This window comes from Dermacentor andersoni, chromosome 11, assembly GCF_023375885.2.
Source record: "Dermacentor andersoni chromosome 11, qqDerAnde1_hic_scaffold, whole genome shotgun sequence".
NCBI lineage: Eukaryota > Metazoa > Arthropoda > Arachnida > Ixodida > Ixodidae > Dermacentor > Dermacentor andersoni.
The window spans coordinates 79,073,848-79,145,936 of record NC_092824.1 but is presented as its reverse complement, the minus strand read 5'-3'; the positions used below and the strand labels follow the sequence as shown (position 1 = coordinate 79,145,936).

Below are 72,089 nucleotides of genomic sequence, written 5' to 3'. Positions count from 1 at the left end.
AAGAATTGCTTGAGTATATTATCTCTCTACTTACGAGGCTTTTGAGTGGTTTCATTTGCTCACTCTTTTGGTCTTCGCACTTTCCAGCTGACAAAGAGTAAGTCGATATGCAGCCAATGTTTTTATTACTGCTCGTACATTTTTTTCTTCGTGTTTTCCTTTTTTCCAAAGAGAGCACGAAAAGGGCATAGTGCGATGCCTCCACAAAGAGAATATATAGTAGTGTACTAGTACTTAAGGGTAAATCTTTGCACAAATTGTTCGCTCCACAAATTTGCTGGAAATTCATTTTCTGAAATCGTTTAGAAATTTATTTTGAAGAATTGCTTAAAACAAGGTGTCCCAGCTAACTTTAGCCAGCGTTTAAAAATATGCGAATGCCACGTAGCTAGACAGAACCAAGGCAATGTTGTTCGCCGTCGCTTGTAGATACTCAAATTATTTTTTTCATTCCGCCTAATTAGGTCATTAGTCTTTATTTATTATTCAGCTTTTCAAATTTTGTAATCCGATGAAAAGAGTCAACGAGAAAATTGTAGAGCGACATGAAAAACGGCCGATGCTGCTTTCTCTTATTCAATGCGGGCTACATAAGTGTTTTTCCGAGCGTGCAAATACCACGCAAATGCACGCAAAATTGCCGCACAACTGGCCGCTCCAAGCACTGCAGCATTGCGAATGGCTTAATTTTCAATCACACTAAACACAGAAAAAAAGACAGTTGGGCGTTTCCTAGAATGCACAGAGATCCTGTAATTGGGTGCGCTACTACGAGGGCTATCGATCAGGCTTCTCGATGGTTTTTCAAAAATTTCGAGGCACAACATGGTGTGTACCAAAAGTAGACAGCGGCAACAGTAGATTACTGGGAGAGGCCTTTGTTCAGCTCTTTTCGTAAAAGTATGGTTACACGGTCAACTAATCAGCCTACTGATATGTGCATCAGCTAAGAACCCTTTAGTCGCATTGTACTGCATGGACGCCTGTCCTGAATGTCCACTTTATTATTCGAATTTTCAGAGATGAAGCCAGCCCACAGAGGATCGTGTTCGTCATCATCAGCATTTGCCTGTTTATCGGTCTCATTGGATTTGTCGCCTACCTGTTGCTGGGAACAGCGATCGGTCAGCAAAAAATCAATTTCCTCACGTTATTCAATGTTTATTGGTTCGCAGCTTATGTGTACTCCCCTGAGGCATGAATTGGAGTTCGCACTTTGAGGTGACTTTACAATAATTTCTTCTTCATGGTGAGAGACAAATAGTTTGACGAACGAACGACAGATATATATCACGTAGGAAAAGAAATGATCACAATAGCATTGCACTGACTTAGAGGTCAACAAAATGTCGCGTTTTACAAAGGTCCTTTGTGGTGCTCGCTGACATGACGGCAAGATATCAGAGCGCAGCTCCTAGGTTCCTATTCCTGCGGCAATAAGCTGGTTCCTCGGTGTAACAGAGCGAACGAGCATGTCGAAGGACGAGAGAGCGAAAGCGGAGCGCAGCGGGTGAGAAGGAGATTCTTGTTGATGGGAAGGAAAGGTTGGGGTAAAGTGCAGCGCAGTAACTGTCTCTCAGCAGAGGACACCTCAACCGCTCTGCACAGGGGGTAGGGAATGAAAGTAGAGGGAGAGAAAGTGCACCAGAAACAGCAGCACGCCGCGGAAATGTGATGGAGCTAAAGGAGAAAGACGGCGATAGCAAAGAGAGATCGAGCAGGAGAGCGAAGGTGGAGGGTGCAGCGGAGCAATGAGGCGGAAACCGGAGGTTATGGCGAAAGCGTGTGAAGAAAAGCGTAGTGCCGCGCACGACGGGCTCTGCGGCGACGAAGGCTACGAGATGGCGACAGAACAGCGCACGTCGTAAAACCGCTTAAACTTCGTAAAGTAGCGACACTCTCTCCCTCCGCCTCCACTTCCCCTCGTTTCTCCTCTCTTTCACACTCCCTCCTCGACCGTGGCGCCACCTACACTGCTCGAGCGTAGCAACGGCGCCAAGATGCGCTCCTCGCCACACTGTAGACACTTCTCGGATAAAAGTGGCGCTGAAGCAAGGCGCGAGGGCCCACGTGATGCTATTAGGCCAATAGCGACGCGGCGTCGGCCTCGGCCAGAGCACGCGAGGAGGAGGCAGCGTTCTTCAAAGCGTGGCGCTACTTTACGAACCTTAAGGGGCTTTAGCGCGTCATCTGTTCGCCGATGACGTCACTGATACCAAACATGGTAACAAAGCGCTCCATGAGCGGATGTCTGGCTGCGGCGGCTGCTGTGAATCACGCCCACGCGTCACACACGCACTGCTTCTCGCGATCTCCCGAGAATTGAGGTAGTCACGCCACACTTCGCTCCCTCGGCAACGCGCCGCACTGAGAGATTGTCCGCGCAGGCCAATATATCGCGAAATGAAAAAAAAACGTATAAGGCTGCGCTCAAATTTCGCGCTACGCAATATCGTAATGGTCGGTGAATTATTGTTTTCTTTTTATTGAAGGCAACTTTGTGCAGTGGTCGATTCGGATACGACCGCAACGGGATAATGACTGCGTGCTCGTAGCATGCAGTTTAAAATATTTCACGGACATTTCAGCCAGCGTATGCTGTAAAAGGCCAACTGCAAACTTCGAAAAGTACAAGTATAAAAACCATCTTTTAGTTCGCACCGTATTTGCTAGAATAAGCTGTTCTCAAGACATAAAACAATTGCAGCTCTTTTTACAAGAAAACAGACCAAAAGACAATTAAAACGGTTTTTCAATGTTTTTTTTTTTCGAGAGTAACTAATCCCGAGATTTTCTTGTCACTTGAGCTTCACATTGAATGGCTTGAAAATTATTCAGAGCGCTCACGGGTGCTCGAAGACCACGCTGGGCGCATCAGTAAATGGGCCCGTGCCGCTTCTTCAAGCCCTAGCGGGGCCCAAGGGCCCAAGACAAGGCAAAACTCCCTTAATGCGAGCCGGCCGGAGACGGGCTGGGCCCATTGAGTGCACTAATGTCTGGAGCAACCCAAATCGCCATGCGCAACCACGGCCGGGCTAGAGTAAGAGACGCGCTCTCTCCTCGAACCACAAATACATAAACTAGCCGCAGACCCGCGCACGTGCTGATAAAAATAAAAATATATACGACATCTTGAACGAATTAGGACGAACGATGCGTTCCATATCCGCCCTATAGCTTCACGTTTTGTTTTGTGTGCGCAGTTGAAGAAGAAGAAGAAGCGGACATCCTTGGAGGAGACATTGGTGGTGGCGGTGGTGGTGGAGGCAGCGTTCCACCTGCAGTGCCACGAACTACGCCAAGGGCGGCTGGTGAGTTTTTCCCGTCTTGCACGAACCGCTAGTACTATGGGCGTCTGAAGAAACGGAGGTTGACCACTTCCTTAAAAGAAAACTAGTTGATGCGACTTTACCTTCACTTCTGCTGTCATTTCAACGCTTGTATCACAGTTTCGCGAATTCGCGATCTCGCGTTTCCGCGTTGTAGCGAACGAAATGCGCGGCGCTGAAGAGTAAGCAGGTTCCAATTTAATCATTGGAGAACCTCTAAGACGCAACCTGTTTACAACCAACGACACTGCGGGTGTCAGCAGTACGGTTTCGAGGTTACTGTGCTTATCAACCGCACTACATCCTCTAGTCTCCTATTCTAATCCGCTGCGGTTATGGCAGAGGGCAAATGCATTGGCCGCGACAAGAATTTCTGTAGAACACATCTAGACGAATGTCTGCGTCACTGCGATTAGCATTGGAGCCATGTAGCCACGTCGCCAATGCTGAAACGAGTAACGTGCTGCAACCGGCTCCTCGCTCGCGCTTCATTCCGCAAACGCTGCGCCCTCTGGCGCGTCACCACGAAATTGGCGCGTGACACCTGTCTGAATATAAATGCAAACACCATTGTATGGCAATATATTACGCGGGTACCAATATGTTCACCGCAGGCGCCATCTTTAAAGTACTGTTTTTCGTCATTGAACAGCAACGCAAACCGAAGTGCACACACACTGGCACCCAAGTTGACGGCAAAGATGTTTATCGACAGCCATGCTCAGTGGCACGTACCCAGAAACCCAACATGTCTTTAAACAGGTTCATTGAACAGCCGCACATGCCCGGTGACGCAAACCTGCTCACCCATGTTGATGTTAAAAAGACTCACTGAATAGCGGCGCATAACTGCAGTGTGACATGGCCAGTGATCCATGCTTGTCGGACAGTTAGTTTCGAACTCGCTTTCGTCAGCGCGGCTGCCCGATGCCCTATGCATTTTCACCGACCACGCAGGATACCCAAGTTGGTGTAAAAAAAGCTTAGCCGAGGCCAAACATACATACCGCAGACTTGGTGAGGTTACCGTATAATGCTAATCGCATAATTGGCAGCTAGCATTGGTGAGAATAAGCTAATTAAACCAGTGAAATCTGATGGAAGATCAACGTATTATGCGAAACTTTGTGAACATACGGCTTGTCCTTGTAGCGACCACGTCTCAATTGCTACAGAATCGTCTTGTGCCCGATATCATCCTGAGCAATTTATGCGGGCGAAGTTCAGCAAGTTTGCGTACGAACGTTCAAAAATTCGTCATTATTATAAGCCCTTCGTATACGCCGACCTAAACTGTGTGAGTTTTTAGTGGGCTAAAAACGAAAACGAAAAACCAACATGCCCAAACTGATGTTCTTTCAAATGAAAATATTGTGCCAGTTAACGTCAAAGGGGTTCCTCATCATGAGAAGGATGCTTGGAGAGTTTCTGGTTTATACGGTAGTCGAATTTCTCTTTGACATTGACGAGACGAATTGCAGTTCGGCGGGCGTAGTGCACAACTTCGAAAATGTATGCGCGGGACATGGGTAATTGGAGGTCGCAAGAAGAGGCCTAAGTCTTGCAGCGAAAACAGAGAGGATGAGGGTGGTGGTTGCCGAAAATAACGATCGGGTGTAGACACTCTCCTGGCCTGGTAAGTACGAGAGAGGTCAGCTGGAAACACCGAAACATAGTTTGCCAAGGAATATTGCAGAGGCGCTATAACGTAAAACTATTCCAAACTTTTCTATTCCAATTCTGCAATCAGGCCTCCGCGATTGGTCGAAAACGTTTTTGGACCACCCCCCTTTCACCTGTCTGTCACGCGACGTCACGAAAACCGCGATATGTCCCCTTCTGATATGCGTGTACACACTGATTATGCATGATTTGACCGAACAAAAGAAAAATAGTTATTTCTGATTCGACGCCTTTTAGCCACTAGCCCTAGGCTTTTGGTCAAAAGTTTACGGGCGGCACCCACTTCACTGCTTGTCACGCAACGTCCCAAAACCGCAAAAACTAACGCGTCAAAGTGACGTGTAGGCGTTAAAGATGCATTAATATACCGACACAAAAGTGAATTTTCTTCTGAATAGCGGCAGGCTGCCCCGCTCCGAAAGGAATAAAAAATGGCTGCCGTCGATCGCTCAGACACGTGCAAATCGTACCTGCCGGAGAGCATGGGTATATTTGCGTATAATAAAACCTTTTGCGTGGCCATGTAACGTTTTCGAGCACTTTTGGCCCGTTTACGACCTCGTTCTGCCAGCTCTTTCTCGCTGAGGACCCCTTTGAGCGTAATTCTCAAGCTTCCGTGGTATGCCACCGTGATTTTCGACCAGCCACCACAAGCTAAGTAAGGGAAAGCGGACCAATCCCAGACGCCGGCACCACCTTCTACATCCGGTTATCCATTCTCAGTGCAATGGCTCGGCCCCATCGAATCGCTCTCCACTTGAGCGTGCTCCTTGCCTCTTGGCAGCCAATTAGATAAGACAAGCCGCTCAGTGTATGCAATGGAATTCGTTTTTCAAGCAAACGAATGTGACCTCCTATGAACGAGGAGAGCGTTTGATGGGTCACCGCCCGATGCTTGCGTCGGTGGTTACGCAAATTTGACGTCAGGAGATTGGAATAAAAACATATTGGAATAGTTTTACGTTATACGGCCCCAGGTGTCCACCCCGAGCGTTTAGATACAAGGCTTACAGCAAATGCCTCTCTTTTTTGACCAACTAAACTATATTATACGCAATTCAATCGCCTCCCTAGTTATTGCTTAATGCGCTTGTATACTGTGTCGATTTACAATATGACAGATCCGCCTACTGCAGTCTCACCGGTCGGCCCTGCGCCAGACGTCAGCCCACCAGATGTCCCGCCACCGGGAATCCCTCCTCCAGCCATCCCTCCACGACCTGCACCTCCTCCAGCTAGGCCGCCGCGACCTGCACCTCCTCCAGCAAGGCCGCCGCGACCTGCACCTCCTCCAGCTGTGCCGCCGCCCGCACCAATGCCTCCATCTACGAAGCCCTGTAAGTCAGAATTAGCACTTTAAACGGTTTGCAGAATGCGACATGCTCCTACATACGCCTCTCACTATGACACAATTAAGCGACACTGTGCTCATTCTAATCAATAGCACTGTCTCACTTACCAGCACAAGATTACTATCTGGTAAGTGTTGATATGTATATCTACACAAATATAGCATGCTGGGAAAATAACCGTGCATTGATAAAATGAACAAAAATATTGTTACGCCCTATTCCCGCGCACTGGAGCACGCATCCTGCCGAGCATGGAAGAATACGCCAGAAAGAGGGCGAAGACGAGGATTAGAGTAGCGCTCGTGTTGTTCTGCCATCGAGCCGGCAGCCATCGCTCTCTGTATATATATATATAAATTATATATATATATATATATATATATATATATATAGTAAGTACAATTTCCTATCCCTTTTGGCTACTCTCATCCCCGTGGCATTTTGGTGGGAGCTGCGGGTTACCCACAGGGTACGCCGGAGCTCGGCAGCGGCCGACTCTTGGCTTTCTCCATGATGGTGGAATAGGGATCGGCGTCCAGCGAGGCGACAGGAACGACAACGGTCGTCCTGGCTCAGCTAAATGACCCAGGCACATTCTGCGGGAATGACAATGTCGAGATCGAGGACTGGCTACACCTGTACGAGTGTGCAAGTAAGAACAATCACTGGGATAAGACGATCATGTTGGCAAACATATTGTTTTGCCTCAAAGGAACAGCGAAGGTGTCGTTTGAGATTAGCGAAGACGAAATTGGGAGCTGGTATGCATGCAAGGAAAAGATGCGCTCCCTGTTCGGCAAGTCTGCAGGTAGAAAGGCAGCAGCAAAGACGGAGCTGCCATCTCGTGCGCAGAGAGCGACAGGTCGTACCTGACTTATATACAGGACGTGCTTGCGCTGTGCCGCAAAGCTGACGACGGCATGACGGAGCCCCAGAAAGTGGGCCAGGTGTTAAAGCGCGTAGCAGATGATGCCTTCAATCTGCTACTCTGCGAATACTGCGACACCGTCGATCCCATCCTCCAAGAGTGCAAGCGCTTTGAGGCCGCCAAAAGTCGACGCATTGCCCATCATTTCGCTCGATTTCCGAACACGACAGCAACATGGTCGAGCAAAGACGCGCCTGAGCCGTCGGCGCCTCTCATCTTAGAACACGAGAAGGAGATCAACCGACGTGAACTTGACGTTGTGTCTCCTGCTTCTACGTGCGACCGTACCTGTGATCATAGCTCCCAGATGGCACTAGTCCAAGCTGTCGTTCATCAGGAGCTCTTCAATGCTGGCCTGGACTGTGTGCACCGCAGCTCCTTATCAGCCGATCTACTGCCGTCCTTCATTTTTGCACGCCCAAAGTCAAAAGCCGCCGTTCCCTACTCGCAATCCTGCCGAGCGTAGGACTGCTGATGACCGTCCCATTTACTTCACCTGCCATCGTATTGGAAACGTGGCCCGCCATTGTGACAGCCGGTGGTATTCGTATCAGGCGCCATATGGATACAACCGTCGCCCCAACATGGATCATGGCCGATTTCAGCCCTACCACGAGCCTCCTCAAACCACCGGCGACGGCGCTCTCTGCATGCCGTATCGTCCTTCACCATCCCCACGTGGTCACCATTCCCGTTCGCTGTTGTCTCGTCGCCAGTCATCGCGCTCGCCCCAATTCCTCCACCCTACTTCGCCGATTAACCGACTCCCTCGAAAAAACTAGACGATGCAGCTCCCAGAACTGCGTTCAACATCGTTCTTCTATTCGAAATCACTGCCGCGGAGCTTTGGCGGCACCGTCGGATGACATGGGTCACAGCTGTAGCGTCGTAGCTGTATTTTCGCACTGGTGAGCTTGAAAGCACACCCTTTTGCACTTGAAGCTCCTAAGCGAACTGCGAAATATAATTACAAAGCACGCTTTAGTGAATAACATGTCTACAGTGTGGGGTGTGAGCTAGTCCAAAAACCATCTATGCGGCTTTCCAAACTTATCCTTGCACCCCTGACTTTGGTAGGGCTAAATTAAATCAGCACGTATTCCCAGGAGATTGGGAGGAAATCATTTTGGTTGATAGGGTACATTTAGGCTAAGGAAATAGTGGAAACAAAACATGGACCGAGGAAGGACAATACAAATAACACATAATTAAACAATGGATTTATTCGAAGCAGGACGCACGTGCACCTACAATGACGACGCTCAAATTGCGTGCTACATGCCGTGCGCCCATTCAGTTTCTGTTACTGTAACCATTTCTTTGGGTTAGCGCATGTACAGTGTTCATTCTCAGCTTTAGTTTTATTTACACGTTGTTTCTTTGCATCGTGTTGTCCCCCTATTCTTTCTTCAAGCTTGCACGCTCTATGCCTTAGTTACCACCACGACAGCAATTTTTGTTGTCCGACCGCCAATGAAGCACCGAGATTGTCCAAAGTCATACGCGTCGGCCACGGAAGTCCTTCGTAGGCTCAGCCGCAAGGCCGGCCCTGGTTGCTGCGTTAAAAGTAATTTACCCGAAGCAACTAGGTATTTTGAGATTATAGTGGCGCGTTTGCGCCATGACGTCTATTACTGAACAAAATAGTCTTGCACGGAGATTTTCGAACACGTGCTTCCAGCGTTGAAGATCTCCGGGACCCTTTTGACAGGCAATGGCTGCTCCTCGATGATGCGGCTTTGAGCGGCTACCAGACTAACCACGTGTGAGCCGGGCACTTAAACAGTCCCGACGCGTCGAAGCGATTCGCTGACAAGGAGGAAACTCCAGGTCAATGTTCAGCGGCTTCATTGTCCCCGACTCTCGAAAGCAGGAGGGCGAGGTTCCGCCTTAACTGCCGTATTGAGAATGGTCTTCAAAGACGAGAACCTGCTGCAGCAGATCGAAATCGCCAATGAACTAGTCCTGGATGGTTTCCCTCGGTCGGCCTGCGCGTTGCATGCACTGCCGTGGTTCTGGACACGTGCACCTGATGGGCACGCTGCCGGCGTCACGGACACGTCGCAGCCAACTGCGCACGTCCCTACGCCGCAGTGACAAGCCGAGAGCGCGAGGATTCAACCACTGCACCCACGCCCAGCCAAAAGCTCGCGATTTGACCCACGGCCTCAGAGATCGGGCGACACGAGCTGCAAAGATAGCGCTCGCCGCCCAGAGGCCACGTTTCACGCTGTCAACAGTAACATGCCGTGTCTGTGCTAGTAGCTCACAATTCGTGCAATGACAACGCAGGTGACCTTTCAATGCGCAACCAGACAAAATGGTACAACATCTTAACTGAAGAAAAATGCTCCGCGTGCTTTCCGCTCATTGAACGGACACTGATATCTAAAAAGTGAAAAATGTTTTGTTTTTTTCTATAAAATTCAACACGGTCAAATTAGCCTTGCCGACAGGGCTGCTAGAGTTAATCTTTCAACGGGAGCGACCTCTCCAATTGGGGAATTCAGATGAAACACGTTCGAGAATTTCTTTCTGCGCCCCCCCCCAACCTTTCCCGTAACTCCCCCTTTGCAGTCTCGGTCGACGAGCTCGTGTGCACGGTCGGGGCCTTCGCGATCTTCCCCAGCATGATCCCGACGGACGGCCTGTGCACCTACATCTACTATAGGGACGTCGCAATGGTTCGCGGCACTCTGCACGGTGTCCTGGTCCCTCAAAGCTGGGCGACGTTCCAGAAAGTGATGCCGAGCCGCAGTCGCACTTCTGGGGGCATCGGCTTCGACATCCGGTTCGTAATTCATTAAAGCAACCCAACATTCTTGACGCGATACATTCTGGCCAAACATAACAGCGCAACTGTTAGAGGCCAGCTCCAGCAGAATTTATGCCCCGTAAGAAGCCTATAGCTTGACGTAATGCAGGCATAAAGCAACCTCTCAGGAATGAATATGTCGAAATTGATATACGAGCGGATGCGTCACGACATGCTCGCCAAAGTAGTTTTATTGATACCCTAAATATGGGGGAGGAACGCCCCCACACGGGCGTGCGGGCTGCGCGCTGAAAGATATGGGAGGCGACAGGCTGGGGACTTCCGTCCGCCACATGTCCGCCAACCAACATGTGCACGCGCACTCAGCTTAGGAGCTATCTAAAGGCTGCTAATGGCAAAGTTAGGTAGTTATCAGCCTTGCAGCTTAGCAACGATTGCTTCAGTAGGCTACACAAGTGTACTTATTATATTATTAGCAATGCAGCCAAAGTGAAATTTCGCAGTAGCTTCCCTTTAGTGACTGCAAATTTTTTTACGGCCGCGTTGAGGCAAACGCCTGCCACAAAACGAACTTAAGCTAGGCCGCCTGGAATGCTCTAAGGTTATTGACTAGGGTCTGTCAATTTCACAAAGTCAATAAAATATTTGGCTGCGCTGACTGACCGATGAGGTTTAACTCCCAGCATTCTCGAATGCTGCAAGTAAAGTTCAAAGGATAGCAATGAAGAAGTCACCATTAAATTAATAGAATCTTAACCAGTATCGAAAAAAAACGAGTAGCGCATTGACTGAGGGAGGCCATAGTGGATGGCTTTGTAGTTGCAATGAGGAGTTCTGTAGCCTGCGGAAAAACAAAGTTCAAGGGTAAGTTAGCGTTCCAGCTCCCTAAATGAATTTTGTATCTCGTCTTTACCAATGGAACATTGCAGACTAAGTACAGGCGAGATTTACAACGATTCTTTCACTGCGTTTTCAAAATCGCTGGTTGTGCCTGCAGTGAGCAATACGCCTCGGGGGCAGGCAGTGATTGTTGCATCGGTTACGACGAAACAAACGAAACGCGCGAAGCTATGCGTGCGCGCTTGGCTGGCAGAAATAGTCACTGATCAACACGTGGTTACACAACGCAGGCAACACAACATTTTTTTTTTTAAAGCGAGGGGTTTCTTTTCGAAAGTTCCCGGACTTTCCCGACCACGACTGCGGAGGGCTGCTGCTGCCTAGCCCACTAGTTCATACATTTAGAAAAAAAATTTGAATTACATGCCTCATGGTGGTACTGAATCTCGGTCACGTACCGAGCATAGCAGCACGGTGCTCTGACCAATAGGAACCAATCGCACTTATACTTTTATCGAGCTAACGCCAACTACATCTTCGAGATCGTCGTCGCGCGTGTCACGTGGTGTGTCACACGCGTGAGCGAGACTACATGCGCGCGCTCCAGTTTTTCTCACGCCAAAGACCCAGAAGTGAAATGGCCAAACCTACAGCATTGTCTTAACCACTTCACGAAAGCTTCACTACACATCCGCACAATTGTTTGTTAACCTTGATATGCCAGGTGTGCGCCTGCACGTGTTTGTGTGTGCGTGCGTCTGTGCACATTATGCACAATAATAAATCCAACACCTACGCAACAACTGACCCCTTCAATCCACATAAAATGAGGGCTCCACAAGAACGGCTCCGAGGCCTTGCGCTGAAACACAAAACCTGTTGCTAAAGGGATGGCGCAAGTTCTCGATGATCCGGGGTTCGTTGCGCGCACGTATCGCACTCGTGTGGAGAAGGCTGATGTCTCCGGTTCACCGATCGCATCACCCCCGAGCAATAGAGCTCACGCTCACGTCTCCCCCATGTCCATCTCCCCACGGCGAAGCTCTTAACCGTCACCATCCTAGGCCGATAAGGCCATTACCTTATCAGGTGTAACTGGCCCGGGCGCTCTTCACCAGCCCGGGTCAGGTCCATAATGCGCGAGCGTTTTTGAGTATAGCTGCCCGTCGACAATGATAAAGACCGCTGTGATGAAAACCTTGATGCCACGGCGGCCGCATTTCGATGGGGGCGAAATGCGAAAACACCCGTGTGCTTAGATTTAGGTGCACGTTAAAGAACCCCAGGTGGTCGAAATTTCCGGAGTCCCCCACTACGGCGTGCCTCATAATCAGAAAGTGGTTTTGGCACGTAAAACCTCATAATTTAATTTTTAATTTTTTAAAACCTTGATACCGTTGAACGCTCAAATTCCTTTCACTCTGAATAACGGGTACATTGCATGACCGTAGTCACATTTTCTACAAACGGCGGTAGCCACAAATACGATTGCACCCTGCCTTCAATTAAACTCGAAGCCGTTGCTCCGTCTTATATGTGTGGCTTCCAGCGATCGCGCCGGTTTCACGCTACGCATGATGCAATCGGAGCTCAAGTTGGCCTCGTGGCTGACTTTCTGAGAGGAGTAGCTCGGCAGCGCGTGTGTAAATGGTCTCGTTCTGAGAGAGTTCGCTACGCCATAGTTGGTATAATTTATCAGACTCAAACGTGTGCATGCTTACCAGGAGAAGGCCTACACGTGGGCACTTCGTTGCAGAATTTTGACGCTTGCTCGTCTACGGCCGCTTCGCGTTCAGCACGAAGAATGGCGTCACGAGACTCGGGCAGCAAGACAGATATATTCAAAGCTTTTGACCACGGCTCGAGTGTGCCCGTATCCATATGGAGTGCGATAACAGTAGATTGAAGCAGGCGCACGAGACCGAACCATGAACTAGTGCGGCTGGCTCGAGAGGGAGGGGGGGGACATTTATTTACGGCGTTGCCGAAATAGGGCTCCAATGACGTAAAACGAATTGGAATCGGTATTTATGAAAAATTCGCCACTGGCCTTCCGTGATATTCAGGCGTGCGCCCCGCCCATTTTGGCGGAGTCTTTTGCTGTTTCCAATTTTTGTTAACTACCATCCTAACGGCCTTAACTCATCGACAAAGTTGTTCGCCGATGACTGCGTCAGCTTTCGTCCGATAACCAACAAAAACAATTTTTATATGTTGTTCAATCTTACCTTGGCACCATATATGAGTTGTGTAACAAACGACAAATGACTCTAAACGCAAATAAATGTAAAATGATGACCATTTCTCGCCTCTGCATTCCTTCCAGTTCTTTTGACTATCTTACTAATGGAAACAAATTAGATGGCAGTACAAATAACCAGTAATGTTTGGTGGTGCCATCACATAAACTACATTACAACAAAGCTAATCGTTCACTGAAATACCTTCGTAGAGACTTTCACCAAGCCCATTCAAACCTTTATCTTGTATAATATACGACAATAATTCGACCTGAACAAGAATATGTAGCGCTGATATGGGATCCTCATCAAAACACTCTAGTTGACTCATTAGAATCTATCCAAAACTGAGCGGCAATATTTATGTTATCAGATTATAACCGATCTTTAAGCGTCACCTCAATGAAATATTCTTTTGGCTTTGACCTATGCCTTGACCTGATAACACGACGAAAGGTATTTCCTCTTTTTCGTAATATCTATTTCACAATGCAATTCTTCAGGCTGAATTCGTCTCAGCACCATCCTACTTTTCATCGTGCACGGACAACCCTAACAAAGTAGCCCCTTCTTTCTGTCGCACTAACTTTTTCTTACATTTCTTCTTACCAAAGACCATCAAAGACTGGAATCATCTTCCCGCCTAAGTTGCTGCTACAAAGGATAGCAACTCTTTCAAGACTACCATCATACTTCTCTTTTCTGATTAGATGCAGTGAAAATTTTTTCACCATTTCAGTACTATGTGCCGATGCAATTAGATGTTTTTATTTTTCTTAGTTGATTTTGTTTTCATTATTTTACTATCTCGCTATTTGTTCCACTATGGCGTGTATGTGATACGTATATTATGATGTATATTAACATATATATTAGGATGTCATCTTTTTTTCTCTTTTGTTTGTTATACTATTTCACTGCAATGTAACCCACCCCCTCTGCAGTGTCTTGTGGCCTTGAGAGTATTCAAATAAATAAATTTTGACCTACCTCAGAGGGCCCACAGCGAATTTGAAATAAAATTAGATATATATAGTATTACGTTATCCCGGCCCAGCTTGTAAAATAAATGGGCGCACCATGCTTGGGAAGCGAGCAGGATCGCATAGTTTGACCGTTAGACGTACAACCACACGCTGTAACAGCAATTAGGCACGTAGACTTTCTAATTTGTGAACGAACGTAACTTGTTCATATGACTACGTCGTTAATGTAGCCTAACGCCAATACACTCCCTGCGACACGAACAAGGCATTTCATGTACCCTGTTGTAGCCGCTTCCATTTTTTTTCCTTTTTTCTCTTTTGTCTCGGAGTCGTGGTCTCTAGAATTTCGCTCGTGTCTGTACATTAGTAGGCATTGTGAAATATTGTCTGTCACTCGTGACGAAAGTGTGTCGCGCAAGAGATCAGGTTGAAGTGCCACATTTTGGTGAATTTCTTGCACGTGGGATATCAGTGAACGAACACCTCTGTATAGATCGTAGTGACAAAGTACGACCTTCGATCTCGTTCGCTCCTTCCAAGGTACTCAAGCGCCGCCGGCGTCAACGCAACGATAGAGGAGAAGCTAAGGGAACTTGTACGGAAAAACATCAAGCACTATGGTGTTCTGAACGTGTTGCAGAGTGCACCGAAGATCAGGGCCCTGTACGACAAAGCAAAGGAACTTCTTAAAGTAAGTGCAGCACTCCTCCTGGTCCGCATGGGAAATATCGCACTAATGCCGCTTGTCGGTGTCGTTTATTCTGGAAGGCAGACATTATTTGCACGATACGAATTGTTTACACGGCCTTCCTATATACAAAGGCCACAACTCGAACAAAATGAAAGGAGCATGAAACAGACATCGCATACCATGTACACCTGTGCATTATGGCCGTGCAAGAATACTGCCTTACAGAGCCACGTACCGTACTACGTCGCAGTACCAGGTACGGTCACTGCTCGATTCTTACGCACCCTTGATAGATGTATGGTCATCATTCTCACAAACAGTAATAAAAACAATTACAATACCTTATTTGGAACACCCACACCCACAATTATCAAATATAAGTACAACGCTGTTCATCGTTCATTCTCAAGAGCGGTTCGTTCTGGACAAAATTTATTGCGCAAGTCTGCAGTGGAACAGGCGTCACTGCCGCCACTGTCGAAGGCCCCGTTACCACTAGAGCCCAGAACATATAATCTTCGTTGCCACTTATGGAATGTGAGATACCGAATTTCTTAAACGCCTTAAAGACCAAGGCAGCCTCACGAACTGAAGGAGCGAGCTCAAAGCTGCCACAGCTCCCTTAGCTGCAGCGACGTCTGCATTGGATTCGATTATAGAAATTAGAATCACTTTGACGATAGCATGTTGCAGGGATGCAGGTTTCGTATTCGAACACAGCACACATGTGATTAAATTTGTGTACTTTTCTTGAAGAAAAGTGCGCGCTATAGAATCGAGTAAACGTGGTATGTGCCCCGTGTATGTGCCATTACGTGCCGCTAACGTTAATATACGTGCCCACCGGGGATCGGACACGCATATCCACGTGACTGCCACCTGTCGCAGTGCGGTTATCCACGTCCTCGTTACGTGTCCAGCTGGTGGCCGTGTAGGAGACTACGCGGCGGCTCAAGACTGAACTGTTCGAGTTTGGTCGAACAGAAGAAAAAGAAATCGAGGGCGCCAAAGATCAAGACCAAGGACAGCTGTGCGATACAGCAAAACGCAATTATGAAAAAATCAGACATTTGTACTATACACACTGCGTAGTTATAGAACAAACAGCGTTCAAAAATTTCTATAGGAATTGTACGCGAAGTGAGGCATGCTCTTTTGGTTGTAGGCTAGAAACACAGTAAAGGTTGGGGAAGAAGAGCGAGGAATTAAGGCATGGGGACAGATAGAGAGAGAGGGAGAGAGAAAGGGTCAAGCAGGAGCGGCGATAGCTTATAGGGCAGAATTGATTTCACACCTCTTGAGATGCGTAGTACTCTCGCAGTGCAACATTGCAACATCGGTTATTGGTAGTTTCCTCTGCCATAGTATCGTTGACATCGATAGCAATGGACTACGCAACAACACGAAGTACCGTCCGTAATTTTGTCGCCCGTATAAATTGAATCGAACATTCGCTTAATAATTAAATTGACAAGCGTGGTTTCACGCACTTGCAGGCAAACTAACATATCCAACTTGATGACCATGATCACTCACTGCCACAACGTGGGGCCTGGCGTAGAGCGCCGACAGCGGTGAGCGAACGCTTCGCGCTGCCTCTCGCTTCGGCTTGTCTCCGAAACAAGATATTGCGCGGCCTCCCAGACAACGTGCGAAAAAACACAGCGCGCATGAAGCCACCAGCCATCTCGGCTCGCCCTCAACTTTTCCACCCGCCGCAGACTACCTCCGAGATAACGCACGCGAGCCGCGTAACGTGCTGAGTCGCGCAGACACCCGTGAGCGGCCACTGCCGGTCTGGAGGAGAGGTGTGCCGTCCTCACCTAGTGCGCGCATGATGACGACACCTCCAGTATTGGACGACTGCCTGTATAGTTGGGCAATGAAATACCACCAAGCGAGATTCACCGCCATCTTCCACAGATAAATTGCGCGGCACCCCGCGTCACACCATGGCACGATGCAGTCTATGATCAACGCTGACGAGGTCAAGTGCCTCTAGAGGCAACTGGGACGCGCTGCGCTGGGTTATAGCTTTTCTTGAATATATTTTTATACATTCTTTGCATAGATTCCGTTTTAGCAGCACTTCTAAAGCGATGCAGGGCTTTTCTTATCCGAGATGTACTAAAAGAAAGCGGCCGTGGCTGTCATTCACTTGCCGCTGCGGCATCCAGTAAATCAATAAGCTAAGTGCTAGGAGAGAAGGCAACTACCATCGGTTCCTGGCAAGCCAGCGTTATCGGCGTAACTGAGGAAAGGGCGTTTTGATGATTTAGTGGTACGTGTGGCAATAGCGGACAGTTCTGCTGCATTGTGCATCACAGAAGAGAAAAGAAAGAAAATACGGTACGGCACCGGCTCGGTACTCCTGGTTAGGTTTAAGGGACCGTGACTTCTCCCATGTTATCGCAATGTGGTCCGTGCCGAAATGACGCAATGCCCGACATCCATAGCCGCGGTCCTCCGCACTAGACATACACTGCTTAGAGAAGAAGCAGGAGTACCCCTTGTCGCACAATATGGACTGCGGACACTGCAACTACAGACGGGTGCAGAAGATACAATTATCCAGCACAGCTCTGCAAGAACAGTCGGTCAGGAGAAACAATACAGGCTCGTCTAAAGGCAGCAGCATTTGTCTAAACTGAGTGCGCGCAACGGAGGCAAGCGAGCGACGTGAGGAATCCGGATCGAAGTTGGGCCTTCAACATTACGCTATCACATCGTCGCCCAACACTCGAAAGGATACAAATGGCGAGGCGTACGAAGAGCCATGGGAAATGAGCGGCGCACCGTCCAACTCTCGCAGGAAAAAAAAAAAACGCCACAGATCCAGCGAGCTGGTATCTATATATACTGAAGCTTCTGTCAGTGCATAAAGAATCGCAGGAAAAAAAAAAAACGCCACAGATCCAGCGAGCTGGTATCTATATATACTGAAGCTTCTGTCAGTGCATAAAGAATCGAAACACGAGAACACGCACGCACGCACGCACGCACGCACAAACATACGCGCACACGAATTATGCGAGCCTTTTGTTAAGTGGAGTTGCGGACTACTACCGAGTCCGACAGAGGCGTTAAACTCGACAGGGTTTCAGAGGCAGCATGCGCATGTAGCGCAATTCGAATCCAGTCTATCCGCAAGAAGCATTTGCTTCCTCATTACCGCACCGTCGTGGATGCGCGAAGGCGAGCTTTCTGGTTCTTTTTTTTTTTTTTCACAGAGAAGCTGTATATGGCAATACTCCGTTCCATACATAGCACGTCAACGCTGTGGAAGCGACGCAGGAAGTTCGATCAAAATATCCCTCCACGTGTTCAGTCCATGCTTCGCTGTGCGTCAACGGCGTTCGCTCGCGCCAGCATGCACGTGAGACTCCACGCTACGGGCTGGAAATAATAAACCCGGAAAGAACAACAAAAATAAAACTGATTCAAAACAACGCATGAGCAACCGCATACCGCTTAAGGATTAAAACTTGTTTCATTCTATACTGAGCCTACATAAAGAACAGTAGAGCAATCGCGGTCAAAAAAGATCGAATCGTTTCCAAATGCGAACGAAGCCACGGCAAGAAGTCTCTCTAGCCTCCACAGCGTTGACATGCTACGTATCGAACGGCGTATAGGTTCCGGAAAAGAAAATGCGTTCATCTATCGAGTCGTGTAGATCGAGAATTTCTCCCAGTATGTGGGACGATACCGACGCCGATCCAGAAGATAGTGAAATACCGGGCCGAGCCGCGGCAGAGGTGAAACAGGCTTTAAACACTCCGACAAATTCCAAGAACTAACTGTAATATCACGAGTCCAAATAGACCCTGTTTCTGATGTTATGCTGATAAGAACTGATACTACGCTTTGACCAGCGGCGGCCACGTCTACGTTTGCCCCACCCTCTCTTTGTCGGCGTTCCAAGCACTTACGCATCTCTTTCCTTCCGCTCTCCTGTGATGGTGGTCCCGTAGGCGTGCTGCCCGCCAAGACCGGGAGGCAGAAAGAAATGCGAACCGTCCATGTGGCCTAGATCGCGCAAGCTTGGAAAGCTTCACCGGAGCAAGCGCCAGGTTGGCCGTTGCTTCGGTGCTTCATCTCCATTGTGGAGGAGCGACTAGTCACACCTCGCCTTCCATATATGTACATACGGCGTTTGACGCACGGCAATGAACACTCCGAAATTAAGCGGCCCACATACACAATACAGGCCATGGTGGCCTGTGTTGCGTATAACCGCTTGTAGTTTTCGTGTGACCTCACAACCATTACCGCACTGCGGGAGGTCGACAAACGCACGATCGCCTAAGCTACGGCGAAGCAGTGTGTGCCCTCGGAGTGCGGTGAGGTGCTTGTTTGTTCTACGTGCCAGGAATCGTTAGTATAAGATGTCGTGCCGCGTCTTGCAAAAATACATGGGTATGTGCACGCCCCGGTGCCTCATCATCTTCTCAGGCACATCATCGTGGAGGAGCGACTAGTCGCACCTCGCCTTCCATATATGTGCATACGGCATTTGACGCACGGCAATGGACAGTTCGCAATCAAGGGGTGCACATACACAACCTTCACAAAGTGGAATGGCACTGAATTATTTTATTCCCTCCACACCACCGGCGCCACAGTCTGATGGATGGATGGATGGATGGATGGATGGATGGATGGATGGATGGATGGATGGACGGACGGACGGACGGACGGGACGGGACGGGATGGATGTTATGAGCGTCCCCTTTGGAAGGGGGCGGTGGGTTGCGCCACAAAACTCTTGCTATTATTAAGACTAATGTCCTACCTAGGTCAAAAAAAGAAAAAAACCCATATGGACTCCCACAACCAAATTTTCTGATCCCCTATTGCGAACTTTGCTTTTGTATGTCACCGTTTTTGTCGTTTCCCTACTTTTTGTGCACCAATCTTCCAATCGCCTCTTACTAATGCCTTTTGCGGACATGTTTACTTTTCCCCTGCTCTCGCTTAACCCAAGGGCTTCAAGGAGGTCAGTGGTGCCTAAATCAACCGCTGGGCAGATATCTTCACATTCTAATAAAACATGCTCCATCGTTTCCCTAGCTTTTCCGGAGCAAGCACATGCTTCTTCTTCCTTATAAGTCGCTTTATAAGTGCGTGTTAGAAGGCATCCCGATCTCGCTTCGAAAAGTAATGGGCTTCAGTTTGAGTTATCATAAATTGTTTCTTTCCTGATTTCGTTTTTGCCTCTTAAGTAGTTACTCATGGCAGCTTTCTTTTCCATTGCCGCCACCCATTAGATTATTTCAGCCTTTCTGACTTTCCGCTTCACGTTCTTTGTTGCTGAGTTGCCCACCCTACAGGCCGTATACTTGCTGATAAGCTTTATAGTTCCTTTCCTCCCCTCTGAATCAATGTTTCTTGTACAGGTATCAACACTCTCCCAGCCCGCTTACTTACTGACATATTCCTCAGTCGTTCTTATAATCATTTTTACTGCAAGCATCCCTCACTTAAAAACTAGTCCAGCCCATATCATCCTGCACAGCTTCATTTGTAGTCTTCCCGTGAGCGCCCAATGCGAGGCGCCCCACTGACCTTTGGTTCCCATCAAGTCCTAATTGTACCCCTGATTTAAAGCAAATAACAGCATTTCCAAAAGTAAGCCCTGGAACCACTACATCTTTCCACGTACCCCGTAGCATGTCGTACCTATTGTTTCAGTTTCAGTTTATCATTCTTTAAATACAATGAATTTCTAAGGTACTTTATACAGACGACGGTCCCAAAGTCGAAGACTGATGCGACCCTCGTCCCGTCCCTGTAGCGCTCTGCGCTTCATTATGGCTGCATTTCTCCGCACATCCGCGGAGGCGAGCGCCATCTGGTGGTGTTGCAAGGAACCCATGCGGCGCGCGTCGTGCGCGTACTGTGCTGTGATTGGTTGGCATATTCGGCAAGGTAACAGCTAGGCGGCAGTCACGGTCACGAAACAACGGCGAAGTACAAAGCGAAAGACTTTACCTTTAAAAGACAGGAACGGAAAGAAACGAGGGAGAAGACAACCATCGCACATTATCACTTCAAGATGCATTGCGTGTGCGCTGCTCGAAAGGGTGGTAAATGCGTATTCTACGCAATAACAAGTTCGCGGACTTGTTAGACGGAGGTCAAGCCCACTTATGACGACAGAATAATCGCATATATATGGAATGCGCATTCACAGGTAAGCAAACAAAGCCACAAAAATAATTTGGGTCGACTGGTGTTGAAAACCTAGGTTAACAATCTGCGAGACTGGCATCTCCCATGACGCGAAGCTGCCAAAAGAGCGGGGACGCAGAGCGTGGAGAGATCCTCCTAACTAGTTTTTTTTTTTACCCCATTAAGAACCATGACTTTCAAGCGGCCAGCCTTCTCCACGTCAACGAGTCCTGTGTCCAAATCCGGTGCTTTAATAGGATGATTTAATTGTACATGGCGTTTTTTGCACTCTTGTGTGCTTGGCCTGCTTGCAGAGAAGTGTCATGCTGGCTTTATGAAATAGAATAATTGGGAACGAACACAAGTCCATGTCTTCATAGTATATTCATGGATCGGAAATAAAATTTCGTGATGGTAAACCAAAGAATCAAGAAAGCAGGAACAAATGACATCCGTATAAAAGCAATCAAACAACGATCATCATTACTTGTCTTTTTCTTTTTTGTCAGTTATCTCTATCTAGTATTTTCAAGGGTACATGCGCTGATCTCGTCTTATTATGCGTTCTAATGCGTTTCTTTCCAGAAATTGAAAACCTTTCAAGGCAGCGACGCCAGCAGAAAAACGTTAATAGCTCTCGGAATATCTAATTATCGCGAGCAAAGCGCCTATGGACTCCTGCAGAACATTTTTACCGACGCTGTCAAGTAAGCATATAACGATTATTGACTCCATTTCTTTCATCTCTCACCTTTAGAGCACCTCAAAAGGTGTTCAAATGTCCATTGTGTTCTATTTTTCAATGTCGGCTTCTCTAGCAAAATTTCTAAGAAATGGAATACTAGAGACCCAAACCATGCAGCCAGTCGTCTTGTATTTGCAGCATAAATGGCTTTCGCGAGAACCCGCCTAGTCTCACAGTTTAATATTGGGACACAGTATGACCAGTATATTATACCGCAAATACTCTGCGAGACAGCAAGCACCGAATCTCTAGTGTTGCGTTTTTCGTCGTTACGAATGCAATAAAAAAAGTCGCAGTTTCGCCTGAGAGTATAGACAGTTACACGAAGTAAGGATGTTATGTTTATCGGCTGTATAAACTTGTAAACAACTGTTTACTAATAAAATTAGGAAGCATGGTGTCACGAGCGCACAGCCATACATTAGCACATTTCACGCGATAAGCTCGCACACTTGCTAACATAGAGCTGGAGTGAGGCAGCGCAGCAGGGGCGGCGAGAGAATTCACCTTCGCGCTGCCTCGTCAACGCGAACTAAGTGGCGATAGCACAGCGCACACAAAGCTATCAGCACTCGGTGCACTCCGTGTGCATCGCAGATCGCTTTATGACAGGGTTCACGCAAGGTGTCGCTGCACCCTACGTGGTCCCGTGCATTAAGCTAGCCGAACCTGCCTTCCACTTGTGAATTTCGGCTTCGTCAAGCAAGTACTTCGAAAGGGGCTTTCCGCATCCGACCTTTATCCACTGCAAGACTTTCTGCTAGGAGGTTTTGCAATGGATGCTACATGGCCTCCGATGAGCACGCGGATCATGATCATTATCATGATTCGCAGCATGATCGCTAATACAGAGTTATAGCTCAGCCAGCCAGCGGGGCAGAGGGCTCAGCGGGCAAGCATAGACTCCACTGCGCATGCGCGGTACCACATGCACAGTGGTGTCTACGCTGGCCCGCTGAGCCAGTTGGCCCACTAGCTCACGGAGCTATAACCCTCTAATGACCTTCCGCCTGAACACACTGTCATCCTCAGATGTATTCTCGAGTCGTATCGAGACATTTTCGACTTCAGTAATTGGCATTTGGACCAGGCATTCGTTGTCCCGGATCGCATACACAGCGATGCCACTTCTGTTCACCGATCGTCCCTATCGAATGTCTGCGTCTGAGCGAAGCGTCGTTCAGCTGGGAGAAAACAGTAAAGAAGATGCTTGCGAAGAACATCCTCCAGTCCCTGGGCACTCCCTGTTGTTTTAATGAAAAAGAAGCGTGGATCATGACGCTTTTGTGTGGATAATCGGTATCTCAACACTACTAAGAAAGACGCTTACCCCTAACCGCGGATTGATGATGCCCTTGACTGTCTGTATGGTGCGGCTTACTTCTCTTAATAGACCTTTGATCTGAATATCGGTAGATTGCTGTGGACTCCAGTGACCTGGCGAAAACGGCTTTTGTAGCTCCTGATGGGCTTTAACTTCGGTCTTCGCAATGCCCCGGCCACATTCGAGAGAATCATGGGCTCTCTGCTTCATGGGTTGAAGTAGCATACATGCTTATGTTATTTACTCAACCGCAATTCGCACTGACGCAAGTAGCTACAAAATGGGCGCCGTCTCGGCCCAACGTCAACGGGGAGAGAATTAAGTAATCGTTTATGCAAGCAGGCTGCTGTTAGTATCGGGGCGAAATCACTCATTTACAGAACATGAGTGCCTTGCTCTCGTGTGAACAGTGGAAAAATTTCGCCCTTATCTATTTGGCCGACCATTCACAGTAGTTTCCTACCATCATGCCGTCTGTTGGCTTGCCTCTTGGAAAGACCCTACAGGCAGGCTCGCTCTATGGGCACTGCGCTTGCAAGAGAACACCTGCATAGTGGTATGCAAGACAGAGAGCCTGCACAATGATGCGTATTGTTTGTCCCGCTACCCTGTGGCCGACTGTGACTCTTTGCACACTGAATCCCTCAATTGCGTCTTTTCCGTGAGCCAGTTGATTGACATCGCCGAAGATTAGAGTAGGTATGCCTAATTAATAGAAATAATCGAGCTCCTGGAATCCTTTGCTACCGAGTCCTCAGTGTGAATGTTCACCCTGAAGGATGGTACTTTACATCGGCGTAACGTGTACCCTGACGGTCCTGACCACCTCCTAGTTATGCCATCACACCTGCGCTACAGTTTTTCCTGAGCTGCACGACACCCCAACCGCTGGCCACCTTCGTTTCACACTAGCACATGACCGCGTGAGCCATCTTTTCTATTCATCTAACATAGCTCACTCCGTACAACGTTATGTCAGTGCCTGCGAGCTCTGTTAACGCCGAAAGAAACCGTCTACACTTCCTGCTAGGTATCTTCGACCCATCGACGTTCCATCTGCGCCCCTCTTCCGTGAAGGTTTGGGCCATATCGGACCCTTTGCTACATCTGCTACAGGAGACGAATGGATTGAGCTATGCAATGACACAAGCATAGTCGACCAGCTCTGCTACAGACGTGGCGGACATTCTCTTCCGTGACATAATTCTAGTACACGGTACCCCACTTCAACGGCTGACTGATTGAGGCCGGACCTTCCTGTCGAAAGTCATTGAGGAAATCCTGCGCGCCTAGCCCACGCAGCACAAGATCAGCACTTTCTATATCCTACAGAAGAACGGGCTCACCAACCGCTTGAATCGGACGTTAGCAGACTTTCTTTCAAAGTATGTGTCGGCTGACCAGTGTGATTGGGACCTTGCACTGCCCTACGTGACATTCGCATATACTTCCTCTCGCCACGACACTGGTGGATACTCTACTTTTTATCGTTCGGACGTGAAGCAACTTAACCGTTAGACACATTTCTTCCTTCCCCTGAAACTTCAACTAGTGAATATGCACGCTACGCCATTGTCCGGGCTGATTACGCGCTGCAGATGGCCCGTATTAGATTTATAGCCTCCCCACGAGAATCATAAGCGCCTTCATAACCAGCGACTGCATGACGAACATTTCGCTCAAGGTGCCCTCGTGCTACTTTGGTCCCCCTCCCGGCGCGTGGGCCTGTCTGAAAAGCTCCGTCCTCGCTACACCGCCCCATACCGCCTCTTTCCACAAGTGACTGACGTGACGTACGATATTGTGCCCGCTAGTCCCGCATTAAATTACTTCAGGTGCAAGGTCAAAATTAATCCGAAGCCCCACACTACAGCGACATTCACGAACATTCAGCAGTCTCGGAATGAAAGACTATACAAATGAATATAAATTTCTTAAATGAAAAACACGATAAGCGGCTCATTTGCGGGGCGATGGTTTGGATGCGCTCTAACGTGGTGCTGGAAAACCGCTTGGATAAGCCCGATTATAAAATACACGAATCGCTCACCTTGCGGCGCCTATGTCGGACCGCACAGCGGAGTGCTAAAAATTGAGCTTGACTATGAAACTATGCCTTGCGTGAACCTTTTCATGAGAATATTGCTTATGCGAATGATTCCGCAATTAGTTCTTCGTAATATCTCTACCTGTTGTTTTTGCTTCATTTTTATTTCATTTTGAACTGTTGTTCACCGTGAAAGTGCATCACAAAGTGCAACATATTTCTGTATCTTAGATGCAAGCGTTGTGTTTTTTTTTACCTATTACCTGGGCACAATAGATGTATGCATGCCCTTTAGGAGTGTGCATGAGTCGTTAAACACATTCTCACAGAAAGTGAACGGGTGGTCAGAGAAGGAATGTTGCGTAGCTGAAAGCAGTGCTTCGCGAAGCCCACTTGTCTCCGTCAGAGAACAACTGCACGTTGCCAGCGTCGTGGCCTTGCAGAAGGCAACGACCTTTGTCAAAACACGAGCTCCAGCCAACGACATGCCGTGGTCTGACGAACTTTGTTGGTTGCCTGTATACGGACACGAACTGTCTCACTCATAAAGTTTTTTTCTCCCGCTCATCACTGAACAAGGCGTATTGTGTGTCAATTTGCTACAGCAACCACGTGGCGGACACAGTCATCGCCTACAGCTCTGTGGGATGGACCGAGAGAGATGGAAGCTGCTACAGCCACCCACCTTCCATTTTCGACAACAGCGCGTTCAAAGCATCGGCTGTCAAGGAAGCCGACCGGGCACCTGACATTGTGAGTAACGCGCTTCCGTTACGAAAATCTTGAACATCTATAAAAGAAAGCAAAGTAGGGGCGTGCAAGTTTAAAAAATTCCGAATACGACTCCAATAGTCTCTGAATTCGTGTGCGATTCCAGCAGTAAATATTCGACGCTGTCGAATATTCGTTTCTATTGAATAGTACAATGGAAAAGAATTATTGCCGTCTGTAGGGAGGAATACAGATGCCAAGCGGAAGCTCTCGCACATGATTGTGATGCAGGAAAGCCGCAACTGCGGCGCGTAGGCAACATTGGCTGAGCTAACGTATGGAGGGGAACGTTTCTGTGCAGTGTAGTTTCCGGTTGTTAAATAATCCTGCCTCGCCCTGTGCGACACGCGAATTTGTCGTCTCGATCTAGTCAAAGCAACATATTCTTTGGTCGATCTCGCATTATTTGGATTGTTTAAACCGATGGACCAAGGGCCCTATAACGTAAAACTATTCCAATATGTTTCTATTCCAATTTCCTGACGTCAAATTTGCGTAACCACTGACGCAAGCACCGGACGGTCACCCGCAGGGTTGTCTGAACAGACCAATCAAACGCTCTCCTCGTTCATAGAAGGTATCGTTTGTTTGCTTGAAAAACGAATAACATTGCCTACACTGAGCGGCTTGTCGTATCTAATTGGCTGACAAGAGGCGAGGAGAACGCTCAAGTGGAGAGGGATTCACTGGGACAGAGCCAGTGCACTGAAAATCGACAACCGGATGAATAGGGTGGTGCCGGCGTCTGCGATTGGTCGGCTTTCCCTTACTTACCTTGTGGTGGCTGGTCGAAAATCGCTGCGGCATGCAACGGAAGCTTAAGAATGGCGCTAAAACTGACCCTCAGCAAAGAAGAGTCGGCAGAATGAGGTAGTAAACGTGCCGAAAGTGCTTGAAAACGTTACACGGTCACGCAAGAAGTTTTATTATGCGCAAATACACCCATGCTCTCCGGCAGGTGCGAGTAGCCAGCGTCTCAGCGATCGGCGGCAGCCATCTTTTATTCCTTTCGGAACGGGGCAGCCTGCGGCTATTCCGAAAAAAAATCAGTTTTGTTCGGTATATTAATGCATCTTTGTCGCGTACACGTCACTTTGGCGCGGTGAAATTGTGCGGTTTTGTGACGTCGCGTGACAGGCAGGTGAAGTGAGTGCAGCCCGAAATCTTTTACCAATAGCCGAGGGCTAACGGCGAAAAGGGGTCGAATCAGAAATAACTTCTTTTTTCTGTCAAATCATGCATAATCAGTGTGTACACATCATATCAGATGGGGAGGTATTGCGGTTTTCATGACGTCGCGTGACAGACAGGTGAAGTGGGGGGTGGTCGAAAAAAGTTTTTGACCAATCGCGGAGGGCTGATAGCAGAATTGGAATAGAAAAGTTTGGAATAGTTTTACGTTATAGCGCCCCAAATCTGCGAAAAAATACCTGTAGGCTAATCCGCCATTTAACGAAAAACGTTTGAATTATGAGACAATATACGCACCGAAGCACGACATGAATATGAGGAACGCCGTAGTAGTGGACCCTGAAATAATTTTGACCACCTGGGGTCCTTCAACGTGCACCTAATGGTCGACACGACCTTTTTTTTGCATTTCGCACCACATAAATGCGGCCGCCTCGCACAGGATTCGATCCCGCGCCCTCGAGCGCAATTCCTCACACACGTGACTACCACCGGGTTATCGTTCAACGAACGTGACGCTCTGCGACGTGCATGTGGCGAACTTTGTTTCATACTTACCAGTTTCATGGCGCACGAGATAGGGTGACTACATATCAGTTTCATCGCACACACCAATTTCACACTGTTCAAGCTCAGCAATATTTGGTATTCGATTCGATATTCAAAGGCCCTTTTATTTCGGCAACAATTACACATTCAAGGGGAATTTTCTCCATCGGTGTCGCCGTGAGGTTTTGTATAAAGTCAGAGTGACATAACATGGCGACCGTGCGCCGTATGCTGTAGGTGCGAGGGAAAGCTCGCGAAGGTGAACGCAGAACACAGTGGCTCTAAGCAGCGCGTCATCTCGCGCGTGCAGCAAGGGGGGCAAGGGGGGGGGGAAGGTCGGTGAGATTTTCCCGTGCTAAGAGGGGTGGGGGGGCGAGGGGGTCCGGACAGTGCGCATTTCCTTTTCTACTCCGGCTGTGGCGGATGAGCGTGGCCGCACGCACCCTCTCTTGGAGGTCGTCTGCGATGGGTTCGAAGGCTGCACCACCAGAGCTAGCTGATGGCTTCGTGTGCGTTTTCTTCAACATGCCTAGCATTGAAGTCACAGGCAGCACGAAGGCGAATTCGCTCACAGCTACTTCCGCGGTTCATCACGCCAGCGCTTTGAAGACGGTTGCCCGCGGTCATCGATTGAGATGGGTTCGTGTTTCCCCATGAGCTCGTGACAGCACGCTTTTAATTTAGTTAGTAAGCGAGTGTTTATAGCATTGTATACACCTGATAAAACTACTTGCCTTACTTCGTTTAGCTCTCTAATTTGCTATCGCAATCGCTGCTTCACCTTTCGAGTGAAAGTGTCTTTCTCAAATACTTGTGTTTGATTCGATGGAAACATTCTATTATTGAACGCCCTTCTACATTTGTAAGCTACAACTTATAGGCAACTCTCTATTACATATTTCAGTATGTTAGTGCCATTCTTTTAATGTGAAATCATAAAGTGTACTCGGCAGCTATCGCGAATTTATGAAGAGATTGTCGACAGAAATGACACTGTGGTACAGCAGTCGAATAACAGTCAACAGCAAAAAAAAAAAAAAGCTGCAGCAGAGCCCACCTGAAGACGAGAGTCAGCGGTAATGCGTTAGCATTTATTCAACGTAGCGGCACAACGAAATGTCACCGTCGAAACGACGAACGTATGAGGCGTCAACTGTTGCAGGACTCCTTTTTTTTCGCTTGCCTAACAACACTCAGCGTTATCTAGGGCCGCCACCGCGAAGCGCCGAGCATTAATGGCTTGAGTTGCTGTCTTGTAGGAAACCCTGTGACGGTTATTCCGCAAATATACCGAAATATCCTTAACGGACTGTAGGTTCGTTGAAACATTAATCGTCAAAGACGCTGTGTGGAGAACTTTTATTGCTTTCCTTTCTTTAATCTAAATGACTAAATTCGGGGGCGGGGGGGGGGGGGGGAGGGCGATAAGCTAGTATTAGGGCCGCTAAACAGGCAGACCTCCATGTAAATATTGCCCTGATTGTTCTCACGGCCTATGCATCTCTGGGAACTATCACAACAACAGATTGTTGAAAGGGGTAATGGAAGTAACAGAGACATGCTTACTGGAAAGCAATATAGCTTTATCGACTAACTTCTGGCTCATAGCCACCGTCGCAACAAATTACACAGTAGAGAAGAGAGGTAAAAGCTATATGCTGTTACGAGAAAACGGAAGACAAAGAAAGTACGCGCAATCGGGTGTCGCTTCATACGAACACGTGCGTGCGTCGACTTGGAGCGCTGGCTCACTGCCATCCGGATAAAACAAGTCCATGTGTAAATTATGAGTAGCGCTAAAGTTCCGTTTGCGCTTTCGGCCGAGAGCATTGCATCACTGGCGTGCAATATTTCCCGCAGAAAGCGAAAACGGTGCTTTTCTGCATTCAGACAGCAAGTCGTCCGCTACCGCGAAGTGGACGCCAGAACGCGCTCAATGGCGGCGTGGTCACGTGCTAAATAATGGCAGCGTCCGTGCAGTGGCGCTGTAAACTGGTCCATAAAGCCACGGATAGAATTTGTCCTGCACAACATGGAGCTCACATGCGGGCGCGCCATGGGCACTACAGGTGCTCGATGCCAGCGCCACCACATAACGAGAACATAGGCCCGTATTCTAAAACAACCCTCAATTCGAAGCTCTACCTCCACTCCACCGAGTTAAGAACAACGCCGCCCATTGACTGAAGGCGGCACTACGCCTCTCAAGGATTCCCACGAGGTGTCAGCGAACCGCAGTAACATCTGTGGAGAGGCAACGCTGCCGTCCACTTTCTTGAGTCGAGGTGAAACGTGGGGTGCCGGGACGCTCCAGAATTCGGGGGTTCATCTCGCTCCTCCTTCAAGCTAGTAAAGTGCCGAATATTAGGTTTTCCAGTTTACCGTCCCGAAGCGAATCCCAGAGATAAGGGGAACAGTAGATTGAAGGCGGAGTGCTTGCGGAAAGCCAATAGTATCGTTTCTGGCAGCTCAACACGGTAGACTTGTAAGTCTTCTCGGGGCGATGACGGCACTGTGAATGCACGACACAGTCGGTCTGCTGAAACGATTCCTTGACGGGGACATTTTCTGACGGTCGGGGGGAAGATTAGAGGAAGGGCACCTCAGAAGCCACTTCCTCCGAGCCTTAGACGAGTTGGGTTCGTCCACATGATTTTGGTAAAAACGGCTGAACACGAGCTCAGCTCGCAGGCAGTATTTTGCCTTTTCTGTCTAATTTTGTCTGAGTGCCTTTTGTTGCTTTTGGTAGATGGCAGCACACAATTCATCGAGCAATGCAAGCTGAGGCCAATTTATCATTTCTTTTTTCGAAGTAAGACATCTTGTAAAAGGAATTTTCATTTTTGTCAGTATTCGGGATACGAGCATGACACAGAAGAGCTTCACGACGTTGTCGGCAAGTTGTTCCTTGCTCAGTTCTCAGTGGTCGTCATGCTTGAGGGTCACTTCATTATTACTGAAGCTGTCGTAGCGGAAGAAGTGCTCTGCAAATTCAGGAGACTGATTTATTATGATTACATATCAACAATAGGCGTGGCATGAGGCAGATTTACCACTCAGTGTAAAAGAAATATGCTCGAATTATAAGCGGCTCCAATGCTCATCATATGCTTAAGTATAATGTAGTCGACCTGTAAACACTGGCAGTGACTGATTCAAACAAGGAATTCTCGACTTGCCCGCTCTACTGACAGGAGTCCACAGCGAAGAGTAGTCGACTACAGTCTCGTAAAAAAAAATACCAAATCGTACACTCATGCAATTGTATGAGATGCCGAGTCTGATCTTTTTTTATTTCTTTATTGGCAAGCTTAGCACAGACAATGCTTGGACAGTCGACCTTAAAGGTGTACGGACGAAGCTAAGCGTGGTCGTCTCTTAGACTTTAAAGTATTACATAGATTTTATTTTTTTCGTTGTCGAATAGTTGGCCTCGACGTTCGTTGTAGAGCGACATGCGTAGGGGATCACCATTTCTCAATGCCGTTTTTTCGTTGTACCCGAAAAGCACCGATGCCATAACTCCTGTGCATTGATGTGAACTTTGGTGTCGGCATGCCCTACAAACTGGGCACCAGTGATGGCGGGGGTCGATGTCCACAACGCTTCTTCTAAGGAGTTTTCCCCACGTGATTGTTACGTGTTCCCGCACGACGTGCGGCGTGCTCCAAAGATGCATAGTGCTCTGAACACACTGCTGGCCCAGCGACATGGAGCTGACCTTACAGTTTTGATCAATCTAGTTCCGTTCGGATTCGTCACTCTTCAGCCGTCATAGCAACGCAGGAGTCATGCGTTCTGAAACGGTTCTGTTTAACATTTCACCAGCATGTACCTGTACCCACTCACTGCACACGTGAACATTCTATGAGTTCCAGTACTAGGTAGGGACAGCTAGTTTCCTGTCGTTGCTTGGCAGCCACCTTGCTATAGCTCGTATTGCAATGCGGACCTATCTGTCGAAACGACAGTTTTACTAAATCATTTTCCAAGTATGCAAATGCATTGGTTAATGTATATATTTTATTCTGCGCCAGCAGATGCCTTGCATAGCCATCGCCTTCTTCATACCTTGTTTAGTACATCTTATGTGTACATTCCGCGCACAGAGGAGGATTGCGCAGATGATGAGGAGGGACAAGCGGTACGCATCGGACACAAAGATGGGTCTTTCCTTCGAGCTCGGCACACTTGTGTACACTTTGAAGAAGCCATATGCGGGAAGCGTCGTCACTGACGAAATGATCAACGCCGAATGTGTCACCCTCTTCGTCACCAACCTGGACGCTGTGGTAAGTATATCGTATTCTTTCTTTTTTTTTTTTTTTCGCATTCGTGAGTTCAGTTTTCCAACCTGCGAATTCGTAATTTGTACCGCTTCTCAACAGCTTTGGCGGAAGTTTGATATCGCTTAATCTGTGGAGGGTTGCAGGTGAAGCAAATGCGTAGCTTCCTATAGGCTACGCAAATCGTATATCTGTGTAATCGAAGTTGGTGTTAGTGTCAAGAGCAAAACAAATCTGGGGCGGGGGGACGCGACCTTGCAGGATGGCAATCCAATTTCCAGCGAAGCTGTTACGTTTGAACAACTGCAACAAGAATTTTAGCTCGCTGTAATTAATCACACACTTTAAAACGTTGTCCGTATATAACTGGTCGTATATAACAGGCCCGTATATAACTGACCCGTATATAACTGACCCGTATATAACTGACCCGTATATAACTGGCCCCTTTGACAACTTGCACGCATATAACGCCCTCAAGGACTTGTTAAGAAATTTTCAAAAAGGTCATAACCCATTCCTGCCTACTTTACATCCCCGACCAATAGCCATAGAATCTTCTAACCGTTTTGTCACTAAATTTGTTCTCCGTTGTGTTCACCGTTCTATTAAAGCGACTTGATAAATCCTGAGTTGTCCAAAAAACACGCCCATAACGCCCCAGATAGGTTGCATACCTAATTTATTGCTGAATTTGTATTCAGTGCACACAGTTTGAAGGTTGACTACATATTACATATAGTCTGCCCCTAATTGTAAACAAGTGTAAACAAGGTGCCTTATTTAGTTCACATAGGGCAGGGCTCAAACCTACTACAAGCCTCGTATATAACAAACAAAGAAAGAAAATAAACAACATTTTAGGAATTATTTGTAACGCTTCTATTGAGGCGAGGAAATTTATAGTTTCGTCGCACATTGCACCTAACATCCCTTCCATTCCCGCCAAACTGAAACTCGCTGGAAGTAGAGATGCTCCAGAAAATCAGGAAGCGTAACTGAAAACAGCAATACGAAACCTTCAAAGTGTTACTTAAGAAATTGTCTGAGATAGCTGAATTTCATCCGTACGCATTTAACTTCGCACACTGATCTACAACAGCCTTTCCTACAATATTGCCAAATTTTATCTTGGTGCCTTTTGTAGTTCTCCCAAAGCAACGGGCTAGGTTCTGCGTTGCTCATAAAACACACTCGCAACTTTCCGTAGCGTTTGCTTGCGTTTTATTTGAAAAGGCTGCAACAAACACACCAACTTCAACACATCGACCATAATGAGTTCACTGGTGATAGCGACCACCGCGCTATTGAATTCGCATCCTAACTTGCCATAATGGTGCATCGATATTTCGCAAATTTCATCTTGCAGGCACTTTTATACTGATGCCAGCGCTTGCGTACTACATTTTCCATTGCTCGTAAAAACTGAACATAAAGCTCTGGAGCGCTTGAAGGCATAATTTATTGCACAGGCCTTAGCTAACCGAAACACTTCGAAGTTTGCCTGCACGCAACTGAAAACAAGCCCCTGAGTTTAAACATATATAACCTTGGTGTAGCTCGTAACGTTCCCTCGAAACAGTGGGAAACATAGTGCCAAACATCCATATAAGAATTCCGAGCACTTGACACGGGAATGTTTTAGAAACGCTGCCTTTCATGCACGCGCATTTAACTTCGCAAACACGTTCGTTAAATTCGATCCGGGCGGAATTTGCAGTTAGGCTGAGGCAGCGTGGGCCTAAATTTGGCGCCGCTCGTACTGCACCCTCGTAACGCGCCAAACCTCGTGCATACGTAATGGACGGCAAATACCGCAATGCACCGAAACACTTGCATCTTCGCCTAAGCATTCCCCGTAACGTGCCCTTTCATTTCGCCAGATACGAACAAAATGCCTTGTTTTGGTCACCGACCACATCGAAAGCCCAGGACCACCGAAAACACCGAGAACGCCAAGAACAGAACCTCGTATTACGAAGCAAAACAGACAACACGAAAAACTATGATTTGCTAATCGTGTGCATCCTGACTAAGTAAGCCTGCAACGTGACAGTCTCTCCACACACTGCATTGACTCGGCGTCTTGTATAATTATTTGAGTAATCTGAGAAACATTACAGATAACGGTACTATGGCACCCTGCAACGTTTGAATAAGTAATATTTTAAAAGTTCTGCAAATTAGCATACAATGAATAAACATTTACTGTTTGTCACTCTAGCACACTTGCTACTGCATCGAAATATAATCGCGCCTAGCATAGTTCACCGAGGAGACCAGGAAAATACAAACTACGCGGATCGCATACGGCATGCAGATGGGGCGAACAGTATTCAGTAATTATTTCCAAGGCACATAACATCCAACACTTCAAGCTTTAGGCAATCGTCACCCATTGTGTGGCCCGTATTTCCATGAAATATGAAATCGTTGCCGTCTTTGGTCTTCGCAAGGATGCGGGCAAACTTCGTAAGCGTTCCACGCAATGCGTCTAAGCGGTTATCGCAGCTGCAGCTGATGTTGCTGATGATGAACTATAATGACAGAAGCGTGTCTGCACTACACCCCCTCATCGAAATTCGGCAGCTGGAGCCACGACCCCAATCGCTACCTCGAGCTTAGAAGCGCACGGCCATAGCCGCACCTACTGCTCGTTATTTGCCGCTCAGATTGCGGCTTCATTGACACCTGGATGAAATTGAAATGCCGTACGACGAGGCAGTTGCTAAAGTCGCCCCTGAATTTCACCGACGCCACCTATGCGTTGACAACAAGATACTTGAATCGACAGGATATATGGTGGAGCGAACTGCCAAGCGTTGTGATTTTCTGTACGCTCGAGGCGACCAGAAGAGACTTAACTTTGCCGGTTTTGCTTGGTTATGTCGTAGCTGCACATTCGAATCGACGAAGCACGGGCCATAAGTGATCGATACCCAGATGTTCTTTTTCAGCCTTGCAAGACCGATTTGCAGTTCAGGCGAATTGAACTATTCACGGGCGTCAACGTGGCACAAGTGACAGGCGATAACACGAAGGCCATGTTCTTCGAGAGCGAAGACACCCTCAACGCAAAGGTAAGTTCACGCACATCTAATGCATACACCAAAAATATTTTTTGAGCATGCGTGTGCGCGCGTGTTTGGGTTCTAAGGAGTGGCAGACGATGGGCGTCACGTGACGTGAGTCTAAACGCAGTTGGACGCGGAAGTCACATGGCGGAGTACGTGTTGTCCGGAGTGACAAATGCCAACGAGACCACGTTGGGGCCGTGAAATATACATAGAGCGAATAGGGACGACTTTTGTTGTTGTTATTCTTTGTTGTCAAGAAGTCACGGGTCCATCGGCATACATTGAAGGCGTGTCAAAAATATATTTCGTGAACTTTTCCATTCAGGCTTGGTTCTAGCTATTTATTTACCTTGGCGATACTTACTCACAAGCTAAGGCGAATTAAATTTATATTTGCTGACAGAATAACATTGTAAACCCTGCTCGTAGCGCAAGATGTACTAAGCCATACCGCAAGAATCCGTAATAAATCCAAGTCCGTTGTCGTCACTCCCCAGTGCGGCCGCACTGTGGCAAGCCCCGCTGCCAGTTTCGTTCATATTGCGCTAGCTGTTCGGTGCTACACCTTTAGGCACGGTACTACGTTCTGCTCGAATGTGCGTTCCACATTTTATGAATTAGGATATATGCGTCGCTTATGATAGTGTATTCCTTTTGACTTAGTGAAAAACGCGCCGGCATTTATATACAGTGGTCATAGTTTAGATGCCAGGACGTACTCGTGGTCTGAGGGAACACTGAAGAAACCTTGCTGCCGTAGTCTGGCAGAGATGACGCACCATTTGGCGCAAAAGCACGATTGTTGTGCAAGAAGAAAAGAAATGTCGCGCGAGCTAAGGAGAACAAAAAAAAAATGAAGTTGCCTGTTCTGCTTGCTCAGAGACGTACCGACCTGTGACTTTCTTATTATTGTTCGGAGCCGAATTGCCCTCGTTGCCGTCTTCGTACATTACGACGATTCCAGCGAACTATGAATGGGTCGACCCAAGCGCAAGTGACGGGCCCGGTGAAGCCTGCTCGCGAAACGGGTCAACAAAGCGAACGCTGCCCTTCAATTTTCGACAACGACTCTAGTGAGCTCACAGCCCTGGCTTGAACGTACCACGACTTACCAAGCTGAGTTCCATGTAAATGCAGTCGATATCGAACCTTTTACTTCCGTAGAATCCTTTGTGAGAGAGCTTGAAACCACGCTACTCTATGGCAAGCCTAAACATTACCAAAGAGACTTTTATGATTTTCCTTCCATCGTTAGCGACCTCGCGGAATAACGCCGAGGAAGCTTCCCTTGTAACGCCGCAGAAAAGTGTTCGATCGGCTGAAACCAAGCTACCATTTTTAAGCATCGAGCCATTACGTCGAGTCATTAGTAAATGGTTACCGCTGTGCGAGAAGTCTGAAATCGTCATTGAAACGCGCCTTTCATTCGGCTTGATGGTCAAGTTTCATTATCATGGACACAACCTTGCTGCCATTGCCAGCCTGCAGGTGACTGAGGCCTATTGCAAAGATACGGTGGACATGTGGTCCACCGCATTATGCGACACGTTTGGCATCGAACAGGAAATATTTCTTGCATTTGCTTGCTGCCGTTAATTCGTTATTCGATGTTCCTGCATGGACATTCCTGCATTCGATGTTCCTGCGTCACGAATGACGTCCTATGACGTCCTTTAAAGTCATGTAAGAGGATATGCATTTATGCTGATATACGTAGTACTGGGACGTCTTCCGTCAGGTCTGCTGGTTTCGTATCAGCGAAGTCATTCTGACAACAATGCCTCGACCGCTACAGAAGACTACTGATACAAAAGTTCAACGATTGATTGCGTTTCTTCAATTGGAAGCAGCGAGCCAGGAAAAAAACTCGTGCTTTGGATGATTGCGTTTTCAAGCGCAATGAATATCTCCTTGACTCTCCGTGACAGAGGTAAGCATAGTCGAGATGAAGGTTGAAAGACACGTTTGTCAAACCTGTCTTCAGTATTATTAAACGGAAAAATCAGACATCCACCCGTTCGTAGCAATTGCTACAAAGGAAACCCATACGGGTTCCTGGAAAGAAAAGCCTCGCAGTTGAAGAAAAATTCGTCCTGGTCCGGGACTCGAACACGGGTCTACCGCCTCTCCGAGGCTGCCGCTCTGGCATCTGATCTAACCAGGCGGCTAGCAGATGGCAGGCTTGCAGTCGAATTGGTCAACAACTCGAAGCAAAGGCAAAGGCAATATTACTCTCTTGCCTTTGCTTCGAGTTGTTGACAAAGTCGACTTCGCCCTACCATCTGCTAGCCGCCTGCTTAGCTCAGATGGTAGAGCGGCTGCCGCGGAAAGGCGGTGGTCTCCTGTTCGAGTCCCGGACCAGGACGAATTTTTCAACTGCGACGCTTTTCTTTCCAGGAACCCGTATGGGTTTCCTTTGTAGCAATTGCTACGAACGGGTGGATGTCTGAGTTTCCCTTTATTAATTACTTCTTTCCACCTTGCGGGTTTCCGCAGAGCTATTACGTCAAACTCTTGCCTTTGCTTCGAGTTGTTGGCAAATTCGACTTAGCCCTACCTTCTGCTAGCCGTCTGGTAAGCTCAGATGGTAGAGCGGCTACCCCGGAAAGGCGGTGGTCCCGGGTTCGAGTGCCGGACCAGGAAGAACTTTTCTTCAACTGCGAGGCTTTTCTTTCCAGGAACCCGTATGGTTTTCCTTTGTAGAAATTGCTACGAACGGGTGCATGTCTGATTTTCCCTTTATTAAGTACTTCTCTCCACCTTGCGGGTTTCCGCAGAACTATTACGCCAATCTCTTTTCAATATGTAGCGAAGCACCATTCGAAGCAACTGTGTTAATTTTACAAAAGTGTGCAGCTGATTTCTGGAAACTGCGAATACAAGTTATCGACTGACGAAAAGAGCAGATTCGACGCCATTAAGATGTTGCTCCCGTTGTGCCATAAAGAGTTACCGTGTAACTGAATCCCATAGACAGATCCTAATGCTCAAATTGTCAATGGAGGTATGCAACTTCTCTTTCTTTGCCGCCATCCAACAACGACACAATAGTTTCAAGCATCGAACAGACGTGCTGCGCGGAAGCAATGTCCAATGACAACGCCGTCAATGACGCTGCGGAATCGGTCTGCTCGACAGCCCGTTCGACAAGAGCAGTGTCGTTTCCTGCGAGCTCTGATTGATGGAAGAAGCCAACTGAGTTTTCTGAGAGATGACCTTTCCAAGCAGTTGACCGTCGAAGGGGAAGTGATGTTGTCCCCGAACACGATCAGGAACATTCAAAATTCAAGAAACAGGAAATATTGGACCGTTCGTTTGAAGCAGTAGAGCCTGTTCCATAGGTCACACCCGATTGTCGACGTTGCCAAGATTTCAAATATCGGCCAAGAAACTGAAATGCGCCTGGCTGAAATGGTTCTTTGCTCAAAGCTTGAGGAAGCCGAAATAAATCATGCACATTCGAGCAAGTTCGCTGTGAATTTAGACGGAAGCATTGGACTCCTTCATTATTAACGTGCGCGCAAGATGCACAAGAAGAGTCTTCTTTTTGTATCATTGTCTATCTTGCGCAGCATGGTAATAATTCAAGCATGAACCAACTAGTATGGAACAAAGTATGACTGCAATATATTGGACTACGGATTGGAGCAGACCAAAGGTGGCGGATTTTCGCAACTGGAGCCAAATCTCAGATAAGCCCGATTCTTGAAGCCACGAACGGAATGTTGAGCTGAAGTTTTCAAGGGGTTACAGACAAAACAGCAGAACACGTGCTCTCAAGCCTGCATGATCTGTGTGCTACGTCAGTACAGCGAACAGTTGTGCCCCCAACAATTGAACCTATGATGAAGACATCTAAACGCGTTTTGGGGTTTTACAAAACGTGGGAATTAGTGGTGACCGCGATCCACAACAGAAATGAATTATTCTTGACGAGCTCAAATATTGTATCACGAGTGTTGGGGAACGCTATGGGAACTCAAAACACAAACCCCTTTTCCAGCATTTCTACCATTCATAGGGTGGCGACTGCCTCCGAGATTTGCGCGTGCTGGCGCGTCCAAATATCGAAAATCGCAAAGCGCCGCACCCGGTTCCTTCGAACACCTCCAGCTGGCGCTCGCCTCCGCTGCATCGTAAATCCCCTTAAACTTCGTAAAGTAGCGCCACGCTTTGAAAAATGCCGCCGCCTCCTCGTGCGCTCTGGCCGACGCCGCATCGCTATTGGCCTAATAGCATCACGTGGGCCCTCGCCCCGTGCATCAGCGCCATTTTTGCTCGAGAAGCGTCTACGGAGTGGCGAGTAGCACATGTTGGCGCCATTGCTACGCTCTAGCAGTGTAGGCGGCGCCACGGTCGAGGAGAGAGCGTGAAGGAGAGGGGAAACGAGGAGTGAAGCCGGAGGAGGATAGTGTCGCTACTTTACGAAGTTGAAGGGGTTTTACCGCATCGTAAAGCCTCTACAGGGTGTCTACCAAATTGACATTTCCAAATTCCCTGAGTTTTCCAGGTTTTCCCTGAGTGCTTTCGCAAAATTCCCTGAGTGATGCAGAACTATGTTTTATGTCAAGACGGGCTGAAATCATTATTGCCCAATGCTGTCACTCTCTAGTAAGCATATGAAAGAAATTAAAAAAGGAACGACTTAATCCAATTTGAATACTAAGGAGTAATGTTTACGTTATTCAAAAAGAGGATAAATGGAGGGGTTAGTAAAATGCACAGCAAATAAAATGTCTTTAAAAATGCAAACCGAGTCGGACATTCTCAAATACGAATAAAAAGGAGATACATACAGAAGCAAATATTTTCAAATATGAGCTATTTCTATCAACTGAAACCAAGCTCAGTGGTATGAGGCCCGAACTTTGTGACAATTGGGATTCTCTCTCAACAGCTCGTAAGTCAACCTCAACTGTTCTGACATACTGTCAACCCGCCCACGACACCTCAGTGTTGTGTCACTGCTTTAAAGAGTTTATATTGGTTTGGATCAAGGACACCTGCATCTCGGCATACGCCAACACTGTTTTTTGAGCTCAAGCGCCTTCAAAACGGCGGCAGCACGCTTCCTTTCCCGTTCATTCCTGAATGCGTAGGTACTTTATGTTGTTGTCTTCCTTACGCCACTCGTTCGTCCCATGGACCACTTAAAGCATCTTCTTGGTTAGTTTCACAGTTCACGTCCGATTTTTTGAAATCCCTAGGGTCCGCGAAAACATCCTAAAAATCGGTAAGTTGGAAAAAATTAATGGTTGTCATTTACTGCATTTAAAGGCTGAAACCACCACACGCACATTCGAAAACGCTCTGCAGGCCTGTCGGTACACGTATTAGGCATAACGGTGCTCGTACTGTGGCAAGAAATATCGGGTGCATGCGTGCATAATTAAGGAATACATACTGTGTCCCATGGCAATAGCCCCTTTACACGTTTGTTATGCTTCACTACAATACTTTTGTTAATTCTTCGCCAAGTAACGTTTCTGTACGGAGGCGAAGCTGACTTTCGGGAACCGGCATTATGCAACGTACTGTGCTTTCCAAGCTTCTAAGCCAATCGCGAGGACCACAACGGCGGAATCCGTGCCATTGTTGAGAGTAGCGAATGCTTTCAATAAAAAACACGGCACCCAACGGCAAGAAGCCTCATAGCGAACGCCGAAGCAGCTAGGCCTAGCGTTGCCGCAGTGGTGGCTACGGCTGCCAGCGGATCTGCGTGCGAGAGCGCCGGTACGAGGAGGCGAGGTAATCAAAATGGCAGTGGTGGTGGCTTTGATTAATGCCGTTTCGCACCTGCGGTCACGGCAAAACATCCGGAAAATCGGACGGCAAAGAGTTCTTGCGTCCGAAATTTCAGACGTTCCGATACATTGACTCTAATGGGTACGTGATGGTGCCGCATAGCCGTCCAAATTATCGGGAATCCAGAAAGTCGGTCGTTGACAGCGCACTGTCACCTCTTCCAGCCGATGAGAGGGCGTCAAGGGTGATTCATTACGATTCCTGTTTCTTACTCACGCCAGCATTACCGCGACTTTCGACCCTTTCAATAAAATTACAGCTAGTTTTCCCTGATAGAGGCACGAACTCCCTGAGTTTTCCCTGAGTTTTTCCAGACTACTCAAAATCCCTGAGAATTCCCGGTTTTCCCGGTTGGTAGACACCCTGGACTCTACCTCCGGAAAAGTACCGCCATCTCCTCTCCTGAACCGTTTCTTTTTTTACTTTTTCTTTGCGAAAGCAAGTGGACGGTGGCGCCCCCTCGAAAGTATCCGCTGAAGCTAGGTCACACTGGACAATTGCTATCCGTGCTATCACTAGACAGCAATCGACCAATAGGAGATTCAGAAAAGAGAGAAGCGGTATTGTTCAAAGGATGGCGGTACTTTTCTAAAGGTAGAAGGGCTTTACCACATCGCGGCTCACGAAAGACGGTGAGTTTCTACGAGAAAGCTTGCCTTGGTGCATAGCGTTCGCTGCCAGCGTTTCCCGGTAGCCATTACAGTTACATATGCTTCAGTTGCCGGGAAGCGTTAGAAGCAGTGAGGGATCTTTGAATGCTAACGCGTTCCACCCATAAAGGCCAAACTTGAGCACCCTCATATTTTTTTTTTCATCAATGGGGCACCTTTCTTTCGGAGAGAACCTTATGAGGAGTATTCTGTAGATTTGTGCTACGCTCGGACAGTTCACGTTCTCCTCTTTCTTGAATGTCTTGCACAACGCACCTTGTTGGTTGCCGGTGCAGTATTGTAACGTAGCCGACGCATCGTCCCACCCACGGGCGCACATTCAAATGTAAGAACGATTCAGGGGCGGCTAGATTGTGTTCTGTAGATGAGTTGCCTAACGCGCCTTTCCGGTTGCGCACGCAGTGCCTCAAACTGACCGACAATTCCACCTTCCTGCGGGGGGGCATGTCCATGCTGCTGCTGAACGCCCACCTCGGGGACCCCACCCAGAGCTGCTCCGGTCTGGACGGTCGTGAAAGGGGCGAGATATTTTGGCGAATCGAAGTGGTCAAGACAGCGCTGAAAATACCGTGACGCCGAGCCGCGACCATGAAGCTTACGAGAAGTTCCGGACTGTGCGGCGCCAGGGGCGGTGTGCTTCATTGTGCCTTGTCACAATTTGTGTGGTCAATTTATGCCGCCTGGGCAACTGCATGTTTTTGTTCGCTGTCATCACGTAGCCTAGCGCAACTATATTAAATATTCTCTCGTCCATGTATTCCACGCTCTCTTAAACCAGTATCTGACCGAATGGCTGACAGCAAGCAGCGGCGCTTTTTAGGAAATTTAAGCCTGCGGAACCATTTTAACCAGGGCGAGGAGACCAACGAATGGCGCGGGCGTGGTAATAACCAATTCATGAGGAGCGTACTAATACCCGCGTGTACGTGCACCTCGTGAGAAAGGGATCCGAAGCGTCGCTAACGCTAACGCTTATAGGTGGCGAGCCGCTGTGCACAGCTGATGCGCAGTGAACATTGCCAAATGAAAACATTCGCCACATAATAGGCCCCTTAGTGCTCTACCACGTTCCCAAAAGTGTAGCTACACAAGCAGCAAAGGCAGAAGACAAATCTCCTCGGAACCTGGCGGAAGCGGTTCCGTGTTTTCTGTAGAAGACATTTGATTAGGCGTATAGAATAAGGTTTTAGCGGTTGTCCTGGGTCATCACGTCAGCTAAATTGATGGCCTATAAAGGAAACACATCAAACGGATGTTGCATAGTGGCACGTGCCGGCTACAAAAAAAAAAAAAAGATGGGTTCCGTGAAGCTTCATTTATCGTTGAAAGCAGGCATCTCAGGCCGCAGTGAATGTCACGGAGTCGGAAACGGCGTTCGCCTCCTCGCCAGCGCGCTGTGGTGGTTTTGCGCGGCCACCCGAAATTGGTTCAATAAAGCAAAATGATTCCTCGAGCCACAGTAGGGAATACGCCTTTGTGCTCATGAAGTCCAGAGGGATCGCAAATGGGTCGGTGTGTCTTGCGCGTCTCCAGTGCATTCTTGCAGTGCATTAAAAATGCGCACATTGCTTTGCGTATCACCAGACGTCTAGCTTGTGAGTCCGTCTGAGAGCCCCAGGATGTCCAAGCAAAGAAACGCAAGTAGAATGGAGCGATAAAAGTGACCTTTTTTAAAGACACGCAAGAACTAGGCAACGTACGGTACCTGCGGTTGATGAGAGTAGTTCAGTTGGCTGAGCTTATAAAAGCACGTTTATTTTTATAAAAGCCAGTAAAAGCAGCCGATTCGACCTCACGGCCCAATTTGCGGTAAAAAAGTTCATCACGAACTTCTTTCAACGTGACTTCGGCAACGGTAATGCAATGAGACATCGCGATTCAGCGCAAGTAGTATTAGTATTTCTGCGAGGCGTGCGCGTCTGAGCAGCCCGGTTGCGCGCAGCGCGCCGTGGTTTCCCGAGAGAAGTAAACAAGAGAGGAGAACTGTCCGGACATGATGGCGGAGAAACGCAAACTTCCGGCTTCACTTAGCTTCAGAAAGAGCGACGTCAGGGCCCCTCATCAGTTTTCAGCCTTCTTCCATGGCCTCTATTGCGGCACGAAAGCATGGCCGCCACAGCACAAGAAAGAAAGAAATCGGCAAAAAGAGGAGAACCTACCACGTCACTAACCCACATGAATTTAATGATCACTCGGTATATAATCCTTTTATTCATATGAAAACTTTCCGTTGTTCGACCAGCGCTTGTCCTGTCTTCTTTCTCGTGTTTCGTTTGTGCGTGTGCTGCCCAAGAATGAAAACCACTTCTGTCGCATGCACTAGCAGTGGCCGAAGTTCACGCATGCCGAGAAATAGAATATGTGCACGATGAATTGAACATGACCCGAGTTCATTCTTGCGTCAACACTGCACCGATCGATCGACTTACTGGACAATACACACCCGCGTCTAGGTCTCGCCGGCATTGCTGAAGCAGAAATGATGACTAATACTTTTAACTTCCGTCTCTTGAGCACAGTTAAGAAATGGTAAAGCTATTCATATTGCTGCCTCTATTCTATATTGTAGGGGCCGTAATAGTTAAATTTGTGTGCGCATGTCGTACTTGTGCTACGCGGCGATATATTTTATTTATTTCCGCGCAGTGTCGAAGGAAGTCAGTTGTCGCGATCAGAGACAACACGGATTTGTAGCAAACATATTGTGGGAAACTAAAAATGACTTTAGCTAACACGCATCGTATATGTCGATTTTTCCGGCGGCACATACGATGTCGTATCCAATTACCCGCTCAGTGTCACTTACATGGCTAAGCAGACGCTGCCCTTTCTCCGCATTGCGGCCATAAAAATAATCGTCAAGCGTACCGATCTTCTTAAAGGCAAATAGAAGCGTGTACACCGTGTACACACACACACACACACACACACACACACACACACACACACACACACACACACACAGGCACACACCGCGCGTGGTACGAAACGTGCCCAAACACGCGCAGTGCAAGAGGCAATCACGGCGGTGTGAACGATGCGAGAGGCATACCACCCGCTAGTTCAATTTTGCCCCGCATGCGGCGCTCTCACGCCGGCGCAGCAGCGCCGCTCGCGGTGCCATTCGTGTCTATTCCGGCGTCTATTCGGTTCAGCTGTCTTTCTCCTCCACTCCTGAGGCATAAGCCTACGAGTGGTGACGTAGGGCTAATACGATGACTGATCCGCCCGAACCCTCCACGGAAAAGGACACACGTCTGCAGGTACTCATTTTAGTTATCGTTTACAGCGTTGCTGAGCAACCACCTATACAGCATGGATTGGTGTGCATTTGTTATGTGTAAATAAAGAACTCTCTACAGAACTAAACCTTTGTGTGCGATGAATGTTCTTTTCAGTGCAGGCTACGATAGGCCAGTTATGCCACCGGCACGTGCTCGGAGTCGCATCATCATCATCATCATCATAATCCTATTCTATGTCCACTGCCAGGAAGAAGGCCTCTCACTGTGATCTCTAATTACCCCTGTCCCGCAAAAACGGATTCCAACTGGCGCCCACGAATTTCCTAATTTCATCGCCTCAGCTAGTCTTCTGACGCCCTCGACTGCGCTTCCCTTCTCTTGGTACCAATAAAATTTTTGAACTTCTATCCTCGCAAGAAAAAAACAAACGAAGCAGCTCGGTTCCTTTCCTCGCTCTCTCTTTCTGTATACCGGAGAACGCGGCGGAGCGTATTGAAACACTGTTTTTCACCCGCGCTAGGAGGCATCGCTTCACCCGTTTCCCTCTAACATCCTTCCTTTCCTGCATGACTTACTGCCGCATCTACACCATCACCGCCGCGTCACGTTCTCCTTCGTGACAAATGCAGCACACGGTTCCTGCTCTTTTCAGGAGCTTTGCCAGGCTTCGGTTCGTCTACCTCGATGCCTCCGATACAGAGACGCACGAAATATCTTAAAGATGATGTACTACCGGAAATGATCGCTCCATATTAGCGCCCTTGAATACCACTTACCTTTGGTTAGCGTGTGCAATCGCAGCATATATTACGTATAGTCATGCCGAGCAAGCGTTTGCCACGCAGTCTTGGTGGGCAAGTGACTGCGCCGTTGAAATGTAGCTCGCGAAGCTTGATCAACTGCAGCTTACATGCTTTGTGCGCGTTGCCTTGTCCGCGTCGTGCTTGCCTGCTGCGCAGCAGTGCACATTTCCTGTCTGAAAGCTGCGACAGGAAAGATGTGTACGGCCTTCCGCTACTCGGCGTTCTGCACTGCACAGCCATCGCTCGTGTTTGCGTACTTTATTCGAGCACCCTATGGCCACTCAACGCATCGGCATTTTTGCAACAGCTCGAATGACGAGCGCAGCAGGAATAACGGACGACGTGAGCGACGCCCGTCAACCCGCAAGTGATGAGCGAGCAATGCGCCTGGCTGCGTAGGAGGAAAGTGGCGCAACTGAGAGATTAACAGCTGCGTACGGTTCCTCCATATTCGACATAACTGCATCGCTACCACTTTACCGTCAGGTGAACGCGTCGTCTGCATAGGCGCGGTTTAATAGCTGCTAATAACAAAATTAGACAATTGCCAGCCCTGCCGCTTTGCCAAAATGACTCTGAGAGTATACGCTAGGCATTTATGGTAAACTTATCCCAAGTGAAGTTTCGTTACAGTTGGCCTTTAAACTTGTCTAGGAGTCTTCATGTCATCGATATTGTTCATTAGACCCCTCATATTCCAATGCATTATCTGTGTGGCCAAATTGGAATGTTTTGTGGGGTTTGTCAAGAGAAATAAATTTAGCTCACGGGAGGAGGAGGAGGAAAAACTTTATTTGCTCTAATTGGTTAGAAATTAGCGGTGGCAGATGCGGTCGGCCGTCTTGACGGTCTTCTTCCCCATCTGCGCAGGGTCGACGCCCCTATTCCAGGGCACCACTGAGGGTGGCTACTCGGCGAGCGTGCCTTACTAGTCCATGCTGGACTTTCGGGTCGCTGCTGGAGAGCACCCTCTCCCACTGCTCCGCACTCGGGTCTTTTATTTGAAGGAATTGTTGATTCTGAACGCATTCCCATGTAATGTGATATAAGGTGGGCTTGGCGCCGCACCAGGGGCAAATGTCTCTATACTGGGTAAGAAACCTCTTGCTTAGTGTGTTTAGGTTTGGACCTTTCCAGGCCCTGTGAAACGGGATTTTTCTTTTTTCTACGCCGTTCCTTCGGCGTCTGAGACACCAGAGTATTGTTTCTCACATCCATCGCCTCTTCAGAGGCGCTGGATGATGGCCGCTCGGCGAACACTCTCGGTTGGTTTTTCGAGACTGTCTGCACGAGCAGTGGCCCTGGGACCGGCAAGCCAGGAAGTCTGCTGGCCCTTCGTGACAAAGCGCGGAGCAGCACTGGCTGCTCCTGCCAGGATTCTGGTGACTTAACCGCCGTCGCACTTCGTGTAACTTGAGTGGCCGCCAAAAGATGTGGCGCTGCCTCGCGGTGCGTCACATCAATGCAGGACGGATTTGACTGATAGCCAGGAGGAAAGCACGTCCGCGTTTCTGGAAAGCAAATGTTTAGTTTGACCTTAAGTGCAATTATTTCGTTTTCTTCCTTCCATGACGGGCACGATCGCGAATAGGCGTGCGGTCTCCGTCGCAGTTAGCGCAGCAGGTTGCGGAAGTGCAGATGTCTTGGGAGAGCATGGGAATATGGGAATAACTTGGGTCAGTGAGTATGTCACAATGTGCACAAACGTGCAGCTCTTCAACGTACCTCTCTGATGCAAAGTTCGGTCGCTGAGTATGTGCCCATAGGTGTGTGCTACTTTTCAGGGAGCGTCTTTGACACCGACTTGGTTAAACAGGTGCGTGCCACTGGGAACATGCCTCAAATTTCTCCCGCGCTGAGCGTAATTGAACCCTCGTCACAAGATTCCTCAAAGAGAGCAAGCCGACAGTTTAGCTGGCTGAGCCACAACTGCACTGTGCATGTGCCGTGATTCAATGACAACTTTTCACACCAGCTTTTTAGTGAGCTATGCCACGAGTGCACTGGGTATGTGATGCTCTTCAATGAACCTCTTGCCAACTTCATGCTCGTCAGTTGACTATGTGTCGCTGAGTTTGCGTCAAAATGCTAAAAAGTTCCTGCCTAATGGAAAAAATGCTGGCCCGTTCGTTTTGAACAATGTGTAAGTGATCGCACGGTAGATTTTAGATGAGAATGATGGCACTAAGTCTGGTACTTTTGACTCGGTGAGGACGCCTGTGGGTCTTGTCGACTATTCCTGAACGAAACACTCTCCACACAAGCCGCTAGAATCCGAGGTCCTTCACTCGAGGGTGCCCAAGGGATCGTCTGATGCTCCGGGCATGCCGGCCTGCGGGGCAACGCGAAGACGTACTGTGCTGCTCTATATCTCATTAACCGGGCGGCAGACAACACCACCTGCCAGCCCCTAGCATACCGCGTCGCGAGACACGAGCCAGCCACCGCGAGCAGACCGAAGGACCAAGGTCTAACGAGAAGGCGATACGCTCCTCCTCACAAAAGTCTCAGCAGGCAATAGGCCAGGCACTGGTGCCGCCTGCAAACAAACGCGTACTCTTATCTATCCCGCTTACCCGCCATCTTCCCAGATAGGCACGCGACCAGGACTTGTCCCCGGTCTAATGAATACACCGTGCTCTCACTGCCCGAAACTACCCGTCATCCGTACATCGCAAACCTCTTCCTTCGCCTGATCCTTTCCTCAAAGACAACCGAAAAAAAGGATCCGATAGAAGTGTTGGCCGAACGTCCGGGAAATCCGTGGCAGAAGCCCAGCGTGCTCACACGTGACTCGTCTCTAATAAAACGCCGCGCAACCAGGAATCAAATGCAACTGCCACGCACATCCGTTTCGTAGTGCAGACCAGCGTTTCCATTTAGAGTTGCGATGCAAACGGTCGCATGCCTTCGTGTCAGCGAGGAAACGTTCAACGACACCCACCAGAGAGCCGCACTTACCAGAGTCAGCTCCGCAGGTTTTCTGTCGGCGTTTGACTGCTGCCATTTGTCGTGGCGCCAGCATCCGTGTTTGTCGCCGCTTCTCGTCCGTGAGCCGTCATGCTCACTGTTTCAGGAACTGCGATAGATACAGTGCGTCCATATGAAATTCCAATGGAATAGTTCTTGTTTGCAGCCATCCTACGACGAAGATTAGTATAAAACCTCGGTGCGTGGGTGCAAGAACAATAACGAATGGCGTTCGCACCTTTTGCCGACTAGGCTATTTGCCGCGCACTCGCGATTTCCCGTTCATAAGGATGACGACTGTACCTACTTGTTAAGAACGTGCCAAGGTACGCATGGTAGCGGGCTGCCGTAGAAGCCCGTATGTTCTTCAATGGCGGCTTCAAGGCGAGGCAGCGTCATTTACATCTCGCGGGGCCAACTTCTCCGTGGAAAAAAAAGAAAAAAATCAAAGTTTGCCGCACGAGGCCTATTGCGCCAAGTCATCTACTGAGCCAGCTCGCAGCACATCGCATATACAGAGCACACAGCAGTACAAATGAAGAGTGAGTGACAACATTCGCCACAACATCGCGTGACAATCTGCTACAAATACAGCCCTCTGAATTTATATACCTTGTTCGATAACTACACAGTACTATAACGGTACCCATCGCACTGGTGAGCCTTGAGAACTTTCCATCGTTTCAGCGCAATGAGTTGACCCAGATTTTGAAGTAGGTGATGTGTCATTAATACATTACATGTGTCCTCATGTGCGTCTGCATTTTGATGTGTCCTTAGTACCAACACAAATCTGTTATTTCGCTATTCAGGTCAAATCAACATTACGTTCAAAAAATTCACAAACGCCACACTGGTGCCAGCTGTATACATGTTCTTGGCAAAACGAAAGACTGGCACATCAATTTTGTGTTGATGGTCGATGCGGGACGAGAACTTGGTGTGGTGAAAAGATTTTCCTTAAGCGAAGGGTTAAAGTAGCATATTCTATGAAAAAGAGTGAGACCAAAGTACTTGCGACGCAACCAAAGGTCAGGTAAACCTAGTGTTCTTTTCATGGACGGGACGCTAGAATGACGTGAATAATTTGAGAGAATAAAACAGGCGGCGCGGTTCTGAATGCTTTCTGAATGCGTTCAAGGGAAATGGCAAGATTGGCATTCGCAGGGTCCCATATGGATTGTTGTTGCAGAGAACGCCAGCGTTTCGACCTGAAAGGACGTAAAATGCTTTCGCATTTAAAATGCAATACATGAACACGTTGCTCAATGCATCGGCGTGTACACATTAACCAGATTTCTGCATCAATGCGTTCAACATTCTTCAGTCTTCGTTTTAACACCCTTCTTTGAGCAAAGTCACACCTTATGTGTGGTGTACGGCCTTATGATAGGGTGTTTTGGCCGAAAACGGTACTGAAAGGGTGTAGACATGAGTGTATATGCAGAAAACACCTTTTTAACGCCCATAAGGGTATTAAAATGTCTGGTGTGCAAGTAACAAAGGACCTAATAAATAAACGACAAAGAATGAAAGTGTCAAAACTAAGATATCAGATAGAATAGAATAAGATAAGGGATATTCGAAATTACAACATGAGAAAGACTGAGGAAGCAGTGAAAGATGGACACAGCATGGACTGATTAGTCAGAAGAAAACTTCGCGCCGGACAAGCCAAGATGTATGCACTCAAAGATAAGCAGAGTAAAGGCACAAAGTAGGGTACATCCACGTTTATATGGATGGTTCGTGTCATAAATATTCCTCGACTTCAGCATTCGTCATCTCACATTTAGCGCTAGAGCAAACATTTAAATTATTCCGAGAGACATCTTCCATCGTGGCAAATCTGTTTGCAAGGCTGTGTGCTTTGCGTTTCATAACATCAGAAAAACATTCGCAAAAATTGGTTATCCTTAGCGATTCGCAAGCCGCTCTCACATTGCTACAGAGCAATAAGAAAAATTCTTTGAACAGTTTGCTATTGTATGAGACACTCAAAGAACTTACAAAAGCAAGCGCAAAGAACCACTTAATTGCATATCAGTGGATACCTGGGCACTGCAATATTCCTGGTCATAGTGCAGCGGATGCAGCAGCGAATCGGGCGCCCAATAACGGAGAGACAACCAATCACCCCCTATTGCGTAGTGATGTCCGGCTGCTCCTGAGACAGATTTCTTGTCGCCTCAGCGAAACTACCTGGGTTTATCAGCAAACTAAAAACTCGGCGTTATACTTTATAGACCCATGTATAAACTTATCAATGCCGGAAAATCTAAGAGACAACAGAAAATTTGAAACATTGGTACACCGCCTGCGTCTTGGTACAGCATTTACGAAACACTTATTGTACAGGATAAAGCGTGTATCTAGTCCGCAGTGTTCTTGTGGCCATCCAGGCGAAGATGTGCATCATCTTTTCCTCGAGTGCACGAAATACGATCCACAAAGAAGGGTACAGCAAGCAAATTTGTTGATATTAGACAGAAGACCATTCACTCTAAAAAAGATACTTGGCCCATGCCCACCCTCGGGCCTTCAAAAGAGCGCTTCTTGCTCTGAAAATGTTTTTAGAAGACACCAACATTTCAGGAAGATATTAGGTATTGGATGATCCGCATACGCTAAATGAGTAACACAAAAGTTGTTCGTGGTTCATAGTTGGTTTACGTGGTGATCGCAACTTTTACGCAATATGTATAATTCTATTCTCTACTTGCAGTGTATTAAATGTGGTTGTTTTGGCTGGTCAGAATATCTGACTTCATATATACGTACGTGGACTGAACTAATGGACAGAACTGTGCGACTCATGTACTGTTGGAGTGTATATTTTTTATTCAACAAGTGTTCAACTGAGTGCAGTATATTCTGCCACTATTCTCCCTTTTCACGAAAATTTGTTTCCTTTGCCAAGTGACAAGGAGTAGCCGGTGCCACTATAAAAGCGCCAAACTCTCCAAATATTCATTTCAATAAAAAAAAAGCAGGGTAACGTCCTCAGCAATTTCAAAGATATAGTTAAATCAGCAGAATAATTCTATACTGACCTGTGCAGTAACCTGAGCAGCCATGATACTTAATTCAAAGTAAAAATGAACTGTTTATAGAGGCTCCTTCTGTAAATAGCGATAAAGTTAGTAAGGCCTTAAAACATGAAATAGGGAAAAGCAGCAGGAGAATATGGAGTAACCGTCCACTTTATCAAAGATGGAGGAAACATAATGCCTGAAAAGCTGGCGGCCCTATATACGAACTGTTTCACGACTTCAAGGAACCCAGAGAACTGGAAGAATGTCAGCACCATACTTATCCACAAAAAGGGAGACGATAAACAATTCAAAAATTACAGGCCCATTAGCTTACTTCCACTACTGTGTAAAATATTCACCAAGGTATTTTCCAAGAAAATAAAGGTAACACTGGACTTCAGTCAACCAAGACAACCGGCTGGCTTCAGCAAGGGATACTCTACAATGGATCACATCCGTCACCAATCAGGTAATAGAGAAATTAGCAGACTACAACCTGTCTCTCTATATGGCTTTTATAGACTACGAAAGGGCATTTGATTCAGTAGAGATGCCAACAGTCAAACAGAGATTACGTAATCAAGGAGTACAAGAGGCTTACGTAAATACCTTGGAAAATATCTACAGAGACTCCACAGCAACCTTAATTCTCCATAAGTAGGAAGATACCTATAAAGAAAGGGTTCAGACAAGAGACACAATCTATCCGATGCTATTCACTGCAAGCTTGGAAGGAGTATTTGAGCTGTTAAACTGGGAAGGCCTAGGAGCAAGGATCAATGGCAAATGTGATGACATTTTCCTGTTCAGGAACACCGGGGACGAGTTTGAACACGTCATTGAGGACGTTGATAGAGAGAGAGTGTAAAACTGGGGTGGGAGATTATTATGCAGAAGACAAAGATAATTATTAATAGCCTGGAAAGGGAACGAGAGTTCAAGACCGTCAGTCAGCATCTAGAGTCGGTGAAGGAGTAAGGTTACCTAGGTCAATTACTCAAAGAGGACCTTGATCATAAGAAGGAAATTTACAGAAGAATAAAAATGGGTTGGAGCATAAAAATGGTGGTTCTCCATTGAACAACGCCTATAGCTTTTTCTGTACCTTCCTTACCTCCTTTGCTTCTCTTAGAATTCTCTCTCGAGTCATTGTGCATTGTCACCCGTACTGTTGTACCATGCGTGCATATTGTATTTGCTGGTGCTGCCTAAACATTTTTTTCCTCCTGGGCTAGGGTATTCTGCAATTATTGATTATTTAATAAAAATATATGTTTAAATCACCACAATCGTTTGCAGCGAATTGTCAACTACGCGCGTTAAAGCACTTATAATCCAAAATACTGCCCAATTCAAGCAGATTTCGAAATTTAGGCTTCCGGTTAGTTTTCATTCCACTCCATGAAGCTACCCGTCAAGAAACAAAACGTGCCTCCACAGGCTTGTCACATTTGTCTCTGACATGTTTGAACGCCTTTCACTTAGTGGTTTCGCATGCACCCGTGCGGCAATTCGCCGCCGTCTCTCCTTCCTCTCTCCCTATCTCTCCATTCTATCCTTCTATTCTGTTTTTCCCGTCCTCCAGCATAGGGCAGCCAACCAGACGCTCTTCTAGTTAACATCCCTGCCTTCCCCGCTTCTTTCCTACTCCTCCTAAACCCACCCACTTAACAGAATTGAATCGGGAGTCTTCGTTCATTCAAGCCTTCCGTCTACCTCGGCTGGAGCAGTGCGATCAAAAATATCTGATGAATAGACAGTCACGGCGTATGAGTCGTCCAAGCGTGCGAGCGTTTGATATTCCGAATTCTAAAGCGTACTAACGTGTGCCGCTACGAGGTGGCGCCACCAAGAAAGTTATGCGCGTTCGAAATTCAACGGCCCAAAAGCGCATGTGCAAGGACTTTCCTCGTTGTCTTCTTTGCAAAAAGAGGTTTGTTATCCTTGCCTTCTGCGCCCGATTTCACTGAGAGTCTTACAGTAGAGCGCAGAAAATTGTTTGCTTTGTATAGCTGCAATGGGACAGAGGTATAATTTATTTGGTAAAGAAGGATAACCTTATAGCATCAAGAAAAGTTGTCAAAACAACCCTAGCTCTGTGAATTTCACGCTCACTCCGCCGTTAAGGCACAGTCGCCGGTGTGACGATGCCTCGGGTCACCACTGTAGGAAAAATTCCACTGCTTGGAAGAATCAAAACTAACGAACACTGCTCTCTACCGTAAGGGGGAAAACGCGATAACGCTGAGAATTATTCTTGGCCGATCTCCCACAGTGGGTATGGGCCACAGTTTCCGACGCCGTCTTTTAACGGCTGCCACCGCGCGTGCATTTCACGCGACCGTTGCGTGCCCCCGACCATTGGATATCGCACCTTGGGTTACCTGCGTAGCATAGCGGACGTATACGCTCTTCGGGAAGCGCCGACCTCACCGTGAGCGTCACCACCTCTTAACGTCGCCTTTTTCTCCTTTGACATCCGGAATTTTCCAGCGCTAAGAAACTACGCCTCCGCTCTGCCCCCAGTGCGGCCGGGGCCGGTCGTTACATAATGCGGGAGACGAGACGTCGCGCTGTGATAGCATCGCGTGCTGTCGAAGCCCTTAAGCTATGCTAGTGACTTTGGCAAATGCGAATGGTGTTGCGCAAGGGGAAATATCACTTATAGAAAAACGTATCCCGTTTAACTTAGGCCGTCCCGTTTGACCGCTAGAGCGATTGCTGAACTTCCAGACGTCGTGCCGACCTTGCTCCCCTTATATGCCGGCTACCAGTTTCTTGCAAGTGCGTTCGGCTAACGCAATTTACTCCGCATACTTCCGCTTTCTCCCGGTTTTAGCTTCCAAGCCCGAATATATTCATTAGCGACGATCATCGCAATACTATATAAAGAATTCTCGTGAATGACGATGCGTGTGCGTGCGAATGCGTGTGTGTGCACCGCTGGACACACAATTTAACAACTTCTGTGCAGACGGCTATAGGGGCGTTGTTGCCCGGGCGTTATGGTCTCGATCTTATACGCTTTGCTTTAACTCTTCGCAGTGCACGCCTTTCTGAAGACATTCTGTCTGTGTTCCTGGACCGTTCTCCGACTTCGAGCGAACAATCCGCTCCAGCCATGAGTAAGTACCGGTAGCCACTACCAGCTCCGGAATTAATTTGCCCGTAACGAGCTTCAACGTGCTTAACACGCGATTCTCTTTTTTTCTGCAGCTTCGGAATTTTCTGAGGTGTCAGCATACTCAGGCGGTGAGTTGTCTCGTCGAGCGTATGCCTCTTTTTCAGAGTCACTTTGATTTCGTCCTCCATTTTGGCTCCGTGTGTCGGCGTGCCTATTCGCGCAGCGCAGCTCCGAATCGACTTAACGCAACCAGTTTTCATTTACGTTCACGCTTTCACATTGAAAGCAAGCATGTGTCTTTGAGTAGTCATGCTGGGTGTCAGTTTCATCATTTTTTTTTATGTCTCAACGTAACATGAACTGGCAACAAACGTTCAATGATAATGTAATAATACTTGCACTTTCTGTGTTAGACGTCAAATTGCGGCGTTTTTCAAACTGGCCTCGATGTTGTAGGTTTCGCTGTTACTTTTACTTGGATCAGTGCTGTTTCCATCACCTACTAACTACTACCGACACTGAATAGTGGCGGTGATGCCAGACCAGAGATGGCAAAGCAAAAATTGAGAAATAACTAGCATTACAACCAATAAATTTCCCTTGATGCTCATATCTTTTCTTTCGCATTTCCAGGCGGGTTCTCCGAAATTGAGTCGTCGGGTAAGAACTGCTGTTCAAAGTGACGTCTTTTTCTTTTTCTGCTTCTTCAAGTCAGTCACGAATGTCACACCGCGATTGATAAACATGGGTGTTATGCACATGCAGGCGACATTTCAGATTCTTCGAATCGCGGATGTGATGGAATACGTAGAAACTACCGGCACACCAGGGTAACTGGCTACGTTCCAACACATGTTCAATTAAATTCAGTTTATTTGGACAGGCATAGATGGTACAGGATGTCCACGAGGCGCGACAAAAGGAGGCAACAATGCCTCCTGACAGGGCTTTCACCTCGGCATCACAAATTATGACAGCAGGTCGGCATAACAAAATACTGCATTCTGCAGATCTCACTACATTGTGAGATCAAAGAAATCAGTGGAAGTTCAGAAATACAATGCTCTGTCACATATGACAAATTATCCTATGATTTGATATTATACATTGAATTCATCATTCTAATTCACGGAAACAATGATGTAGAGAATCATTCAATTAGCACTTGCTCAAAATAAAAGAAAGGTACAATTCTAAGCAAAAGAGGCCGGAGAAGAAAGCATCATTTTCATTTTTTTCTTAAATTGAGAAAGGGTTTGGCAATCATTTATGCAGTTGATCATTAAAGGATAAGTGTTACATAGTGTAACTGTTTGGTTGTCTATGATCTGAGTACCATAATTTGTGCGTGACTTCGACCAAACCATAGGTACAGTGCGCAAGTTATGGGTAAGGTTCCTGTTTAAGTACTTAGTGCAGAAGGATGTAAAATCATGCCTAATGTTATGAAAAATACGTACAGCCAATGAGAAGCTGTAAAGTTGATAGTACGGCAGTACCTTAACTGCTTCGTACAGGGATTCTTTGGTAACAGGTGCAGAACGGAATACCGTCTTCAACGCCCTGAACTGAAGCGAGAAAAGGCGGTCTGAATCTGATTTGTTACATGTACCCCAAACTATCTGACAGTACATAAAATAGGAGTGAACAACGGAAAAATAAATCTGCTTTCTCAAGCGCAGAGGTAAAAGATATTTTACGCGTTGCAACAAACCGATGGACCTAGATGCTTTCAAACGAACCTGATCCACGTGATCTGTTCATGTTAAGCCATATTTGAAACAGACGCCCAGGAAGCGGCAAGAATTTGTTGGCAATAGATTGGTATTATAGATCTGTAGTTGGACGTGATGATTCAAGGGCTTGTTTTTGGGGCGGAAAATAATATATTGTGTTTTCTTTATATTTAGGTCAAGTTCATTGTTGTTTAACGAGATCTGTAGCTGACTCAGCCACTGATCTGCATGTTGTTGAAGTGAGGCTAGATTTGAACCAGAAAAGAAGACATTAGTGTCATCCGCGTAAAGGATAATATCAGGTGTCAGGGGGATGTTAATGAGGTCATTGATATATAAAATAAATAACAAAGGCCCAAGAATAGATCCTTGCGGCACACCGTACTTAATTATTCTTATATCTGACAGAAATCGATTCATATTAGTGTATTGTTTTCTTCCTTTGAGATAACTGTCTATCAGCTCATGTGCTATTCCTCTGATACCATACTTTCCCAGTTTTTCCATCAGAATTTCATGTTTAACAGAATCAAAGGCTTTTCGGAAGTCAAGAAAAATGCCCAGTGTATATAGTTTTTGTTCAAAGTTTTCCAAAATACGGTCCTTTATGAATAGCAGTGCTGTCTCCGTTGATTTTCCAGCCTGAAATCCATATTGTTGTTTACATATTATATTACGAGCATTTAAAAATTTGTTTAACCTCGTGTATATTATGAGTTCGGGGATCTTAGAAAAGAGCGGCAAAACAGAAATAGGTCTGTAATTATTTAGATCATTTTTTCCTCCTCCTTTGAATATTAAGGTTACGCGTGCAACTTTCATTTTATCAGGGAATATACCGGTCTCCAATATGAAATTACAAATATATACTGGAGGACCCACAAGTAATGGAAGTACGGCCTTGATGGGGCGTGCACTAATATCGTCATTTCCTGGCGAGCACCCATCCTTCATTGCCTTTACAACACCTACAACTTCTTCCTCCGATGTAGGTATCAGAAACAGTGAATTGCTATTAGTGGAAGGAGCATATGAAGTGATAGGCGTTAACGCTTGGCTCATGCGTGAGCAATTTGGCGAACCTGCATTAAGAAAATGTTCGTTAAACTTGTCTGCAAGTGGCACACCTGAAAATCTTTTACCGTCGATGTAAAAATCCAGCGGAATACGTGCTTTGCCATCCTTTTATGATGTTGTTAGCTATTTGCCACAATAATTTAGGACTGTTCATGACTGTGGAAAATTTCTTGTCGTAGTAAGCTGATTTTGCTTTCTTAAGATCTGAAGTTAAGTTGTTACGGAATTTTTTAAATTCCGTGAAATGAACCGGACCTTTCGTTTTTATGAAACGAGTAAACAGCCAGTTTTTTTTCTGTTTATACGTCTGTATAATACCGGAGTAATCCACTCTTTTCTTATCCTCCTGTGCTTTTTTATAGCCACGAGTGGGAAAGCACTGTTATAATGGTGAAGCGCTTTCTCTAAAAAAATGTTATATGCCTTACAAGGGTTGTTTTCACTGTATATATAATCCCAGACAACGTCAGCCATCAGTGAATGGAACTGCGCAATGTTATTTTCGTTGATTATTCGTCGGCGGAATTTAGTTCTATCCATTTTTTTCACCAAGGAAAAGAAGGCAAAAAAAGGAAGGTGATCACTTAAGCTCGTCAAAATTACTCCGGATGTTATTTTACTTAAAGGTAAATTAGTGAAGCACAAGGCTATGAGTGTTTCGAGTGTTGACTGATTCGTGTGGGCTTATCTACAATATTTTTACAGCCATATGATAACATCAACTCGAGGAGGTGCACCTGGCTAGTATTGCTTCTTAATAAATCAATATTCATGTCACCAAATATAATAACATATCGTTTAGTGAAGCTAGCATATTCAAGAAAAGACTCAACGTAAGCAAGAAAGGTGCCAACGAATCCGTGAGGGGGTCGGTACGTGAGAAGTATAATCCTATTATGATTGGTCACACCAACTGTCTCAAAATCATCACAAACTACGGTGAATTCCGGAAGAACCCCATAATCAATCTCTTGCTTTATATAGAAAGATACGCCGCCGCCACGTCTTTCTTTCCTAAATACAGAGACGTTGTCATAACCTGTTAACTGTGCAACATCGCTATTTGATATATACCATGTTTCTGTAAATCCAATTATGTCAAAGTGACATCTTATGAGCTCGAGATCAGCCTCAATTTCATCAATCTTATTTCTGAGGCTTTGCGCATTTAAATGATACAAGGAAAAATATTTGCAATCGCTATTTACATTTATAAACATGTTAAGGGAGTCGCTAGTATAATACATCGCGAAGGTTAACAATAACAGCAGCAATAAAAAGAAACCAACTTAAGCAATTAGCTCAAGGTCTTGTTCAGACGCAATCCTTATTGCCCTTGCGCCAGGTTCTTTCCTTACAAAGACCTTTCCATCGGAACACCACGAAAATCGGTAGCCTTGCTCGCGTGCTCTTGATTTGGCAAGCCATAAAAGCTTTCTGTTCAGTGCTGTCAGATTATCGAAAAAGGAAATGTCTTTATCACACTTCTTCACAACTTCACGCTTTGCAAGCCAATTTACTTTCACGGATTGGCGGGAAAACCTTATCAGAATGATCGGAACTTTGTTCACACGTGCTGGCAGGCGATGCAAACCGTCCGCATCACACTCATTCAGCAGGGGCAGCTCGAGTTTCTGAGCAAGATTATTCAGTTTTCCGAGAAGGTTTTCTTTTTCGGTGAAAGATATACCGGGAATTTCCATGTTGTGACGCCTACTGTATTGCTGCAATTCGTTTAGTTCCTTAGTTAACCTTGCAACTTCATTTTTGTCTTCGTGTGCCTCTAAGACTTCTACTCTCTTGCTAAGGCTCTCCATCTGCCCCTCATGTGTGTCAGAAGTTTGTAGGAGAGCATCATACTTGTCTGACACATGTTGAACAAACTTTTCAATGTTACCGACAGTTTCCTTTAGGTTTTACAACTCTTCCACTTTGGCAGTTAGATTTACCAGACTGCCATTAATCGCAGCAAGTTGTTTAATGACAGTTGTAGGTAAGTCATTGTTACGTTGCACGTTGCGCGAAGCGGTCATGCGACATGTTGGACACTTCAATGTTTTCTTTGCTTCCTCATTTTTCGTCTTGAACGCGAGTTCACTTATGCCAGAACATTTGCCTAGGTGGTAGTATTGACAACACTCCACACATTTCATAGATTCCTCATCATTTGAAAGTTCTTCACAACACGAAAGAAAAGTATGGGTTGTCATGATAGCATTCAAAGCAGTAAAAGCAGCAATAAGGGCAGCAGGGGCAGCAACAGAAATGACAAGAAATACATGTTAGATTCAAATAATAACCAACCTGCGTATGACAAGTGATGAGAACAGGGCCGACAAACAAGTTGCCGCCACTGCTGCCGAATGTGTGAAGCTGGCCGGCACGGTGTTCGCTTTTAAAGGCGAATTGAAGGGGCGGTTCCGGGGAACTGGACACACGTGTTCCAGAAGGCGATAATACAACCGATAGCTTGATGGTGGAGACCTGCGCCGTTGATGCCCAGAATTTCGATGATCCTGCGTATGACAAGTGATGAGAACAGGGCCGACGAACAAGTTGCCGCCACTGCTGCCGAATGTGTGCAAGCTGCATCCTTTTCTTCCGCCTGTACCACCGATATTGTGTCGTACTGATGCGCCTGTCCTGTACTGTCCTGTCCGCTAATTCTCCTCGATGCAGTACCGTTCGCGACAGCTTTCGTGCATAAACGGGCCCAGACGAGTGTGTTACTGTAAAATACCTCTCCATTGCTTCGTGGCCAAAGAAGACTCCTACGCTGATATTCCTTTTAACGCGAGACCGTTAAGGAGTTCGTGTCGCAGAAAAGCTGATGTTGGCGACGTTGGCCATAAGCGACAAATCTAAGAAGGCAATTCATAAATAAAAGAACAACTTGCAAGATGCGCTGGATGGGAATCGAACCAGGGCCTCCGAAGCGTGAAACGGAGACGCTACCACACAGCCATGAGTTCTAGTGTTCAAAGCGGGACAAAAGCGCCTCTAGTGAATGCGGTGTTGCCTTAGAAACGTGCCGTAGAATGTTATACTGCGGTGTATATCGGTAATTATGAGCATGTAAATTACAGAAGTCGCAGTTAAACGAGTAGCGAAGTACGTTCCCGCTACATTTCTTCTGCGCTTGGCGCACACGCAGAGCCATCTTGCAGCAAACACAGAAGGCCCCCTCCTCGCAATGTACGGCGCTGTCCCGACAGGTGGCGCGCCGCTCGCCCGCTTCTCCCCTTCGTCTCGTCAAGGGCATGGCGAGCGAATGAGTAGGCGGTGCGAACGGTGTGCGATAACGCTATCGCGTTCCACTCTTGAAGGCGAAGCTTAAGCGTCCTCCAATTTTTTTTTACGCCAGATGTAGCAGCGTAGCCGAGAAGTTGCGCGAGCTGTAGGGCTGCTCTCCCACGTGACATATACCTATGCGTCATGACCTCAAAACACAGTAACCTTTTACAAAGAAACAAAACAAGACTGGTTGTAGAGAAGGCGATTATGTTAAATTAGTTAAGGCACCAATAGGCTTGCCGGTATCTTTTTTTTTCGATGGCTTCGAGGTCTCAAAACAATTCGCAGTTCCATCCGAAAGGCGAAGGACCGATTGCGATAGCAAATTAGTAAATAACTGTACGATGTAAGGATAGCACTTCTATCAGCCGTATACTCTTGTAAACATTCGCTTACTAACTAAACTAACAATGATAGAATATGAAAGCTTCACTCAACGAGGACGTAGAAAGAGACAGATACACAGAGACAGCGCTGTCCTTGCGTGTCTGCGTCTTTCTACGTCCTTGCTCAGTCGCGTTTACACATTCTATCATGTGTTCAAACCAACTTGGCCGTCAACGTGTTTTAACTAAATTAACCAGCACAGTGTCACGCGCGCACAGGTAAACATGAACACCCCTCACTCGATGAGAGCGGAAGCTGTCTGCGAGAACGCTGCAGCCAGGAATAGTTGCAGCAGCCGCGAGCCCACTGACCTTCGTGCATCTGTCGTTTCTACGCAAAGGAAACGTCGAAATCACAGTGCACACCGAGCTACGGCCTATAGGCACACTCTGCAAATATCGCAGATCGCTTTGAAGATTAGGCCCGCGCGGGCGAGCACTTTTCCCAGTCGCAGATCGCTTTCAAAATACACGAGCGTCGGCAACACGTCCTTACCGCGTCCCCCAAAACCATCTATTCCGGCGTCCGCGATTGGCGTGGCCAACGCAATAGTAGACGCCGCTGTATTCTCCACTCAGTGCTGAACGACGGGCGATGAGGACATCAAGGCACCGTGGCAACCGCCGGAGAAGAACGCCCCTCATCCCTCGCCTTAACCGCCTGCCTCACGCGCCATAGGAGAGGGCGCGCATCTAGGCGGCGTTTGTCGCTCGCGCACGCGAGATTGAACCGCGTTCGCCGACTCACCCCCACACGCTTTCACTCATACGGAACCTCACGGCGACGGCGCCGCCGCCGGCAGAAATGCGCCTGGAGTGTCCATATAGTTGCTATCGCAATAAAATATCTCAGAACTCTGTTAAACAGAAATTCTTGCGCTGTAATTAAGCGCACACTGCAGCCATCGTTGCTCGCTCGCGCGCTTAGCGTGTTAAATGCGCGTGGTCTGTGGTTGTTGCTGAAAGCGAGGGTGCCAATTTACCGATCCCATATGACGCGCGTCGCCAGCGAAATCTGTTGGATGAGCGAGGCAGGCGCTTGTATGCAAAAAAGGTGTGTGTTCACACCGGAAATTTTTCCTCGTTGTTGGTTCGTCTAAGCGTTCTCCTTCCCTTTGACGCAAACGAAAATATGCCGAGAGCAATTAAGCGTGCGTTAGAGGCCATTATCGCCATCGCCATCAGCGCCGTCATCGCCATCAGCGCCGTTATCGCCATCAGCGCCGTTATCGCTATCAGCGCCGTTATCCCTATCAGCGCCGTTATCCCTATCAGCGCCGTTATCCCTATCAGCGCCGTTATCCCTATCAGCGCCGTTATCGCCATCGCCGCTGTCACCGCCGTCGTCGTGCGTTCCCATCCAACGGCTGCGTCCCGCCAACGTCTGTCACCTGCGCATTGTGAGCGCGCCCTCGAGGAGATTAAGCCCAACAGATAGCCAGACCTTGCTATCGGTGTCGAAGCTTGAGAACCTTTTGGGAACTTGGGAACCAGGAACGTTTTTTTGCAATCTCCATATCTAAAACTATTTACAACGTTATAAAATTAATAAAGGTGTAAATCCGTCTACAAATAAGCTTATATTGTTTGGGTGTAAGGGTGTAAGCTGCGTTTATCCTTAGGGATGTACGTTATGTTACGGTGTAGTTCTGTTGTTTCATTCAAATAGCGCATCGTTCACTATATTATATTCGCAATATTCTTACGTTTTATGTATTCCTGTTCATTTTCTGCTAAATCTTCTTTTCTTACTTCGTCAGAGATCAGATTCCGCTATGTTTGTTTCTGACAACGGGGTAACGGGAAGACGGAAAACGAATTGATAAACAGCAGGCGAACAAAGCAAGCCTCCGCTTGCAGTCAACACTATGTTTTGCACATATTTATTTATTATTTCACTGAAACAGTGTCCCGCTTATCATGCCCCATCAGTGCGTGTCTCGTCAACTTGTGTGCGTTTATCCCTGATCCGCTGACTACTCTGTGGTCTAGCCGGGACGTTGAACTTCGTCAGGAGGAACACAACGCTTGCCTGATTTTGTCAGGTCTCGTGAGCACATTGTACACACGTATGAATAAAAAATGTGATTAAAATATTTCAGTTGCATATCAGGTGGCGCGAGTCGTACCAGTCTTTCTTTTTTTATGCAGTCCACCACTTGTTTTAATTTTTTGGTAGACAGCGCCCTTCCAACCCGTGACATATATCACCCGATGAGGCAGACATCATTTCTACGATAAACAGACTATCCTTACTGAATATTTGACATAGTTGCCCTGGTTAACTGTTTAATTAATGACCTTGCGGCAGATATTGGAATTTAAGAATTGTAGCAGGCGAGCTTGGAAGACGTATTCGCGTCGAGCGAATTCTGGGGATGACAACAGTTATTTTCCAGTTATGCCACGAAATACAATTTACAGCAAATTACAGCAAATACAGCAAATTTGTGCGGCAATGCGTCAAGCAGCGTTTTTTTTTTTCTCTTTTTTTTAAAGTGATACAGGGTGCATTTTTACCGCGAGTTCGACTGTGCGTATCTCGAAACTGGTGCCATCCTCTGACGTCGCACATGCGGTAGAAGTGACCAAGAAGTAATGTTCTGATGCCTTCTTCCTATGTGCTTCTTTTACTTTACAGCCATGAGCGCCAGTGGGATATCCTGTGAGTTTCATACAGTGTTTCTATCAAATACGCTTTCAATACAGGCACACAGCACAACGGGATGACAAGGAGTGGACGGAAAATTAAGCCTCGGCTCCAAACCAACGTTTCGACAGGGACACTTTGTGAGACTAGGCCAGCTTCTTTCCCATGGCAGGGTTTGTAAACGCTCTCTGTACCGAGAGCGAGGAGGAACACAAGTTGTTAGGCGAGAACAATGTGAGGAACGGGAAATGGTGTTGGCTATGTTGAAAAGTATGGATTAGATTCGATAGTTACAGAGAACAAGGAAGCGAGGTCAGCGGTACACACACACACACACACACATATATATATATATATATATATATATATATATATATATATATATATATATATATATATCTTTACTAGTACTCGCAGACAATTCTTTAACCTCCTAGAAACTGTAGCGGCAGAAAAAAGGAGATGAAGAGAATGAAAAGAAGTAATAAGCAGTAAGTACATGCTCTTGAATGTTTAGTCATAAAGCACGACGCGAACAAAAATGGGATTTCTTTGAATGAAAAACGGATATGAGAAGGTTGTGTCAATGGGTAATGAAGGAAATGAGAACAAGCGCACATCCTGTCCAAATTAAGGAAGGAAAACTCCAAAATATTTTTACAGGATGCACAAGTGAGCTTGTTTGCGAGTGGTCATCATCAAAAAAAAGCAACACCAACAATCTACAAAAAAAAAAACCTTCCATACGTGGAGCGATCACTGCCAACTGCCATTATTATTACACTAAAGGCAATACCTTCAACACTAACCGCGGTGGCGTAGTGGCTATGAAAAGGCACTGCTGAGCCCGAGGTCGCGGCATCGAATCCCGGCCGCGGCGACCGCATATCGATGGGGGCGAAGTTTAAACAGCGTGTCTCGTGCATTCGAGCCACGGTAAAGATTCCCGGACGATCAAGATTAATCAGCAGTCCACCACGACGTCCCTCCTAATAAAATCGTGGTGTATGCGCGCAAAACCCAGAAATTCAATTCACTTTAACATATCCAAGTGGAAAGCAGCAAAACTTTGCAAAAGCATGGCGTCAAAAAAGAAAAAGGAAAGGTACCGATAAAAGGCACATATTGATAGCTACTTAAATTCAGCCTTTAAGGAAGGGGTTAAATGCCGTACAACATAATGGCAACTTTGTTCGTGCTTTCGAACGCCTAATGTCATGCAGCGTTTGTGTTTTATGGCGAGCACAGGACTGAATATTAATCTCATGCAATTGTGCGCTCATTCAACATGCGCCTTCGCAAGCTGTGAAGAAATGTAAACATGAAATTGGGCACATGCTCACTATTAGACGTTGACGCCGCGATGTCACGACGCCGTAGCCGATGTACGTACGATGCATGTAGAGTGAAATATATATACTGCTATATGATAGAAGTATATATATATATATATATATATATATATATATATATATATATATATATATATATATATATATATATATATATATATACTTCTATCATGTAGAAGTATATATATTTCGTTCTACATGCATCGTACGTACATCGTCTGCACAGGACAACACACTGCACTTTACACGTTACACGTTACGACACCTTACAGCGGCCTGGCACAGTGGTCGGTCGTCGAAACCTTATCTAAGGGTCAAGTGGGTCGTCAACTGAAACCTAACTCATCCTGCGTTCTAGAGTAATTGCTGGCGCTCGTGTTGGTTTTAGAAAGTACACAGCTATTCGCGCACGCAACCCGATTGGACGCAATTCTTTCGCTACGTATTCGGCGTCAACATTCGAGAAAGTTTGTATACACGATGGCATGTCTTGCGCGGAGCCATACCTTTGTAACATTCTTTGACCGGAGAGTAAAGGTCACCTGAACAAGAAAAATAATCTGCCCGTGTCAATATAACTGCGTGTGACTTGAGGCGGGAGAACAGATTCTGAGCATATTACAGGTATTGAATGTTTGCCAAGTGGAAAAAATGGCGTATCCACTGGAAGCGTGACCAATTATCGCCTAGCGTGGCATTTCATTTGATTATTCTGTCAATGAGTGGGCTAGAAAGATGTAGGATGACCTTCGTAGCAATATGATGGCTTAGTGCCTTCATCACTGAGGCACTTACCAAGAGTACTTAGCGGTACTTTTCAGAACTACTATTAGCAGCGCTTGATAGCCGGTATACTGTCCGCAACTGCGCGATGCAGAGCCTCCCCACTTCGAAGTCACATATAGTGGGCGATCGCTGTGCGATTATGGAATAGCTATTCGACGTAGAATCAAGTGCAATGTTAAGCCCTGCTTCTTTAACAATTTCTTTCTCAAAAGAATTGCTTGAGTTTATTATCTCTCTACTTGAGAGGCTTTTGAGTGGCTTCATTTGCACACTCTTTTCGTCTTCGCACTTTCCAGCTGACAAAGAGTAAGTCGATATGCAGCTAATGTTTTTATTACTGCGCGTACATTTTCTTCTTCGTGTTTTCCTTTTACCAACGAGCGCAAGAAAAGAACATAGTGCAATGCCTCCATAAAGAGAATATACAGTAGTGTACTAGTACTTAAGGGTAAATGTTTGCACATATTGTTCGCTCCACAAGCTATAAATTCATTTCCCGAAATCGTTTAGAAATTTATCTTGAAGAATTGCTTAAAACAAGTTGTCGCAGCTAACTTTAGCTAGAGTTTAAAAATATGCGAATGCCACGTAGCTAGACAGAACAAAGGCAATGTTGCTTGCCGTCGCTTATAGACACTCAAATTAATATTTTTCATTAGGTCTAATAAGGTAAATAGTCTTTATTATTGAGCTTCTCAAATGTTGTAATTAGATGAAAAGGGTCAACGAGAAAATTGTAGAGCGACATGAAAAACTGCCGATGCAGCTTTCGGTTATTCAATGCGGGCTACATAAAAGTGTTTTTTCGAGCGTGCAAATACCCCGCAAATGCACGCAAAAATTACCGAGCGACAGGCCGCTCCAAGCACTGCAGAATTGCGAATAGCTTAATTTTTAATCACAATAAATACAGAAAAAAAAACAGTTGGACGTTTCCTAGAATGCACAGAGATCCTGTAATTGGGTGCGATTCTAGGAGTGCTATCGATCAGGCTTCTCGATGGTTTTTCAAAAATTTCGAGGCACAGCATGGTGTGTACCAAAAGTAGACAGCGGCAACAGTAGATTACTGGGAGAGGCCTTTGTTCAGCTTTTTTCGTAAAAGTATGGTTACGTTCAACTAATCAGCCTACTGATATGTGCATCAGCTAAGAACCCTTTACTCGCATTGTACTGCATGGACTCCTGGCCTGAATGTCCACTTTATTCGAATTTCCAGAGATGAAGCCAGCGCACAGACGATCATGTTCGCCGTCATCAGCATTTGCCTGTTTATCAGTCTTGTTGGATTTGTAACCTACCTGTTGCTGGGAATAGTGAACGGTGAGCAAAAAAATGAATTCCTCACGTTATTCAATCTTTATTGGTTCGCAGCTTATGTGCATTTTCCTGACGCATGAATTGGAGCTTGCACTTTGAGGTGACTTTAGAGTAATTTCTTCTTCAGGGTGAGCAGACAAATAGTTTGACGAACGAACGACAGATATATATCACGTAGGACAAAAACAATGATCACAATAGCATTGCACTGACTTAAGAGGTCAACAAAACGTCGCGTTTTACAAAAGTCCTTTGTGGTGCTCGCTGACATGACAGCAAGATATTAAAGCGCAGCTCCTAGGTCCCTGTTCCTGCGGCAATAAGCTGCTTCCTGGCTGTAACAGAGCGAACGAGCATTTCGAAGGACGAGAGAGCGAAAGCGGAGCGCAACGGGTGAAGAAAGACGGCCATAGCAAACAGAGAGCGAGGAGGAAAGCGAAGGTGGAGGGTGCAGCGGAGCAATGAGGCGGAAAGTGGAGGCTACCGCGAAAGCGTGTGAAGAAAAGCGTAGTGCTGCGCAAGACGGGCTCTACGGCGACGAAGGCTACGAGATGGCGGCAGAACAGCGCACGTCGTACAACCCCTTAAACTTTGTAAAGTAGCGACACTCTCTTCCTGCGCCTCCACTCCCCCTCGTTTCTCCTCTCTTTCACGCTCCCTCCCCGACCGTGGCGCCACCTACACTTCTCGAGCGTAGCAACGGCGCCAACATGCGCTCCTCGCCACGCCGTAGACGCTTCTCGGATAAAAGTGGCGCTAAAGCAAGGCGCGAGGGCCCACGTGATGCTATTAGGCCAATAGCGACGCGGCGTCAGCCTCGGCCAGAGCACGCGAGGAGGAGGCAGCGTTCTTCAAATCGTGGCGCTACTTTACGAACTTTAAGGGGCTTTAGCGCGTCGTCTGTTCACCGATGACGTCACTGATACCAAACGTGGTAACAAAGCGCTCCATGAGCGGATGTTTGGCTGCGGCGGCTGCTGTGAATCACGCCCACGCGTCACACACGCACTGCCTCTCGCGATCTCGCGAGAATTGAGGTAGTCACGCCACACTTCGCTCCCTCGGCAACGCGCCGCACTGAGAGATTGTCCGCGCCGGCCAATATATCGCGAAATGAAAAAAAATACGTATAGGGCTGCGCTCAAATTTCGCGTTACGCGATATCGTAATGGTCAGGAAATTATTGTTTTCTTTTTATTGAAGGCAACCTTGTGCAGTGGTCGATTCGGATACGATCGGAACGCGATAATGACTACGTGCTCGTAGCATGAAGTTTAAAATATTTTCCGGACATTTTAGTCAGCGTGTGCTGCAAAAGGCCAACAACTGGAAACTTCGAAAAGTATAACTTCCCATGAAATATTTACGCATGCTGTCTTGCAGCTGCCACTGCTCTTTTTCCAAGGAAACGCTGTGCGCTACGCTCGTCATGTATGTATGCACTATCTGCCGGAAAAGTTGTTAACTTGCGGGGCCACAAAACAATTTTTTTCAACACATCTTCCATTTAGTTTGAGCCGTGTGCCATTCATTCCTAAACGATAATTAGGATGTCTTCTATAGCACATGAATTAAGGTCCCCTAGAACAAGCAACCTTAGAAGCCCCGCGATATGAAGCAGGCGAGGTTTCTAAGGCAAAATACTGTTAATCGCAAACAATTTACCAAAGAGAACAACCAATAAACATTATGCAGAAGTAGGTTCTAGGTGCCAGTGATTCCACATTATAAACAATAGGCACTTTTTTTTCGTGTCTCAATATCTTTCCTAGTTGCTTGCAAGCTTTATGTATAGTAGACTGTGAAAACCACGTCGACAATCGGAGGCTATCTTTCATAGTCAAAAGCAAATTACCCAAAAAGAAGGCCGCCATGTTAATTGGGATGTTACAAACTGCAAAAGCGGGGCTTTCCGCTCCCCATCACCGCGCGCCTCATGGAGACAAAAAAAAAGTCAATTTCACTCGAAAGACGAACCATTGATGGCGAAATCAATCGCCAAATACACATACATACACCAAATAGGGCTCGTAGTTGTATTACCCGTTTAAATTGAAGGAAATACTAGCTTATTAATGAAATTAACTAGCATACACTCTAAAAAAACTTGTACAATATGGAGCCTCTATATGTTGTCCCCAAACGATACTTCCCTTCTTTCAGGCTGTACCCAGGGTACTTCGAGCACACAATATCCATGCGGCTTATTGGGATGTTATTAAATAAAATGCTGGAAAATGACGCAATTTAAACAAATAAAAAAATCGCATCGAGGGCAAAAAATGTAGTGCCATCGTAAAAGGGCTGTAACAATCGGACCGTATAAAAATCACCTTTTAGTTCACTCCGTATTTGATAGAATAAAGTGTTCTGAAGACATAAAACAATTGCAGCTCTTTTTACAAGAAAACAGACCAAAAGACAATTAACACGGTTTTTTTTTCTCGGGAGTAACTAGTCCCGAGATTTTCTTGTCACTTGAGCTTCGCATCGAATGGCTTGAAAATCATGCAGAGCGCGCACGGGTGCTCGAAGACCAAGCTGGGTGCATCAGGAAATGGGCCGGTGCCGCTTCTTCAAGCCCTAGCGGGGCACAAGGGCCCTAGACAGGGCAATACTGCCCTAATCCGAGCGGGCCAGAGACAGGCTGGGCCCGTTGAGTGCACTAATGAATGGAGCAACCCGAACCGCCATGAGCCGGTCGGGCTGCATGCTGAGGTAGAGACGCGCTCTCTCCTCGAACCTAGCCGCAGACCCACGCACGTGCTGACAAAAATAAAACAATACACGACATCTTGAACGAATTAGGACGAAATATGCGTTCCATGTCCGCCCTAGCTTCACGTATTGTTTTGTGCGCGCAGTTGAAGTAGAAGAAGCGGACATCCTTGGAGGAAAGACTGGTGGTGGCGGTGGTGGTGGAGGCAGCGCTCCACCCGAAGTGCCACCAACTACGCCAAGGGCGGCTGGTGAGTTTTTCCCGTCTTGCAAGAACCGCTAGAACTATGGGTGTCTGAAGAAATGGAGGCTAACCACTTCCTTAAAAGAAAACTAGTTACATTGATACGACTTCACCTTCACTTCTGCTGTCATTTCAACACTTGAATCATAGTTTCGCGAATTCGCGATCTCGCGTTTCCACTTTGTAGCGAAGGAAATGCGCGGCGCTGAAAAGTAAGCAGGTTCCAATTTAATCATTGCAGAATCTCTAAGACGCAACCTGCTTGCAATCAACGACACTGCGGGTGTCAGCAATGCCGTTTCTAGGTTACTGTGCTTCACAACCGCACTACATCCTCTATTCTCCTATTCGATCCGCTGCAGTTATAGCAGAGGGCAAATGCACTGGTCGTGACAAGAATTTCTGTAGAACACATCTGGACGAATGTCGGCGTTACTGCGATTAGCACTGAAGCCATGCAGCGACACCCCGTGTCGCCAATGCTGAAACGCGTAACATGCTGCAACCGGCTCCTCGCTCGCGCTTCCTTCTGCAAACGCTGTGACCTCTGGCGTGCCGCCACGAAATTCGCGGGTGACATCTGTCTGAATATAAGTACACGTAACATTGTATGAAAATATATGACGTGGGTTCCGTTCTGTTCACCGCAGGCGCCATCTTTAAAGTACTGTTTTTCGTCATTGAACAGCAACGCATACCCAAGGGCACACACATAGGCGCCCAAGTTGACGGCAAAGAGGTTTATCGAAGTGCGGCAGCCGCACCCAGTGGCACGTACCCAAAAACCCAACTTGTCTTTAAACAGGTTCATTGAACAGCCGCACATACCGAATGACGCAAACCTGCTCACCCAAGTTGATGTTAAAAAGGCTCACTGAATAGCGGCGCATAACCAGTGACATGGCCAGTGATCCATGTTTGTGGGACAATTAGTTTCGAACTCGCTTTCCTCAGCCCGGCTGCCCGATGCCCTATGCATTTTCATGGACCACGCAGTAACCCAAGTTGGTGTAAAAAAGGTTAGCCGAGGACAAACATACATACCGCAGACTTGGTGAGGTTCCCGAATAATGCCAAACGCATTATTGGCAGCTAGCATTTGTGGAGAATAAGCTAATTAAACCAGTGAAACCTGATGGGAAATCGATGTATTCTGCGAAACTTTGTGAACATACGGCTTGTCCTTGTTCCTTAAACACAGGGAAGCAACGGTCTTTACCAGAGAGCAACGGGGGTGCAGTGCAAACCAGAATATGGGTCTGTCCGGAATATGCGACCTCTGACCTTGACTTGGCCAGCCGACAACTCACAATGTGCTAAAGACCGCTAAATTAGACCAGCGGCGAATTTAACGCCTTTTTTTGGGGAGGGCGGAGAAATCTGGTTTATAACGTAGTCGAATCTCTCTTTGAAATTAACAAGACGAAGTGCAGTTCGGCAGGGGTAGCGCGCAAACGTCGAAAAGGCATGCGCGGGACATGGGTAATTGGAGATGGCAGGGAGAGGCCCAAGTCTTTCAGGGAAAATAGAGAGGATGAGGTTGGTGGTCGCCTAAAATAACGATCGGGTGTAGACACTCTCCTGGCCTGGTACGTACGAGAGAGGTCAGCTTGAAACAGCGAAACAGAGTTTGCCGAGGAATATTGCAGGGGCGCTATAACGTAAAACTATTCCAAACTTTTCTATTCCAATTCTGCAATCAGCCCTCCCCGATTGGTCGAAAACTTTTTTGGACCACCCCCCTTTCACCTGTCTGTCACGCGACGTCACGAAAACCGCGATATGTCTCCTTCTGATATCATGCATGATTCTGATTATGCATGATTTGACCGAACAAATAAAAAATAGTTATTCCTGACTCGATGCCTTTTAGCTATTAGCCCT

At 47.0% G+C, this 72,089-nt stretch overlaps 1 protein-coding gene and 1 pseudogene across 1 annotated transcript; one reads left to right on the top strand and one right to left on the bottom strand.

Annotated features, from left to right (window-relative positions):
- Window positions 1-18,530: 18,530 nt before the first annotated feature.
- Window positions 18,531-18,710, bottom strand: LOC126518446 (U2 spliceosomal RNA; annotated as a pseudogene).
- A 2,880-nt stretch (window positions 18,711-21,590) lies between these two features.
- Window positions 21,591-42,190, top strand: LOC126518253 (uncharacterized). Its single transcript, XM_055064327.2, has 5 exons — window positions 21,591-21,706; window positions 25,721-25,868; window positions 31,736-31,918; window positions 34,870-34,992; window positions 41,868-42,190. Exons 3-5 carry the CDS (start codon window positions 31,751-31,753, stop codon window positions 42,036-42,038), a joined length of 462 nt encoding a protein of 153 aa, XP_054920302.2. The 5' UTR covers window positions 21,591-21,706; window positions 25,721-25,868; window positions 31,736-31,750; the 3' UTR covers window positions 42,039-42,190.
- The last annotated feature ends 29,899 nt before the right edge of the window (window positions 42,191-72,089 follow it).

Bases quoted from the DNA above. Each gene is read 5' to 3' on its own strand.
- LOC126518253 (XM_055064327.2), top strand. From the start codon at position 31,751: ATGATGAGGAGGGACAAGCGGTACGCATCGGACACAAAGATGGGTCTT. The intron at 31,919-34,869 runs GTAAGTATATCG...GTTCTTTTTCAG, and splicing joins TCACCAACCTGGACGCTGTG to CCTTGCAAGACCGATTTGCA. The intron at 34,993-41,867 runs GTAAGTTCACGC...TTGCGCACGCAG, and splicing joins AAGACACCCTCAACGCAAAG to TGCCTCAAACTGACCGACAA.